Source organism: Peromyscus maniculatus, chromosome 23, assembly GCF_049852395.1.
Source record: "Peromyscus maniculatus bairdii isolate BWxNUB_F1_BW_parent chromosome 23, HU_Pman_BW_mat_3.1, whole genome shotgun sequence".
Classification (NCBI taxonomy): domain Eukaryota; kingdom Metazoa; phylum Chordata; class Mammalia; order Rodentia; family Cricetidae; genus Peromyscus; species Peromyscus maniculatus.
This window is the reverse complement of record NC_134874.1, coordinates 39,091,028-39,163,116: the sequence shown is the minus strand read 5'-3', so window position 1 is coordinate 39,163,116 and position 72,089 is coordinate 39,091,028. Positions and strand designations below refer to the sequence as shown.

The window sequence follows — 72,089 nt, the reverse complement described above, 5'->3', positions numbered from 1 at the left end:
ACAGACTATAAGCTTCACCCTCTTTCTCTTCTCTCTCGTAAGCAAAGTATATAAGGACATAAACAAATGCCTGATTTATTCTCCAATAGATGAAAGTCACAGCCTCACTTTTTTACATTTGAAAACACCTGAAATGTCTCCAGTTTAATATGAGTTTCTTGTTCCCTCACAGCCATGTACCTCACCTGTGGATATTTGTAAAGATTCAGTAGTCTCCCAATTTGTATAGACGTTTCCCATGATGTTCCTGTAAGTAAAGCAGCAGGCTTGTTCTCCCTTCTACATGTGTAATTGGGGATATTCATTCTCATTCCTATGAGGAAAAGTAAAGTTTCCTGCAGAATATCCAGGTGATTGTTTACGACATTATAGAGCTCAAATCCTAGAGATGTGTTGGGTAAAATGTGAGTGTTCCTGTTGATCTCCTCAATGGCAAATATGAAGGCCAAAGAAAACTGGTAGCTCCTCAGTTTGAACCTGAAGAGAAAGATTGCCAATACTTATGATGGGGACTCATATCATATCTTTCGGTAAGATGTTGGGTCACATCCTGATGATATAGTAACAATGGCTTTTATACTGTCAATATTATATATCTACAAACACTTTTTGTCATCAGGGTAATGGTTGTAGATTCAATGTCATGGTATATAAGGTTAGTGATGTTTTAATTAAATTTCTGGACTGGAACATTGACCTGGACTGATATAAACCTTGGAATCTCTAGGATGGGAAAACACAAACATAATTCTTTGATGCTCTAGTGAAATAACCAGGAGAGGGACACTTCCATCCTTTAAGGTTTAATTGTTCTGTACTATAAAAACTCCAAGGCTCCCACACCACATTCACTCTGTCTGTATATAGATGGAGACTGCAGCCTTTCAGTTCTTCTGATTAAAGACCAATGACGCTTATGGGGATGTCTGCCTGTGTCACATGCATCAACCCCAAGCAATCTTGGAAATGAACCTGGCAGGGGTTATAGCTTCCCACACCCATGCACATCTCTTTGAACAACCTTCCTCTCTCCCATTGCCATCCCACTTTCCTTTCTAAGAGTCATACAATGACAAGCAGAATGACTGAGTGAGTTTCCTGTATTTTAACAGCCTATAATCATGACTTAAACCCTCTTGGGTACTTTGTGCTATTTGTTTTATTTTCCTCTGTTGCCTGCCTCTTTCTTTATTCTTTCACTATGTTCTTACCTCCCACACAAAGTGAATTACACAACAGCTTTGAAAGCCCTGATAATAGATGAAATTATATTACTCTGAAGCTGAGTTCAATTTGAACAGAAAATATGACATGGTTTATTGAACACATGACTTGAGGATCCTCATCAAATGAAAGCAACTATGTAGCTTGGCTGCTAACATTGCTAATGGTATGATAAAGAATGCATATGCCATGTGACTTCTACACCATCTTGGTAAATGTGACCACTTTGGACAGTCCAAAATGGTGGCCACTATTATATGCCACAGTCCCATTGAGTCAAATGGGATCCCCATGCCCATTTAACATATGACAATGGAGAAAATATCAGACCTCTATGGTGTTTTTTTGTCATTTTTAAATATATTTTCCTCTGTTTTTTGAAATTAATAGGTTAATACATGATATAATTACTGGCTTCTAAAGAGATCCTAACACGTATCCCAATCGAGACTCTAAGCATAAATGGCCTTGTGAGAGACAAGCTGAAGCCAGGAAAGTGCTATTATGTCAAACTCTACTGGGTCTCACTGCTAATTCTGACTGGAAAGTCCAAGTTAATATTCTTCTAATTGAGATAAAATGTCCTTTGCCCCTTATGCTCCATTGTTCTCTGTAACTTTGCTTTTGTTTCTGCCCAAATTAACAACATGTTGACTAAAGATCCATCTATTAAGTTTCCCTTTTACAATGAAAAAATAAAAATCTAATCCCAACCAACATTCATGATAAAAGCTTGGTTTATTAGAATTTGTCGTTTGTATTAATTGTGTCTAGACTATCCATATGAAATTATGGTTTGTTGTTCATATCATGTATTTAATAACAAAATGATTATGAGTAAATGTTCCTGTTAAGTAAATTTTCTGATTTGACCCTCCCTAGATCATTTTGGTGTTAGTAATACTAAACCTAAAAAAAATCTTAAATAAAATCAATCTGACCAAGTAGATAAAATAGATAGAAATGACCATGCTTCTGCACACTTCTTTGGAACAATTTACCTGAGGTTTTAAATATAAATTTAATGTCTACATTTAAGTTGAAGACATGTGAAATCATACAATTATGGTCAAAATGATATCTACTTGATAGCTATCACAACTCTAGTTCTACAATATGTTTCATATTCCTTAAGGTTATCCATTACCTTTAAGATATTATTGTTCCTAAAACAGGATATGTTACTCATATTGGAAATTTTCCATTCTTTATGTACAAATAAGTTATATCTGTGATTTCAAATTTGATATATATATATATGCATACATGTATGAATGCATATACAGAAATAAATATTTTAATGATTATAAGGATATTTCTCACCAATGAAGCCTCATTAAAACAAATAAATGAATAAATATGTGTTTGAAGATCCAACAGGGATTTTGTCCTATTAGTTAAATTAGAAAACAGTCTCTTTCATTCCTTCAATTGACTAAAAGGACCACAGAGGGACATCTTAATAGTTAATACAACTTTAAGAGATAAGTAGGTTACTTGACAATATTTTTAAAAGGTTGAAGGGGAATATTTATGTACGAAATGATAAATTATCTTCACACATACTGAGTAAAGAATTTTCAGTGTGACTAACTCTGTGTCATCACACTCTCATCAGGAAGACCTTACTTATTTTCGGTAAGTATTCCTCATGAATTCATGGGTTCTCTATGGAGAACTTTGATGAGAATGAAATTTGGTGTCACTGAGACCTTAAAGAGAAGAGACAGATTTTACTTAAGGCCTCCCCATTGATAGAATATTCTCACAATACATAGTAGATGAATTTGATAAGCCTCTTATGTCTCGTGGTCTGTTCATTTGGATACAAATCACATCAAAAGGAGTTATCATTGTGTATTCATTTAGCAAGGTGTGGGTTTGCAATGGCTAATTTTGGTTATCTACATCACTATGTATAATCTGAACCTTAGAGGTAGCGAAACAGTCTTTTAATCCAGTTATTTTAGACACGTATTTAATCTGGTACTTTAGGCAGGAAGACACTCCTTTAATGCAGTTCATATATGATGGAAGCCTATGTAAGGACATGGGAGAAGGAAACTTTGATTTCTGTTCGCTTGCTACCACCTCACTACCAAGTCCATTCCTTCACTGGCATTACATCTTCTGAATTCCAGAATATATATCATGATATGTGGCCTTGACATTTCTAATCCTGGGATTTACCTTTATCCTCTACATCATGTATTCAAAGTACTATATGTATACATGCAAATGTGAAAAGTTTAAAAAAAAAAAACACTGAGTAGTAATACACACATAATAACTAAACTGGCAACAGAGATAAAATAAAGCTTCATTTGTAGAATAAAAATAAAACAAATCTTTTAAATAGAAAAAAATTCAGAGAATTTGAAAGCTAAAGTATTCATGCTATAATATTTTATTCACAAATTCAAGAAACACACAACACACACACACACACACACACACACGTATTTGAAGAATTAGAAAAGAAAAGAAAGATGCGTCCTGCTTTCGTATCCATTCTGTAAGGCTATGTCTTTTCATAGGTGAATTAAGTCCATTGATATTAAGGGATATTAATGACAAGTGATTGTTCATCCCTGTTATTTTTTGGTGGTAGTGTGTGTGTACTTCTCTTCTTTGGGGTTTAATGCTGTGGCTTTATCTATTGCCTGTGTTTTTGAGGTTGTATCTGACTTCCTTAGGTTGGAATTTTCCTTCTAGTGCTTCTGTAGGGCTGGGTTTGTGGGTAAGTATTTTTTAAATCTGGCTTTGTCTTGGAATGTCTTGTTCATTCCATCTATGATGACTGAAAGTTTTGCTGGGTATATTAGTCTGGGCTGACATCCATGGTCTCTTAGTGTCTGCATTACATCTGTCCAGGTCCTTCTGGCTAATTGTCGTGCTAGAAACCCCATCCAATGACTGAGGGAACCAGATGCAGAGATCCACGGTCAGGCCCCAGGTGGAGCTCCAGGAGTTCAATTGGTGAGAAAGAGGAGGGTTTGTATGAGCGAGAATTGTTGAGACCAAGGTTGGGAAAAGCACAGGGACAAATATACAAATGAAAGGAAACACATGAACTATGAACCAATTGCTGAGGAGCCCCCAACTGGATCAGGTCCTCCGGATAAATAAGAAAGTTGATTAGCTTGATCTGCTTGGGAGGCATCCAGACAGTGGGAGCAGAATCTGTCCTCAGTGCATGAACTGGCAGTTTGGAACCTGGGGCTTATACAGGGACACTTGGCTCAGCCTGAGAGGAGAGGACTGGACCTGCCTGGACTGAATCTACCAGGTTGAACTCAATCCTCAGGGGAGTATTTGCCCTGGAGGAGATGGGAATGGGGGGTGGGCTGGGGGAAAGGCAGAGGTGAGGTTGGGGGGTAGAAGGGGGGAAATCGAGGGAATACTTGGCTGATATGTAAAATTAAATTTAATAAATAAATTGTAAAAAATGAAAAAAAAGAAGAGAATGTTCTCATCATGAAAAATGGTTAATATTTTGTAGAAATGTGTATCTAGTTATGTAAATATATTGCAATAAACTTAATTTTATACTGAAAAGTTAATTAAAAATAAAATTAAAAAATGGATTTTAATTACAAAACCAAACAATAACTAAAAAATGATAAGAATATTATTCATAGTGATAGAAAATCTCCATGACTGAATGTAGAGTTTTCTGGAGGCCAGAAGTGGAATTACTGTTTCATATGTCATTTTATTTCTATTTTAAAAATTTGATGAGCCTCCAAAACAATTTCCCTAATATCTCTGTACATCTCAATGCACACCAATATCAAATAATGATTTCTGTTTGCCAACAGACTTTCAAATGCACATGATTAGATTTCTTGATGATAATCATTATAGTGGAGTAAGCTTGTACTTCTAGATAGTTGTAATTACATTTACACATCAGTGGTACAGCCAAACATTTTTTAGGCAAGGAGGAAAATGAACAGTTCAGAACAAAGATCCTATACAACAAAGGCAGCTGACAGGCTGGGTACCAACATGCAGTAGAGTGAAAAGCAACTGTTACCTACAACTTGTATAGGAATCAATTCAAAATAATCACAGTCCTTACCTTAAAACATGAAACACTGAATGTGATAGGAGAATACACAGCTAATAATTGTCAAGACATTAATGTAGGCAAGAACTTACTGAAGAGAATACCAGTGATACACAAATTAGCCTTAGATATCAAAAGAAGGAATCGCACAAAATGAATATGGAATGACAAAATAGTATTCTCTACATCAAAGAAAACTGTCATCACAACACCATATAATGGGAGAAAACACATTCCATATGTTCTTTAGTTCTTGAACTAATGTCAAATATTTTCAGATAACTGAAGGAGTTTTAAATCAAGGTAACACAGCCTCCAACCAACAAACCGGTAATAACATGAACTAATCTTCTACCAAAGAAAAACTCACACAGGTAGCACCTACTTTACAAAATTTTTAACATCACTGATCACCAAGTAAATGTAAAACTAAAATTAAGCATTGATTGTTTCCAGTAATTGGTGTAGAGCAATAACTAAGATACATGAGCAGAAAGAGAAAAAGAACAAAATGTCCACTATGGATTTCTGAATGTTTTTCAATTCACATCATTTCCATTGAAAAATCAAAGGAGATAGAATATGTTAGCAATTCACTTAAAAGGATAATATGAAAGACTGGAAAAATTAATGGGGGGTTAATCCATTGATATTTCAGGGAACTTTAAATGACATGCAGATCACATTATTAATGAAAGTAAATGGAATAGAAGAAATGAAGTACTTATATTTGTAGACTGTGGGTATACATGAAAAAAATGAATAGTGAAGTTAAGAACAGAAAGCTTTTGATCAATCTTGAAATTCATATTTTTATGTTTACAAAAAGAAATGTGGACCTATTTGAAAGGAATTGTGAGAAATTTTAGAATAACCACAAAGCAAATCTTTGTCCTGTAATATGAAATACATTTATTGGGAAGAGAGCACCTAATTAGAAACATTGTGAAGTCCAAACTATCAAGGAATATATTCTCCATGAAACTGAAAACCTTCTGTAAGGCAAAGGAAACTGTCAAAAGAACAAAACAGCAGTCTACAGAATGGGAAAAGATCTTAAGCAACTCCATATCTGACAGAGGGCTGATCTCCAAAATATACTAAAATCAGGAAACTAAATATTAAGAAACCAAAAAATCCAATTAAAAAATGTGGTACAGAACTAAACAGAGGTTCTCAACAGAAGAATCTCAACTGGCGAAGAATCACTTAAAGAAATGTTCGACATCCTTAGCCATGAGCCAAATGCAAATAAAAAGAACACTGGTCATCCATCTTACACATGTAAAAATGGCTAAGATCAAAAACTCAAGTGACAGCTCATGCTGGTGAGAATGTGGAGCTAGAGGAACACTCCTAAAATAATGGAGGGAATGAAAACTTGTGCAGCCACTTTGAAAATCAATATATTGGTTTCTCAGGAAGGTAAACATAGTTGTAGATCAAGACCCAGCTATACCACTCCTAGAAAATACACCCAAAGGATGCTCTACCATATCACAATGGGTTTTGTCCAACTGTGTTCATAGCAGCTTTATTTGTAGTAGCCATGAACTAGAAACAACCTAGATGCCTTTTAACTGGTGAGTGTATGAAGAAATTGTGGCACATTAACACAATGAAGTATTACTCAGTTTTAAAAAAAAATAACATCAGCCGGGCGGTGGTGGCGCATGCCTTTAATCCCAGCACTCGGGAGGCAGAGCCAGGCGGATCTCTGTGAGTTCGAGGCCAGCCTGGGCTACCAAGTGAGTTCCAGGAAAGGCGCAAAGCTACACAGAGAAACCCTGTCTTGAAAAACCAAAAAATAAATAAATAAATAACATCATGAAATTTTGTGGCAAATGGATGGAACCAGAAAAGGTCATCCTGGGTGAGTTAACCCAGACTCAGAAACACAAACATGGTATGTACTCACTTATAAGTGGATATTAGCTATAAATGAGAACTACACTACAATTAACAGACCCATAGAAGCTAAGTAACAAGAGGGGATCATCCGATGGGAGAGAGGGTTGCTTGTTTCAGTTTCTGAACACAACAGATCTACTTGTAATTGTATTGTTCAAATGCCATATTGACTTGTCATGTAAGCTTTACCTTTAAGTGAATGTTAAAAAATGATGCTCATAGATGAGTAGAGAGATTCTCTGTTTGGAGTCTCTTAGGGGATATTGTGGTCCACTCATAAAATACATTTAAAAAATGTACCTGACAAGGAAACTAGCCATCCTGCTCATATGAATTAATACACATTAATCTGAAAGGAAATACTTCCTTGTAATATGTATATATACCTAGTATAAATAGTTATATATATATATATATATATATATATATATAATATATATATATATTTTAAAAAAATTAGGACTGCATGAAAGTAAAATAAAATTAGAAATTAAGACACAAAAATATTAAAGTGATGAATATATTCCTGGCCACACATTCCATGTACATTTTGTTACAATTATCAGAAAGAAAATACCTATGTGCATACAATCAAAATGTGAGGAAAACCAAGCATGAGAGGAAAATACAAAAGAAACCCACATTCCACATAAGGGCACATAGGCACACTCCTGTAAATGGATTTCTGTCACCACATTTGCCGTGTCTATTTCAGACTAAGCTGTCAATACATACTTATATCTATCAACTTTGCCTCCCTGATCATTTTTCCTGCTCTATATCCCCAGAACAGATGAATTAGCACTGCATCCAGGTTTCAGCAAAAACACAATTGTATCAGCATGACCTAAATGTATCTTCTTTCTTAATTGTCCACCTGCTCACTACTCACCTGTACCTTGTTTCTGCTTTTCCCATTTTACAGGGTGTTGTTCTAAATTAAATGCACGCCATCTTCCCCCATTTCAGACCTTAATAAGTGGATTCTATGGCTACAGGAATGTCTGCATGGAATAAAACAAATCCCATATCCTTCACAAAGACTCCTGCTTAGACATTTCTCTCCAGCAGAGGCCACTCAATGCTACTGCCATTGTCTGCCATGGCCTCTAATCCAACTGGCATCAAACTAGATACAACCAGCAGAGGTCACCAACAATATCTATGTGCCTTGCAGAACACAGCCCTACCAGATGTAAATAATTAGAAAAACTGGAATGAAATGGAGAGTATGGTGCAAGAATGACAGAATCTAAAAGATTACTTATCAGAATTATACACAAAAATTATATTTCATTTTGAAATCATTTTAACAGATGAGATCCCAAAACTAAGTTCTCATATTCTGACTTCCAAAACAGCAGCAGCTAGCAAGGCAGTCCCTGTCACTCTATCATCATATGAAGACTCTGTAGTCACTGCAATTAATAGCATTACATATTCTCAAAGGGAAAAAACTACACTTTAACAACTGTCTAAAACAATGTGTCAACTTTTGAAAATCATTGTCTCTGTGGAGAAAGCCATAAAAATGTCTTACCCATGAATAACAAAATGCAAGGCAGAGGAATGTAGAGAGATTCAGAGTACCAACCTTACTAAATAACATGAATTAAAACAAACCCTTCTTTCTTTGAGGGATGAAAAAAGGGAACAGGAGGAAGACACACCTGGAAAAGAGTTCTGTGTATACAAGAGAGGGAATGCCAGGATGGAAAATGAAAGTTAAATTCATGTGAATGCAAACTTAGTTGAGGACAATGAAATCCGAATTCTGGAAAGGAATAAATTTTAAAAGCACTTACTGTATTGCCTTTTCTTCTTCACATCTAGAATCATATATATCCATGAAGTAATAATTAACAAGTGAAAAAAGTGCAGCAATCGTCACATTTCCATCACTATGTAAAGGACTTAGTGACTTTAAATCGCACTGAAAAGCATCAAAGGAATTAAGAGTAACAAGAGTCTGCAGGAGCAAGAAAAGAAAAATCCAAGAGAACATCATAAAATACAAGTGTCTACCACAGTGTAACACAGATTCCAATGTGTTCAGCAGCTACTTATAGAGCTCAAGTATTTGTGAGCACAAGAGTTTGTACTAGTTTTGGTGACTGACATCATCACTCTAATCACAGATATTTTTGACAAGCCTCTTCTACACTCCATGGAGAATTGTGGACAATTTTCTTCCCTGAGACTTCCCATCTGAGACCCTGCACTCAGGATAAAAACAAGTTTCAAACTCATTTGGGATCTTCTTTATCCACAGGCCCCATGACTTCATCTAGGAAGACAGAACAGCAAGACTCCAGTGATGACTCCACTTGAATGGACTTGGCAAGAACACTCTATCACAAAAGTTACATGAGACAGTGACTCAGGATGATGCAAAGACCTTGCAAGGGAGGATGCCAAGGGAGACATGAAGGAAAACATTCTGGGAAATGTCCCAACCAGATATAGTTCAATGAAAATCAGTAGGACATCCTGCTTTTTAAAACTGATTATTCCCTATGCCAATCTATCTTGTCAATGGCCTGGGGGAATATAAAAACACTTTTTCTACAAACCTTGCATGTTTGCATACCAAAATTTCTTCCATGTTCCCATATACTTCAAAATTTCTCTTTACCCCCCTTGGGAAATGGATAGGCTGAATTCACTAATTCCAAATTAATGGCTCAATCAATGGGGAGATTATGTTTTCTGTTTACTTTTCGAACTCAGACTTACTGTGCTTTGTTTGATTTTTCAATGTTGAATCATTCCTTTAATATAAAATCCCAATCACTCCCTAGATCCAGAGAAAAGATTCAGACACTATGTTTTCTTTAATGTGAAGTATTGAATACACCCTTCCATTTTCCCCAAATAAATAAATAAACAAAGAAACAAACAAGAGCTTATATCCACCATACATCATATATAAAGTGTTCATTCTTAATACTTTAAATGAAGTTAATCTTAGGAGTAGAAAGTGCCATGATTGTAAATTTAATTTCAGGAGTGCAAATATACACAACATGTTAGCCATAACTTCACATAGGTTCCATTCTATTACTTTATACAACCTTACTGGCTAAGTTGAATATAGCTGCTAGCTTCTAACCTAGTACTGCCACACACTTCAATAATGATCTGAAAATAAAGGAGCAAGTTTTGAAAAAAATTACATTTACTGGTTGTCACAGGGGCCTGCAGTTTTATTATCTTGACAAAGGTTATATATGACTCTAGATTTTTGTCTCCCAGATGGCTCTGTTAAGCCTCTAAACACTGATACCAATGACTTTAGATTGAAAATGTGTAATTTTATGAGTTGATCAGTGTGGATAATGTCATTATTGTTGGACCTCATATGGCTGGAAAGACCAATTGCCAAGATGGAAAAAATGGAAACGAGAATTGCTGAGACATCATGATCTGACTCTCAGGGAAACCTAGTCACTTTTATTCAGATGTTCAGAGTAGCAGCAGATCCAGGGAAACCTTCAGCTTGAGTTTCTGTGTTTCAGGTTGTGGGAGAATATAGTTCTCATGTGTTAAACACTCGTATTTGGTTCCGTTTTACAGCATTAACAGAACAATGCAATGTGTGTACACATGGGTGTGCTGGGTCAAATCTTTTCAGCAAACAGTCTCCTTGGTAACTCAAAACAAGCCATACAGTTCTTCTATGTGACTGCCACAGATTTGGTCTCATTTTTATTTTATTGTCTGATACTTGGGATTTCATATTATCACTAGGCCTTATGATCCCCTCCTGTGATCTGCCACATGTATGTTAATTTACAATTCATAAGTCAGTATGGCGGAAATCAAAACACCTTACCAATATATATATTGACTTACATGTATTTTAGGTATATTTATATAGAGAGTTAATAGTGTGATTCTTATTGAAATTGTCACATTTCCTCTCATTTAGCATCCCTTCTTCCCCCTTATTATTTACCTCCCTCCCTATCCCAACTAAAGTCACCCAATCCCATTTTGTTATTTCCCATACAGATCACTAGTGTACTGCTCTTCCTCTTCATTTCCCATACACAGCCTGCTGTGGTTGCTTTCTCTTTTCCTGATTTCTCAATTGCTTCAGGTCATGGATTCTTATCTGAAGATGTGAAGCTAAGACCCAAAGAAAATGATATTGAAGAAAGTAGTACAGGATGTGATTGAATACAAAAGACACTCAATTTGAACTTCATCACAGTTTTGACAAAAGACCCAAAGTCCAGACACTTTCAAAAGTTAATTTTAATAGGTGAGAGACATGCCATCAAAATGCCACAGGCTAAAAAAACAAACGGTAAGCAAAAACATAAAAACAGAATAATATTATTGTAATCAGGGTATACCAATCCCTCAATTAAATATCAAAAATACTAACAGTGCCATTGCATGGAGCTCATGATCATCTGGGCAGAAAAGATGTCACAGCAAAGGGAGATATGAATCCAACACATTATCATCTGTTTTTGTGAAGGATTATTTTCAGGTTCTTAAATCATGATGTGCAAATGCTGGGTGAATCTCTAAAGATATATCCAAATTGATTCACTGAGAAAAAATAAGCCACTATGTAACAGTACATTCTAGTCAGTCCACCAGCCCTTATATAACAACACAGAGATTCATTAATCATGAAAGTTGAACCTATAACTTTGGCTTATCCTAACTAGTTCTTATACTTAAATTAAACCCATTTCTACTAATCTACAAGCTTCCACATAGTTTGTGGCTGTTACCTCTCTTCTTCATGTACTGCTTGTTCTGATTCCTGGTGTCTCTTCCCTCATCCTGGAAAAAGTAGAACATGCAAACTCTGGTCCTGGCACTTTCCTTCCTGTCCATCTTCTCTATCCAAATTACTGGCTCATCTAAGGCGAATTCCCCTCAGCTAGTCACTGGTTCCACCCCTTGATTCAAGGTATAACTTTATTGGGTAGTCTCAGGAGTGTCTGAGTGTGATCAAAACATCTCACAATACTAACTCATGACTTCATGCATTGTATTTTCAATTATTTAAGACAACACAAGTGAAGCCAGCACATTTACCTATTCTCTTTAAGCTTCTGATTTCCAAATTTGTTTTTACAATGTGATCTCCACTATACTCAAGTATTTATTTTAAAAACAAATAGGTGTTACATTCCAAACTGCAAAAATAGTGATCTCATGCTTAACTAGCATGGAAAGAAGCTTCTCGTTGGAGCAGATAAGGACTAACACAGAGACAAAAATGAGCAATGTATATTCTGTATTGTGGAGAATGATCAGTCTTAAGTGGGACATTTACTTCACGTCAACTCCTACAAGGATTCTGGATCCTTGTGAAAGAGTGGAAAGATTGTCAGAGTCAGTGGCCTTGATTTACTATAAGGAAACTGTTTCTTGGTGCACAAGAATGCAGTTGAACATATGGACTCACATTAAGTGTGACAATATGCACAGGCCTATTGCAACCACAGAGAGAACTAAATCCCTGTATTAAGATGGCAGATAGCAAGGAAGACCTACCACTCACTGAGAAATTACAGGCTTTTGACATTTGATGCATGCTTACCAAGAAGAAATACAAAATTCTTAAGCAAAATATCTCTGATATCTCTACAGTAGTCCAGAGGATTAACAAAGAATCCAGACATATATGGACAAGCCTTATGTACTTCGTGTTTGAAGCATAGGGCAGAAAGTTAGGCTATGAATATAGGAGTTAAATCTAGAGTCCCTAGATTGTAGGGAAAAATCATCAAAACCCACTAACAAAATTCACAACAAACTAATAAAATTAAAAAAGAAATGCCTTGACCTTTGGTGGAACTTGGTGAATTAAAGATGCAGGCGAAGTTTTTGCAAAGTTCCTGTTTTTGGTAGAGATTAATATCTCTATACAGAAAACATACACTGTGCACAGTGGAAATATTTAGGATCTCCATGGAGCAAAACAAATCTGTCTCATTGTCATCCCACAAGTAAATACACAGAGGTTTATATTAATTAAAATTGCATGGCCATAGCTCAAGCTTCTAGCTAGCTAGCTCTATATCTTAAATTAGCCCATAACTATTATTTCAATTTGATCCATGTGTGTTTTTGTCTCTTATTTTACCATATTTTGTTGTGTAGTACTCCCTTGAATTAGAATCTTGCATGGTTTAAATTTAATGCTTCAGATTTCCTGCAGTGTATGTACTTCACATGTTCATGAACTTATCATGTATCTAATGCATACAAAGCATCCATATCCTAGGTAATTCTTTCCTGCTTTGAATTGTGCAACTCAATATATTAAAAAATCAAATATTAAAATCATATTTTGCCTGTTGTGGGTCAGGGTAATTGTACAAAACAAATGAATAATCAGCCACTTGAAATCATGGAAATGTTCAAAGATAATATCTATCCAAAATATTCAAATGTTTATATAAATAATCTCATTAGTCACATAAATATTACTGATGAGGAATTACCTTTAGTTCTATTCTTTTCAGCATTGTGTCTCTATGCCCATTATCACACCCTCTGGTTATAGTTACCTTGTGACTATTATTGTTCCTTGAATGTGTTTTGATATAGATTTCAGCTACTGTGCACTTCTTGACCTGGAAATAATGTTCCCTCCACTTCAGTATCCAGATGTGTTGTGAACACAAGTGTGGGTAACTTTATACTCCTGATATATATACAATGGAAACTGCAATATCCTCTACTTCTCAAAAGAAATTATCTCACAATCATTCCATTTTATATAAAATATGCTATGTTTCATAAAATACTTTTACTCAAAGACTTTGAGGTGTTTATGAGGTATGTATTAATAATGTAATGATATTTAGCCAATCCTTTCTATCCAATGCAGCTCAAGCTCATCATAAAAATGTCAATGGAAAAACAACTACAAATTCTACTTCATAAAATCATAGGCAAATATTAATTTTTTTCAATATTTTCTGGTCTATGATTGTGTCTCTTGATACATGGGAAGTTCCTCCCATAATGCTCTTGTCAATGTTTTTTTTGAGTATTTGGATGCCTATGGCAAAGAGTAACCCTTCTTAATGATTTTTCCATGCAGCACGGTGTCTCTTGCACTCAGAAAGTCTATAGGAAAACAGGGAAGAAAACCTACTGACAGAAGAATGCTGGGTTTTTCTTTTGCTGGTCATCAGATGTACATACAGGGAACAATGAAATCCAAATTTCTGATCAACTTTGGTGAATCAAGAAACTTGCTGGGAATCATGAAATATGGGTATAAAGAACCTCTCCATAAGTCTGTTCAAAATAATGAGGATGTATGGGTTCAAAAACATAAAGAGTGGTAACTTAAATTGTGTATCTTAAATGGTTCAATAAAATGAAGATGTTATTGTGTGATGGTATGTTAGAAAAAGCCTTGCTGGGCTAAATAAAGATGAAAGGCCCAGATAACCCTAAAGCTAGGCATGATTCAATCAAAATAAATGGGACAATTTACTCTCTATTAATGAGTACTGTCTATGCAAATCTAACTTTCCCAGGATCTGGAGGAGTTTTAAATATCTCTTTCTACAAATCATGTACATTTGTTTATCAATATTTCATCCCTGTCTAATCACTCCAAAAAAGAGTCTGTCTTAATCCTGTAGATATCATGTTGAATTCATGAATTTCAAATCAGCAACTTAACATCAAAGCTGAGATTAGGTTTCCAGTTAACAGTCTGAACTTGACCATCTGTGCAATTTTGTCATCTTTTCTCAGTCAATCCTTCATTCACATAGATTTCTGATTTCTCCCTGAACCACAGTGCATGCTTCTTTACTTTTTGGGCTTCTCCTTGAATATGTGGTATTGTGAGAAACCTCTCACTTGCCTTCATAAAACATGATATCTGAGAAGTATATCCAATATATCATGTTGTACAAAACACTCAAAAAAAGCATCCTGAAATTTCTATAGTAAGTTGAATTTAAAGCATGGAAAAGAGTATGTGCTATCCTGTAGCCCTAAACTAAAATTTAGTGTAATTATATTCATAATAATTTAAATGTAAAAGAACCATGCCAAACAAAAAAAATGTCAGTCATTATGTAAATGAGGACCTTTACTAAAAATGGTCCATCAAGATTGCTGGATCAATTGTACCATATTCCCTGATAATGCAATATGTCTATACAGGAGAAAATAGAAACATTATACGTGGTATGTTCACCAGGATGTTTTCTCCAAACCATTAAACTTTATACTGCTCTTAAAAACACACTATCTTGGCCCAGCAGTGGTGGTGCATGCCTTTAATCCCAGCACTCAGGAGGCAGAGGCAAGTGGATCTCTGTGAGTTCAAGGCTATCCTGGGCTACTGAGTGAATGCTACACAGATCTCTTTGTACTTAGTGATCCTAATTGAGACTCTGAGTGCATTTCTGCTTACCAGAGACACTCTGATTACCAATTACCTAAAAAAACCTATGGTTAGATGCAAATATACATTAACAACAACAACAAAACAAAAAATTAAATAGAAGGACCAAATATCTTTTTTACTTCTGATAGAGGTTATACTTGTAACTATATTCAGGATGCTGGTACACCACTTTGGATTCCAGACTATTCTCATGCATTTCTTCAGATTTCCTCTGTCGAAATGATAGCATCTCATTTTTTAAGTTGGATTACCTTTTTGTACTATAAAATATTTTTGGACACTTACCATTAATTTTGTTGTTGCTCTTGGTTTGTTTTTAATTTACGTTATTCTGTTTCCAGTCCTCTACAAAATTTAAGACTTGCTCTTTGCATACTCCTTCCTGACATTCACAAGCTCCAATTAAAAAATAAATAAATAAAAAAGAAGGCCTGGCAGTAGTGGCATACACCTTTAATCCTTACACTTGGGAGGAGGAGCCAGGAGGATCTCTGTGAGTTCGAGGCCAGGCTGGTCTTCAGAGCAAGATCCAGGACAGGCAACAAAGCTACACAGAGAAAGCCTGTCTCAAAAAAACAAAGGAAAAGAGGAGGGGATGATTGGAACCATGTGACTTCTTTGGGGGACAAGGCCAGAGACTAGCATGAATAAATTCTTGTTGTGGCAAGGCCCTTGAGAGTGAGACCCATTTTCCTAGCCAGTAGATGGTTCACTGCATAGTTCTGGGCATGATGACACCAGGAACATATGTGCTACCTGCGCACACCGCTTTCTTTATACACACCATATTGCTGGCTGCATCTAGATTCACTGTCTCAGAGCTATGGATAAAATATCCATTGCAAACAAAAACATTCCCCTGATTGAGCTCCTCTGGGTGGGCATTGTTGAAAATATACAGTGTACCTGATTCAGTCACTAACAATGTGATGTTTCAATTGTGACCATGTATTCATGATTCTCCAAACAGGATGCTGCCTTGCCAACACACTTTGTGACTAGTCTGAAAGAGTCACAGTAATTCATGGCATTGCAAATTTTCATAACTGTTCTGGAGAGAGTGATTCTAACCCCAAGTGTCTAGGAGAAATGCTAACTCTGCATTTATAATTTCATATTCCCCATGAAACAGAGCACACTCAAATGGGATTCTGTATAATCCTTAGGGACAGGCCATTGTAGAATGCTTTCATCAAATGTTAAAACCACAACTTCATGAGCCTTAACAAAAAGAGTATAAATATTTCTCCCCCTTCACATTTTAAATCATGCTCTCTTTGTATTTAATTACCTTAATTTAGACTCAGAGGACATTTCTACTTCCCAGAGACACTCTAATTACTAATCTAATTACCTACAACCCTGTGGTTAGATGGAAATGTATATTAACCAAAAGAAAAAGACCAGATGTCCTTTTAACTACCAGTAGAGGTTATGCTTGTATCTTTCTGCAGTATGCTGATACATCACCCTGGTTTCCAGACTGTTTTATTAGGCAATATGTCAGGCTCTCAAATTCCACCTCTGCCCCTATTGAACCATAGGCATTTATGCTATGGAAACTATTGTTGATCTCCTTTCTCATCCTAAATGCTTCATTACTGCCCTGATTTTCTATCATTGGAACTATAACTGTCTTTACTATGGCCTTTGTACAACAAGTACATATCGCTGATCATATTAATACACTGTCTTGAAATGATTCTCTTGCTCTTTTTACTTAAGAATCTATTGATGAGGGCGTTGTGAATAGGGTTAATGCACTGGAGAAAGCTGTCTTATACATAGGTACACAGATTCAACATACTGAAATGAGACCTACTTCAACTTGTCATACAAAATATACATGGTTTTGTGCTACACCATTGTCTTACATGGGAACAAATTCAGGCTTATATTAGATGAATATGGAATATTTCTAATCTAGATATAAATATTCATTTCTCCACAAGCAAATTGCAATTATTTCTCATGCACATTTTCAGATGTGCTCTGCCAAAAAGATTGCATCTCATTTTTAAAATTCAATTACCTCTTTTGTACTCTAAATTATTTCTGGACATTTATCATTAATTTGGCTGTTGTTCTTGGTTTAATTTTAATTTTAATTCTTCTGTTTCCAATCCTCTACAAAGAAATTAAGATTTGCCCTTTGCATAGTCCTTCCTGATGTTTGTAAGCTCCAATTACAAAACAAAAAAGGAGATGCCAGGACCATGAGACTTCTTTAGAGGACAAGGCCTGAGAATAGTATAAAAAATTCTCCTTATTGCCAGGCCTATGAGAATACAACTCATTTTGCAAAGTCAGTGGATACTTCCTTGCATAATTCTTGGCATTACCCCAGGAGTCTATGTGCTGCCTGCTCACTCTGCCTTCTCTATCCAAAGCAGTTGCTGGCTGCCTCTAGTTTCACTTTCTCAGAGCTACAAATAAAATAGCTATTACAAGAGAAAAACATCACCCCCTGACGACTGTCCTCTGTGTGAGCCAGAGGGGATGTTGTTAACTATATACACTGTGCCTGATTCAGCTCCTAAAGTCTTTGATATTTCAAGTGTGACCAAGAATTCAGAATTCTCTAGGACAAAATGTTGCCTTTTCAATGCTCCTTGTGATTAGGCTAACAGAGTCAGAGCAGTTTGTGACATTACAAACTTGAATAATTGTTCTGGAGATAATGATTCTAACATCAAGAATCTAGGAAGAATGGTAATGAATAGATGATATCAAGAGTTAATGGGAAGAGTCTAGGAACAGGGAATTAAGCAGAATCATAGAAATCCACAATGCCCGCATTTCTAATAGCTTTGCCAATATGGTAGAAATTTGAGATGAGGCAGACATGATAAAAAGGATAAGCAGTGCCAACTATTAAGAGAAAGCTTTTAAGTTATGAAGCTTATATGATGATAAGAAAAAACCTGGTATATCCCCCAATGAACATAGAGAAGTACAGAATGAAGAATGAATTGATTCAGCCTTGGCTGATGAGTTAATTGTGAGAAATTTGACTAGAGGGAAAACCCTCTTTCTTTTTGCATGATGCTCTAACTGTAAATGTTGCCAATTGGGCACACTGTTTGACCTGTAGGTGTGCCTAGTTTGAAAACTTTCTTCATCATTTGTAATACTGCTTATGCTTCTAACATTAAAGCTATGAATCAAATCAATGAGCAAGATGGGGGACAGACAAGGAGTGAGGTAAAGGAACAAACTGGTAGTTATTTTAACCATTATTAGAAATGAAAGGAAATAAATCTGATTGTAAAACTGTTCATGCAAACTATTGAAAATGTATAAATAAAAACAGCCCAGGCTATCCAGGGCCACTTGTTTGAATCAGGTGGTCATAGTTTCTTCAATGCACTGATTTCACACATCCATGCCAGGTTATTGGACTCTTCTGGAACAAGGCTCCAGACATACACATCCTCAGGGTATCCTTATGCCTCATTATACCTACCTCATTTCCATGTGTTTTATTTCCAGCCCGTTCTTTAAATAGCTATGTTCTTACTTAAGGGAGACTACTTTTCCTGTTCTGAGCATTTCTTACTCCATCTCTCCCTTGGCACTTTGAACAATAACACCCCTTTCCCAGAAAGCTAGGAGGAGGTTTTAAAGATAGTTCCAACTCAGGTGTCTCAGGGATCTATTTCCAGAACTGAATGGTGTTTTCAGTCATAGGGACTGACATTTTGTCTCTTACAAGAATCTTTTGTACAAGTCTATCCAACAACTCTACAAAGTGCTTCTCAATGCAGATTTTGGGGTTTTTGTAATTTGGCCTTTGCCTTTTCAGGGGACCATTGTCAGTGGATAGGAAATATTTATTTAAAGTGTGTGTGTGTGTGTGTTTACTAATTTGCATGTATTATAGTTGTTTTTAAACTAGATATTTAATAGTATGATTCTATATAGGCTTTTCAGACATTCTTATGGTCATTTTATTCTCCTTCCTAGCACATACAAAGACACACACATGCAGAAAGAAACACACACATGGAGACACAACACATACACAATCAGAAAGAGAAAATGTCACACACTATCACAAGCACACACCCACACACAGAGATGCACAGACAGAGACACAAATATACAAACACAAGAAAAAAAGATATTAAGAGAAAGAGAGAGAGAATATTTGATATGAGTGATGCTTGGGTGTACGGATGGTGAAAAAGGCCAGTATATATATCCCTTACCTGTTGCTAGCTATTAATGACCAATACCTCAATCTTGTTACCTAGAAAAACAAGTCTCAACAACAAAACACTTTAATAAACTAAATTATATGGATTAATGTTTCAGAAAAAATAATGCATTAGTTTTTACTAAAAATTAAATGTTAACTTTGATTCTTTTCATATTTTCTGTAATGAGTTTTAATGACATTTAACAAAGAATATATGCTTTTTCAAATAGTTATCAATTCTTTGGTTTTCCATTACCCATGATTTAGACTCTTTTATGACCACTAGTTAAATTTCTCCAGTGAATCACTGCAGAACTCAGACCTACTTAGATTTTTCTATACATGTTTCTGCTATAGATTTTCTTCCATAGCACATTTTGCACAACTCATCTCAGCCTCCATGCCTCTGCTTCAAATGTACTGTGCTTTTTAACACTTTCTACCACTGGACCAAGCATTCTTATCCTATTTGTAGGTCTCAGTTGTTCAACATGTTATTTCAAATCTGTCTTCTCTCTGTTACAGTTAGTTCTCCACAGAAAGAGGCTTTATTTCCTTCCATGTACAAAATATTATTAAAGGAAAACTAAAAGGAGCTTCTACGGTAAATCTGAATCACAGAAATTGTTCTACGGTAAATCTGAATCACAGAAATTGCTTCACAGTTTAAGAAAAAAAGTCACTGACAAAGCCAAATCAAAGTCAGAATCCAGTTTGAGAGGTTTATATTTTAATTGTAAAATTTAATACAATATTTCCTATCTTGCAGTTCTTGGATATTTATGGTTCTTCAATTATAAAAAAAGATGAGAGACAGATGACAAGGGTAAAGGCCCACACTAGTAAAGTTCTCATACACTTATAAACTTGCATAGCATTCAGTTGAAAGAGAAATCAGAAAGAGATTCTAATTCTCAATGAAGTGGATGTCTTCTATATAAAGTTGTTAAGTGATTGAGAATTAAATGTCCTGATAAAGTGTCAGGATTGCCCAATACATTTGTTCCTGTGAAAGAATTTTTTTCTAATTTAACAAATGGAAGAAAGTTAAAGGATTGAGTAGATAAAAAGTAGTATGAGTGGAAAAGAGAGTTATGAGTACAGTAAGCCAAACTTGTTACAATTTGATATTTGACATATAAATTAAGAATAATAACAATAGCTTTCTATAGTTACCTGGGCATTGTTTCATCTGGTTGATTATCACTTGACTTTGTGTATATAAAATAAGACAAAAGTTTGCTGTGGGATGGTCTGTATGTCAAATGCTCTGATTGGTCAATAAATAAAACACTGATTGGCCAGTGGCCGGGCAGGAAGTATAGGCGGGACTAATAGAGAGGAGAATTGAGAGAACAAGAAGGTGGGAGGAGTCACTGCCAGCAGCTGCAAGGACAAGCAGCATGTGAAGATGCCAGTAAGCCAAGAACCATGTGGCAAGGTATAGATTTATGGAAATGGATTAATTTAAGTGATAAGAATAGTTAGCAAGAAGCCTGCTGCAGCCATACAGTTTGTAAGCAATATAAGTCTCTGTGTTTACTTGGTTGGGTCTGAGCTGCTGTGGGACTGGCGGGTGACAAAGATTTGTCCTGACTGTGGGCAAGGCAGGAAAACTCTAGCTACAAAAGCTGGTGTACATAATAACAGCTAAAGTAGCTCATTGTGGGGCTATTAAGACAATATCATATTCAGGAAATAATTTGATTAAAATGTGATTTTCTTCAGAATGAAAGCATAATACAAAAGAAAGCATGATTAATTGGTGAAAGTTAATATCAGATACACATATATGTTGAAAATTAACATATTAAAGAGAGTTATAAAATGCTTCAAACATAAGGAGTTCCTATATGAAATTGATTCTTTTTGTTAACATTCCTTGACATAAGAAATTAAACTTCTGCTATACTTGTATAACAAAGCTTAGAATAATCATAACCAAAAAGTTTTATCCAGAAAATGATAAGAAAAGATGCATAGACTCACAGCCAAAAATTAAATGGACCTAGGAGAATCCTGTAAAAGATGGGGAGGAATGATGGGAGAGCCAGAGGAGTCAAGGACACCACAAGCACATCACCAAAGATTTCTAACTATACCTCTTAGGAATTCACAGAGACTGAAGCAACAATCAGTGAGCCGTATGGGTCAGTCCTAGGATCTCTGCATGTATGTTATGATTGTGTATCATAGTGTTCTTGTGAGACTCCTAAGAATGAGACTGGGGGCTGTCCTTGACCCTTTGCCTACTCTTGGGACCCTTTTCCTCCTACTGTATTGCCTTGTGGATCCTTCATATGAGGGTATGTACCTAGTAGTGTTAATGTAACTTTTTATGCCATTTTGTTTAATATTTCTTGGAGGCCTGCTTTTTTCTGAAGAGAAAAGGAGTAGGGATGGATATGGGAGAAAGGGGAAGTTGGGGTGTTTGAGGTGTTTGAAGGTGAGGTAGGAGAAGAAACAATGGTCAGGATATAATATATAAGATAAATATAAATAAAAGAAGAAATCAATCTATTGAAGTACACATCACAGATTAAAAAAGAATATGTGAACAATCTAAGACAGCAAGAACGAAAAATAGATGGCATAAACATTTTATATTAGTGAAAGTAAAGTAATGGTAGCATAATCGGATATTATAAAAATCCAAAGTGAAATCATAAACATTTAAAAAATGGTGGCTGCAAAACCAAGATATTCAAATAAAATTACTCATGAAATGCTACTGTGTATAATCAAATCCCAAATTATAACAGGATGTCTATTTGTTGAAATGGTGCTGAACTTGCTTCAAGACTTGTATTTAATTAAAAGAAATGACCTAAGTGTTAAGAAGGACATTTCTCTCAGAAAGTGCTTTGTTCCTGATGCAATAAAGGGACTTCTTCCCTGGTCTTAACAGAAAAATGTAGCTCTTAGGAACAAAAATCAGATGAGGTTTCCTGTGCTGGAAGTCAAGATGCAGAAGAATTCCATGGCCAGCAAGACTTTCACTGATGCCATGATGGACCAGGGTGAAGGTTATCCACACACTGAAGAACACCAGCAAGCTGACACTCGGGATTTGGCTTTATTAAATGTGTCAAATAGAAATGTGTCAGAAAATATTATGAACTTCTTAGGATTATTTCCTACCGTGTGTGTGTGTGTGTGTGTGTGTGTGTGTGTGTGTGTGTGTGTGTGTGTGTGTGATTGTTTGTCATGTATGTAAGTGTGTGTGATTGCTTGTCATATAGATATATATATGTGTGCAGTGTTTCCCACATTCAAGCACAGGTAGAAGCCAAAAGACATCCTGTTCAACCACTGTCCACCTTATTTCATTGAGATCACAACTTCCACTGAGGCTTGCACCTGAAGCCTCACCTATCATGAAGCCAGTATTTACTCCACTGGGATTGTGGGCTGCCACAAGGCCACAGTGAAATCCTTAAATATGCTTGAGATTTGAAATCAGATCTTTGCATTTGTATAGAAAATGCTCTTTTACACATAGCCATCTACAGCAGCTTGAAGTTTTATTTGCATTATCATGTTGGATAAAGATTGCAAGCATCAGTGCCTAGTTCATTCTCATGGAGAATCCACAGCTGCTGTATTAAAGTTCATGAATTCCCATTAATTTGGTTTGGTTGGACTAGGCCCTCTGCATAAGTAAGACAGTTATATAGCTTGATGTGCTTAAGGGGCCCCCTGGCAATAGGATTAAGATCCATCCCTGGTGCATGAGCTGGATTTTTGCAGCCCACTATCTATGGTGGGACACCTTGCACAGCCTTGATGCAAGGAGAGGGGCTTAGACCTGCCTCTACTGAATGTGGCAGGCTCTGTGGACTCCCTATAGGAAATCTCGCCTTGTAAAAGGAGGGTATGGGGTGTGGGCTGGGTGGGAAGGTAGGAGAGGCAGGAGAAGGGAAGAGATGGGGATCTGTGATTGGTATGCAAAATAAATTTGAAAAACCCTTTCCTTGATTGTGGTTTTGGGTCCTGTCCTTCAGGTGTATACCGACTTCTGCTCAATAGTTTGGGGTGGTTTAAATATATTTTTAGTTTTGTTGTTCAATTTTAACTCTTCTTCACATGTTCCACATTAACACTCTACAGAAGAGAGGAACACGGTTACTCCCTTTGTGCAGAATGTCTCTGTGTTCACTCCTTGGCTATTTGTCTTGTTGTGGAAAAGCTGAGTAGCCTCATGTAATGATACTGTCAATTTGGGGACTTGTTTCTTATGCTCTTAAGGTTCTATTAAAAATTCACATAGGTACCTATATCCAAAAGTGTTTTCCATAAGCTTCCCTTCTTGTAGTCAGGAATTTTGTTTTGTAATACCAGTCACAAAATGATGTGAATAGATTATTCAGGCGGTAGTAATATATAACATATACTTTGATTCATCTATGCATGTATAGCCAGGTTTTATAGAATAGGTTATTGTTATTTCCAGTACTGGTTCTTTGCAATTTTGTCAAATATTTGAGCATCTTCAGTTACTTTCAGTTAGCTAAGTAAAAGAAATATTTTATATAGAATAGTGGCATTTGATTGCTTTAGAAAGTTATGTGGTGGTTAGTTGCAACTATCTACTTGCGATAATTTATAATCAACTGAAGTTATAACTTGAAATGGGTTCCTATAATAACACATTTATATACTTACATAAAACAAACACAGAAATAAGCAGACATGCTTTTACACACACACACAATTAAAGATAAAAGGTAATTTTCAAGGTAGCAGCAGTGGAGGGAGTCAGGGTTGGAGGGAAAGAGTAGGAGGGAAATGATGTAAAATTTTAAATAAATATAAATTTAAAAAGTAATAATAAATATAACAAACATATTACTAATAATTATGGAAAATTTGCATTATTCAGAACAATTTGTGATTGAAAACTTATAAAAAAAATAAGACAATAGTGTTGACAGAATACAGGAAAAACACCAAGCCAAATGAAAATAGAAACAACAAGAAAAGAATGTATGTAAAAGAAAACCAGAGTTTCATGACAACATACAGAAAAAAATATACATAAAATTACACAGTTAAAAAAGGAAGAAAATTGCACACATGAAATATTTCAATGTAGGATCAAAGTAACACGTACCTAAAATTGTAGTAATAATGCATAGAAGAAAGAGAGAAAATAAACAAGTACAGAAGAATTTGGTCAATAACCTCTAGTACTAGAATCTGCTAGCAGAGTCTAGGGTTTTTTGAAGGTATAGGTCATGTCTTATCATGTCCTATGATCACATCAAACTGTGTGCTAGCTACGTGGTGTGTGCTAGAAATAGGCTGGCCTCATCAAGATATTTCATAAACAGCAAGATGGCATTCAACAATAAACAATAGTTGTTAACATAGAAGGAGCTCCTGCTGACTTCAATAATATTATGAGTTTATGAGGCAGGCATCACACTACTGGCTATAGAAACTACAAACTATTTTTCAATTGATAGAAAGTGGAAATTTTAGATAAAAAGTGTCTTAGAAGCTTGATACTGGGGGAAATCAGAGGGAAATTAGCCTCAGCATGAGCACCCTGCTTCTCTCACAGCCCACTGAGCAATGAGCATATCTATCTGTATGGGGAATCTTGTAGCTCGGAGCTAAGTCTCTTGGAGCAGTAAACCAAGAATAGAAAATAAACAACGTAGAGAATAAGAAAATTGTTGTCTCTGGGCTCAGTATACCTGTACTATTACAACTACTACAACAAATAGGCTCACTTTTCATCACAAAAGGACAGACACAAAATCTGAACAGGCCAGTGTTTATGACTGTCTGTCTATTTTGGCCACCTTACAGACACAAACTCATTCAGTGTGACCCCAGGCTTCTCGGTTTTTTACTGGTTTATCTATTGTTCCTGTGTGCCACAGATTTTAAAAGTCTACAAATTGTGAAGAAACAGAGTCCCTGTGTTCACAAATCTAGTCTGCCATAAAGAAAGAAACACTGTCACAGATGAATGCTCGACTAGGCTAACATATACCAGCATCACATGTTTCTCCTTTGAAAAGCAATGCCAGTCTTTCAGAAACAAGACTCTTTGCCCACATGCCTTAGCCAGTGTGAGTCCTCCATTCTACTATTGTGTGCTTTCCATGTTGGAAGTGTAGATGGTTTCCTTATTCCCACTGCATTGCCTTTCTGATTTCTTGTTTATGTGGGTCCTGACACCTCTTTCTGAATTCCAGTGTCCTTTATTTCCTGCGCTTCAAGGAATGAACTCTCCTTTGTTTTTCTGACCCTTTCTACTCATCTTGTAGATGGAAAACTCTAAATTTCCATCAAATTCATTCTGAGACTTCACAGGATTTTTATTTTCATTTCTTAAGACTATAAATGTGAATCCGACAGTATCACCCATTATCTTTAGGCTGCTCATTTACAAATTTCTTTTTACACTATGATCTCAATCTCAATCAAGTATTTAATTGCCACAGTTATTCTGTTCCAAACTGTGAAAATAGTGATCTCAAAGTTAGCTAACTCAAATAGATGTTTCTATTTGGAGCAGGTGGTGACTAACAGGAAAAAAAAATGGCCAAAGTACATGGAATAAGAGTGGATGTCGCCGGGCGTTGGTGGCGCACGCCTTTAATCCCAGCACTCGGGAGGCGGAGGCAGGCGGATCTCTGTGAGTTCGAGGCCAGCCTGGGCTACCAAGTGAGCTCCAGGAAAGGCGCAAAGCTACACAGAGAAACCCTGTCTCGAAAAACCAAAAAAAAAAAAAAAAAAAAAAAGAGTGGATGTCAGCCCAGACTAATATACCCAGCAAAACTTTCAATCATCATGGACAGAAGGAACAAGACATTCCAAGACAAAGCCAGATTTAAACAATACCTATCCACAAACCCAGCCCTACAAAAAGCACTAGAAGGAAAATTCCAACCGAAGGAAGTCAGATACACACTCGAAAACACAGGCAATAGATAAAGCCACAACAGTAAACCCCAAGGAAGAGAAGTACACACACACTACAACCAAAAATAACAGGGATGAAGAATCACTGGTCATTAATATCCCTTAATATCAATGGACTTAATTCACCTATAAAAAGACATAGGCTTAGAGAATGGATATGAAAGCAGGACCCATCTTTCTGCTGCATACAAGAAACACATCTCAAATTCAAAGACAGACACTACCTAAGAATAAAAGGCTGGGAAAAGACTTTCCAATCAAATGGTCTTAAGAAACAAGCAGGTGTAGCCATCCTGATATCCAAGAAAATAGACTTCAAACTAAAATCAATCAAAAGTGATCAAGAAGGGCATTGCATACTCATCACAGGAAAGATCCACCAAGATGAAGTTTCAATTCTGAACATTTATGCCCCAAACACAAAGGCACCAACATATGTAAAAGAAACACTACTAAAGCTTAAACCACATATAAAACACCACACATTAATATTGGGAGATCTCAACACCCCACTTTCACCACTGGACAGATCTCCCAAATTGAAACTTAACAAAGAAATAAAAACCTTAACTGATGTCATGACCCAAATGGACCTAATAGATATCTACAGAACATTCCATCCTAACAAGAAAGAATATACCTTCTTCTTAGCACCCCATGGAACTTTCTCTAAAATCGACCACATACTTGGCCACAAAGCAAATCTCAACAGATACAAAACAATTGGAATAACCTCCTGTGTTCTATCAGACCACCATGGTTTAAAGTTAGATTTCAACAAAAACTACAGAAAACCTACAATCTCATGGAAACTGAATAATGCTCAACTGAATCAATAATGGGTTAAGGAAGAAATAAAAAAAAGAAATTAAAGACTTCCTAGAGATCAACGAAAATGAAGACAGCACATACCCAAACTTATGGGACACTATGAAAGCAGTGCTAAGAGGGAAATTCATAACACTAAATGCCCACATAAAGAAGTTGGAGAAATCGCACACTAGTGATTTAACAGCATACCTGAAAGCTCTAGAACAAGAAGAAGCAAAATCTTCCAGGAAGAATAGACGCCAGGAAATTATCAAAGTGAGCGGTGAAATTAATAAATTAGAAACTAAGAGAATAACACAAAAAATTAATGAAACAAAGAGTTGGTTCTTTGAGAAAATCAACAAGATAGACAAGTCCTTATCCAAACTAACCAAAAGACAGAGAGAGAGAATCCAAATCAAGAAAATCAAAAATGAAAAGGGGGACATAACAACAGACATTGAGGAAATCCAGAGAATTATAAGGTCATATTTCAAAAACCTCTACTCCACAAAACTGGAAAACCTAAAAGAAATGGACATTTTTCTGGATAGGTACCACATACCTAAGTTAGATCAAGACCAGATAAACTATTAAAATAGTCCAATAACCCCTAAGGAAATACAAACAATCATTAAAACTCTCCCAACCAAAAAAAAAAAAGCCCAGGACCAGATGGTTTACAATAAAACAACCTCTGGAGGCATCACAATCGCTGACTTCAAGCTCTACTATAGAGCTACAGTAATAAAAACAGCTTGGTATTGGCATAGAAACCAACATGTGGACCAATGGAATCGAATTGAAGACCCTGAAATTAACCCACAAACCTATGAACATATAATTTTTGACAAAGAACACAAAAGGGCACAATGGAAAAAAAGAAAGCATCTTCAATATATGGTGCTGGCATAACTGGATATCAACACGTGTAGAAGGCTGCAAATAGATCCATATCTGTCACCGTGCACAAAACTGAAGTCCAAGTGGATCGAGGACCTCAACATAAATCCAGCTACTCTGAACCTGCTAGAAAAGAAAGTAGGAAGGAGTCTTGAACGCACTGGCATAGGAGATCACTTCCTAAATATAACACCAGTAGCACAGACACTGAGAGAAACAATCAATCAATGGGACCTCTTGAAACTGAGAAGCTTTTGTAGAGCAAAGGATACAGTCAACAAGGCAAAGAGACAGCCTACAGAATGGGAAAGATCTTCACCAACCCCTCATCTGACAGAGGACTGATATCCAGAATATATAAGGAACTCAAGAAATTAGACATCAAAACGACCAACAGTCCAATTGAGAAATGGGCTTTAGAACTAAACAGAGAATTCTCAACAGAGGAAACTCAAATGGCTGAAAGACATTTAAGGAATTGCTCAACATCCCTAATCATCAGGGAAATGCAAATCAAAACAACTCTGAGATACCACCTAACGCCTGTCAGAATGGCTAAGATCAAAAACACTGAAGACACTTTATGCTGAAGAGGATGTGGAGCTAGGAAAACTCTCCTCCACTGCTGGTGGGCATGCATGTACAACCACTTTGGAAATCAATATGGTGCTTTCTTAGAAAATTAGGAATCAATATTCCCCAAGATCCAGCTATACCACTCTTGGGCATATACCCAAGAAATGCTCAATCATACCACAAGAGCACTTGCTCAGCTATGTTCATATCAGCATTGTTTGTAATAGCCAAAACCTGGAAACAACCTAGATGCCCTTCAACTGAAGAATGGATAAATAAATTGTGGCACATATACACAATGGAATACTACTCAGCAGAGAAAAACAATCACATCATGAGGTTTGCAGGCAAATGGATGGATCTAGAAAAAATCATCCTGAGTGAGGTAACCCAGACTCAGAAAGACAAATATGGTATGTACTCACTCATAGGAGGATGCTAGATATGGAACAAGGATGACTGGACTACTCACATCACCAGTGAGGCTACCTGGAAAATGGGACCCCAAGAAAGACACGGAGAAATGGATGAGACCTACATGAACAGCCTGGACATGAGTGGGAGCAATGAAGAGCGAGGGTCGAGGGAAAGAGAGCAGGAGATCCTAGCTGGATCAAGAAAAGAGAGGGAGAACAAGGAATAGGAGACCATGGTAAATGAAGACTACATGAGAAAAGGAAGAAACAAAGATTAAAGAGGCCCACAGAAATCCACAAAGATCCCCCCACAGAAGACTGCTGGCAATGGTCGAGAGACAGCCGGGACTGATCTACTCTGGTGATGGGATGGCCAAACACCCTAATAGTTGTGCCAGAAACCCCATCCAAGGACTGAGGAATCTGGATGCAGACATCCACGGCTAGGCCCCTGGTGGAGCGCTGGGAGTCTAATTAGTGAGAAAGAGGGGGGTTTATATGAGCAAGAATTGTTGAAACCAAGGTTGGATAAAGCACAGGGACAAATAACCAAACGAATGGAAACACATGAACTATGAACCAAAGGCTGAAGGGTCCCCAACTGGATCAGGCCCTCTGAATAGGTGAGACAGTCAATTGGCTTGATCTGTTTGGGAGGCATCTAGGCAGTGGGACCAGTTCCTGGGCTCGTTGCATGAGTTAGCTGTTTGAAACCTGGGACTTATGCAGGGATGCTTGGCTCAATCTGGGAGGAGAGAACTGGACCTGCCTGGACTGAGTCAATCAGGTCGATCCCAGTCCTCGGGGGAGACCTTGATCTGGAGGAGATGGAATTGGGGGGTGAGCTGGGGCAAGGGGAGGAGGGTAGGAAGGGAGAGAACAAGGGAATCTGTGGCTATTATGTAGAACTGAATAGTATTGTGAAATAAATTTTTTTAAAAAAAAGAGTGGACAAAGGGCCAGGCGGTGGTGGCGCACGCCTTTAATCCCAGCACTCAGGAGGCAGAGCCAGGCGGATCTCTGTGAGTTCAAGGCCAGCCTGGACTACCAAGTGAGCTCCAGGAAAGGCGCAAAGCTACGCAGAGAAACCCTGTCTCAGAAAAAAAAAAGAGTGGACAATTGTCAGCCATTTGGGACATTTACATTGTATCCCCTGTGTAGATGTAACCAACCGTCTTATTAAAATAAGAAACACAGAACTAATGTAAAAGAGAAAGCTGAGAGGTCAGAGCTCAGAGCTAAAATCTTACCTCCTGCAGTGCTCCTAGCTTCCCCTAAAAAGAACTACTTCCTGTATGTCTGTCTTTAAATAGGCTTTCTGTTCTGCCTTCTCATTGGTTGTAAACCCAAACATATGACTGCCTCGTCACTGCCTGTAAGTGCCGCCCTCCAGGTCTTAAAGGCATATGTCTCCAATGCTGGCTATATCCCTGAACACACAGAGATCTACCTAGCTCTTCTACCAAGTGCTGGGATTAAAGGCGTATGCCGCCACCACCACCACCACCACCACCACCACCACCACCACACTCTTGCTATGGCTCTAATAGCTCTGACCCCCAGGCAACTTTATTTATTAACATACAATGAAAATCACATTTCAGTACAAATAAAATACCACCATATTTCCCCTTTTCTATTTTAATAAAAAGAAAAAAGGCAAAAAGTTATAACTAACAAAAGAAAAACTATATACAAAAGTACAATAACTAAGTACAATATATACAAGTAACAAATAGCTAAACGATGTCTAGTCCATTTGTATTTGACAAATCAGAGAAAATAATTCCCTTATCTATCCTATTTTGATAAGTCCAAAATGTATCTAATTAACTTTCTATCCTAATTAATCTTCAACTATAACTGACTAATCTTCAACTCCCTCAGAGACCCAAGAAGGAAATAAGATTAGCTAACAAAAATAGAAAAGGGAAGTGCATACAAGCAGCTTCCAAAAAAATTGTGAGTTGACAGAAACAGCCAGCTGCCTGGACAGTCATCTGAGGTTTCTCTGCAGTGTTGGGGCATCATCTTCAGCCTATAGGCTTAGCGTATCTGACAGACTCATTTGTGAAGTAGGATGTACACAAGGTCAACAGTTCAACCTCACATTGGGTGAGAGCAGTCCATGTACCAGAAACACCTGAATTCTACTAGTGTCCTGTCATGATTCAGGATTTTAACTTCTGGAAATTGTTGTCAGTTTTTAAATTCAGCTGTCCATTCTTCTTGGCTGTGTATATATGGTTTCATCTCAGCATCCCCTTCTTCTCCACATCCCTCTATTAAATGCCAGTCTACTATTGAGAGGTGTGAACTTTCAACTGCTGTTCCATTGCACAACAGAAGCTATCGGCCCACTGCCTGTTCAGCTACCTTCGAAGAAAAGGGCACAGTACCTTTTCCAGATTGCGAAGGCCACTTCAGGGATGGGGCCATATTGTCCTGGCCTCAGAGGATGCCTTTTGATAAAGCCATAACCACACTTGTTTTGGCAAGAATCGGTAGTCCTTTGTTTCATGTTCTGTCTGTCCATTTTGTCCTGTTGATTCGAGGATACTTTGTTGTCCAGTGGCTAACTTTTGCCACAATGAAAGTTGACTCCATATGCAGTTTTTTCAATGCCCATATTTTCTCTGAAGTAGACTGGTACTGCCAGGAGCCGACATGTCTCAAAAAAGAAAAATTTCTAAGTTATTAAAACATTTTAAATGCCATATTCTGTAGATCTCTGAAGGATTTGAAGATGACCTGTCTAAAATATCTCTGCTTAGTTTTTAAGTCATATCTAATATGACTACAAGTTCTATTGTAATGTCTAACTACTAACTTTCATTTCTTTATATCCTAATAGTTGGTAATAATAACATTCAAGGATCAGAAAATTGCATTACATTGTTAAATGAATGGTATAAATACAATTAGAAATATACATATAGCATTTTCTAACAATATCAGTTTCAAATTTGTATACAATATAAAACAATCCAATCCAATGTAAAGTATTTAAAACTAGTAATTGTCTTTTTCTTTTCTTTCTTTTTTTTAAACAAGAACCTTAAATCTAATCTCCTTTGCTTAGCCTTTTTCCTAACCCTTGACAATAACTTGTAACCAACCCCCCTAAACAACAACTTCTAACCGACCTCCCTAAACAATGAAAATTATCCCAGACCCAAAACCCATTAAAAAGACCAAAAAACCACCCACCCCACACCACCTCTTTGGGAATGTGGGTGTCGTATTCTTAAAATTGCTTCCTGCTGGGTATGGGCGAAGTTAAATTTATCCTGAAAGAAAAATTTTAGGTTAATTGTCAAATTCTAGGAAAGGTAACTATATCCTTCATTATCCAGTCTGTACATAATGCCAAAGTTCAGGGTTTATCTCAAATCCTTATTCAAGTAGTCTTTGAGACTGGATCATCTCAGCTGGTCATCTCAAAATTGCTCTGAGCACCTTGTAGTTCAAAGCTGATCTGTAGATGATGTTTGTCAGCTTAGTGATATTATTATTGTCCAAGTGGAATTGTTGTTGTGAAGTCCATCTGGAGACTTCAGTTGATGTTAGGCCTGGCCGTGATTTCCTGCAGAAAACTGATAAGAGACTCGAACACAAAGACATATATATGCAGCTAATTGAAGCCTTTTTTCTAGAATTAGTTAGTACTCTATATGACCATTCATATCTTAACAAAGTTTAAAATGTACATATATATATATATTAATCTTGTAAATTTTGATATAAAATTTATACTTCAAGAAAAGTTAAAAGAATCAGAATAGAATCAAAGAGTTGAGATAAGTAATAGAATAGTCCCGTAATTAATTTGGCTTTTGTTCTGACCCAGAGCAGAAGATGGTACTTTTATTCTGGCATGATACAGGAGGTTTGTGTTTTCCTTTTAACAACATGCTTGAGTTTAAAGAAGGAGAGAGCCATTCTCCAACTCCAAAGTCAGCTTTAAATTTTAACTGAACTGGGACTATTAGAAGATCAATAGTGTTAAATCCTTAGAGAAAAGCAGAAACAAACATTTAGGAAGACATAAATTTTTTTTAGATAATATATACCCATACACCGTTTCACTCTGTTTCCTGGGATAGATGATTTGTCCCTTTTCTTCAGTTGTCTCATTTGTCTTGTGTTCTTCAGATTCCTTAACCTTCATTCTCCTAAAAGACAAAAACAAAAACCTTTCCCCAAGACTAATTTTTGGGGATGTTCGTTTTTGGTAAGTTATTATCTGATTAAATGAAAAGGCATGTGTGACTGGTACAAGTTAGTTTAAATTGGATGTTCATGCTGGTTGATGAATTATCACCTCCTCTAATTAAGAGGTTTCTCTTGTTCAAATCGAACCTTTATCAATTTTGATGGTACCCACAACTTATCTTCTCTTGTAGAAACAAAAGCAAAACCTCGTCCCCAACATAATACATACCCTGGTTTCCATTCTGAGGTCAGCACATCCTTAAAGTATATAGGCTGATTTAATTCTGTAGTTTTTTCTATTATTCAATGTCTCTCTGCAGCTGTTGTTCCTTTCTCATTGGCATTGAGAAAATTCAAAGTTAATAGAGCATTATGCAGTCTATTTCTGGGGAGTTTTGTTACCCATTTCTGTTTATTTAGCATATCCTTTAGAGTTCTGTTTGATCTTTCTATAACTGCTTGACCTGTAGGATTATGTGGTATACCTGTAATATGGGTTATATTGTAATAAGCAAAAAAACTGTTTCATTTTAACAGAGACATATGATGGAGCATTGTCAGTTTTGATTTGTGCAGGTATACCCATGATGGCCATAACTTCTAGCAAATGAGTGATTACAGAATCAGCTTTTTCAGAACTCAAAGTAGTTGCCCATTGAAATCCTGAATAAGTATCGATGGTGTGGTGTACATATTTCAGTTTTCCAAATTCTGCAAAGTGAAACACGTCCATCTGCCAGATTTCATTCCTCTGAGTACCCTTTGGGTTACATCCTGCTGGTAATAGCGTTTGATTGTAGAAGGAACAAGTAGGACATTTCTTTACTATTTCTTTGGCTTGTTGCCAGGTTATGGAAAAATCCTTTTTAAACCTTTACTATTGACATGATGTTTTTAATGAAATTCTGAGGCCTCCAGCACATTTCTTATATATAATTTATCAATCTCATCATTGCCTTGTGCTAGAGGACCTGGCAGACCAGTATGGGATCAGATATGAGTTATATATAAAGGATGACTCCTTTTCCTGATTGTATCTTGTAATTGAATAAATAGTGAAGTTAATTCTGAAGTATCAGGGATAAATTCTGCAGTCTCCATATGTAATACTGCTCTTTCAGCATACTGAGAATCAGTTGCTATGTTGAGAAGTTCTGAAAAATCCATTAATACCAACAGAATAGCATATAATTCTGATTTTTGAACTGAATTATAAGGACTTGGAACCACTTAACTTAAATTTTCTGATTTGTAACCTGCCTTTCCTTGTTTGTTGGCACCTGTATAAAATGTATGAACTCCAGATATGGAGTATTCCATTGTTGCAACAAGTCTCGACCCCACAGGTTCATAGCTATGTTAGCCACATATGGTTTTAATTTTCCTCTCTGTCCTTCTGGACCTATACATTCGAGCCATCTTGTACTCTGTTTCACTCGAGATAATGTCCCAATTCCTAACAGTTGAACGTTATCTCCTGAAGAGGCCAAGTTGGATGCCAAAATTCTGGTGCAATTATGGTAACATCCACACCTGTGTCTACCAGACCAGACAACAAAACACCATTTATTTTTATCGTTAATTTTGGTCTTTGTTCATTAATAGAAGTTTGCCAAAAAATTTTCTGTATGTTTTCTCCTAATTTGCTATTCTCTCTGTTTCATCATCCTGACCAGCATGATTTATTCCAATAGGCATTTGGGTATTTAATCGCTCTGAGCAGGGGTTTCCTCTACAGCTGCAGGAAAGGTTTGAACTGGATTTGCTATGGGGGCCTGCATGAGGCCCCGCTGGGAGTTCCCCAAACTGAGGCAATGATTTACCCTGTCTGTCCTTTGTTGATCTACATTCGTTGGTCCAGTGTTTTCCCTTACCACACCTTCTGCATACTCCAGAAGGAAGGGGCATTCTGTTGCCATTGTTCCTTGAAGAATAATTGTTTCTAAGAATGACCTGTTTACATTCCCTTTTCAAATGTCCTTGCTTTCCACATCCAAACATCTAACACTCCTCAAACCTTTTGAAATTGCTTCTCCTACCCACATATCATCATGCTCATGAGCCTCAACATTAACTGTGTCTCTAATCCAATCTTCCAAAGGTGCAGATCTTGGTTTAACAGCCTGATTATTCTTTTGCATGTTGCATTCGCATTCTCAAAGGCCAAAGATTCAATTATTGCCTTACTAGCTTCTGAATCCAAGACCATTCTCTTTACTGCTGAAGCCAGTCTTTGTAAAAAAAAAAAAAAATCTGTGAAAGATTCTTTTGGGCCTTGAATAACCTTTGTAAATGACTCAGGATTTTTTCCTGGTTCCTCAACTCTGCCCCATGCATTCAAGGCCGCCGTTTGACATAAAATTAGAGTTTGGACATCATATAAACATTGTGTTTGGCCGGGCGGTGGTGGCGCACGCCTTTAATCCCAGCACTCGGGAGGCAGAGGTAGGCGGATCTCTGTGAGTTCGAGGCCAGCCTGGGCTACCAAGTGAGTTCCAGGAAAGGCACAAAGCTACACAGAGAAACCCTGTCTCGAAAAACCAAAAAAAAAAAAAAAAAAAAAAAAAAAAAAAAAAAAAACCATTGTGTTTGTACTGAAGCATATTGGCCTTCTCCAATAAGCTGATCCTGGCAAACTTGTATTCCTTTATCCCTCCATTGTTTTTCTATGTTTTTAGCTTCATCCTTGAACCAAGTTAGAAATTGAAGCCTCTGGCTGGGTTCCAGAACAGCTTGTGCCAGCTCCTGCCAGTCCTGTGGTACAGTCCTATTATATGTTGACCAAGAGTTTAACATTTGCTTTACATATGGGGAATGCATGCCATAAGATACTATTGCCTCCTTAAACCTTTTTAAATCCAACATTTCAATTGGAGCCCAAATATTTTGTGTAGACATTTGATCAGGCAACTGCTGTATGGTTACAGGATAAATTAAGGGTGACTGTGTGAAAACAGGTTTTCTTTCTGTAACCTTATGATCAAAACTTGAAATAACTTCACTGTTAATTTCTTCTGTCTGAATTTTTACAGGTTTAACAAGTTTTTCTAAAGCTGTCATCCTGGCACTTAAATTGACTATCTTTTTAAATTGTAAAATGAGGATAAGCATAGGGATAAACTGCATAATTCCAATAATACTAATCTTCTCATATAGTTGTTCAACTGTCAGACTGCCTAAAATTTCAAACAAAACCCATTCTTCCAATGTACATATAAAGCCCATTTTTTAATGTGGAAGAAATTTCTCTTTTAAATAGTTTCCTTTAAAATATCTGATATGTTATGACTTACCAAATCTGCATAGAACAGTAGAAATCCGAGGGAATTGCAAAACAGCCACCTAGTGTCCTAGGTGTGAAGAGAGAGAGAGAGAGAGAGAGAGAGAGAGAGAGAGAGAGAGAGAGAAAGAAAGAAAGAAAGAAAGAAAGAAAGAAAGAAAGAAAGAAAGAAAGAAAGAAAGAAAGAAAGAAAGAAAGAAAGCATAGCTGGCTAAAGCTTAAATCCAGCCATGTGTTCCCTCTTGAGCCGAGTCAAGGCTTGGTTCTGGCTTCCAACCACGTGCGTTGGCTTTGCAGGCAGGAGCCCTGTTCGGCAGGGCAGGCCTGAGTTGTTTGTAGCACCAGCTTTAAGCAAGCAGCTCACGGTTGGTCTGGTCTGAGGCCAAGCAGACCTGGGCTGGGGCTAGGGAGCCAACTGCTTGGACTAGGGAGCCGACCCCAAGCGGTTTTTAATGGATTCTTGTCACATTGGGCGCCAGATGTAGATGTAACCAACCGTCTTATTAAAATAAGAAACGCAGAACTAATGTAAAAGAGAAAGCCGAGAGGTCAGAGCTCAGAGCTAAAATCTTACCTCCTGCAGTGCTCCTAGCTTCCCCAAAAAAGAGCTACTTCCTGTGTGTCTGTCTTTAAATAGTCTTTCTGTTCTGCCTTCTCATTGGCTGTAAACCCAAACACATGACTGCCTCATCACTGCCTGTAAGTATCGCCCTCCAGGTCTTAAAGGCATATGTCTCCAATGCTGGCTATATACCTGAACACACAGAGATCTACCTAGCTCTTCTACCAAGTGCTGGGATTAAAGGCGTGTGCCACCACCACCACGCTCTTGCTATGGCTCTAATAGCTCTGACTCCCAGGCAACTTTATTTATTAACGTACAATGAAAATCACATTTCAGTCCACATAAAATACCATCATACCCTTCCTCAAAGGTTCATGCATCATTGTGAAGGAGTGGAAAGATTGTAAGGGATATATGTGGTTTCTTACTACAAGGAAACCGTTTTCCCAATACATAGCAAAACATATGAGCATATGAACTCACATTAAGTGTGAAAGCATGAACAAGTCTAGTGAAACTACACAGGAGACAAATTTCTGCACTGAGATTGGAGGTGGCCAGGAAGACCTACCTCTACCTGAAGAGTCACTGGTATTTGAAATATGTATGGAAGACGTATGTATATATATTCTTCTAGAGCAATACTCTGGGTTACTCAATTGTGTTCCGATGTGATGCAATCCAAAAGTATATATGGATGGGACTAATTTTACTTGATGCTTGAAAACACAGCAGAATTTTCAAGATACACAGATAGGTGTTGTATCTAATATAACTCTTGGGGAGGGGAAGTAAATCTTCAGTACCTACTGAACACAATTCTCAAATAACTAATAGCTTGGCTCAAACCTGGTAGTCAAAGTTCCAGGCAGTTAGTGACAAAGATCCTGTAATTGGTAAGAAAATGAATCCAACTAAATGTATATCTTATGCTGTGCACAGTTAAAATATTTAGGTTCTTCTTGATTAAAAACAGCAACCGGGGCTGGAGAGATAGCTCAGCGGTTAAGAGCACTGACTGCTCTTCCAGAGGTCCTGAGTTCAATTCCCAGCACCCACATGGCAGCTCAAAACTGTCTGTAACTATAAGATCTGACACCCTGACCCAGACATACGAACAGGCAGAACACCAATGCACATGAAATACAAATAAATAAATAATAATAATAAAAAGCAACCTAGAACACTCAAAAATAAAAATATGCCAATTTCTTCAGAATGTGTTTGGCTGAAAATGCTGATCAAATACATCCCCAATAGAGACTGATCAAATACAGATACATTCCCAAGAATTATCACAAAGATACTACTGTAACTATGATGCAGGGCACCAGGCTTAAGTTTAATGATGGTAACAGGACATAACAGCATTTTAAAATGGTTCTGTGTTGCAGGAAGTAAAAAGGGTTACAAACATGCGGAGCTCAAAGTAGCTGGCATCAAGGAGTCAGAATTAACTGACAAGTACTCTAAGGCAAGACCAGAGACCTGTAGGAAGGAAGAGCATCTGACGGTATTGCATCTGGGATGCCATTTTCTGAGGAAGTCATATGCATGGTGTGGAACTGAACCCACACTCTGGTAATATATATTAGAGCAAGCAGACCTGATATTATAGGATGTTGCAGTGCAGACCAGATCATCTCAATACTACTCTTAGATATTGGTTCTCTAATTCTGACATTTGTGATACTCAGGTTCTGGTGATCTGTGGAAATGTAGGAATTTGAAGAGTTTTGAGCCTATTTGGTAAAATAGGGCATTATTCACAGACTTTCAAAGGTTTTACCTACCTCTGGCTCTGGCCTTCATTTTCAGATTCGTTGTCCTCTACTATGTGAAGAGTTAATATACCCAAATCCCACCACTTGGAGCTCACCTGCATCCTACTTATGTATCCTTTAATAATGATATCTTTTACAGGTCATCTTTTGCACAGAGAAGATAGAAGTAACTTGTGAAAATGATAAATAATTATTTGTTCATAAGTCAATGCAGTCCTAGCATATTTGAGCTGATATGTATGTTGGATTCAGTGAGATTATTGGAATACTTGAACTATAATGGTGCATATTAATGAAGTTCCTTACCTTAAAATATGGGTCTGATACTATAAATATCTTTGTTGTAGCTGATGTCTCTCACCATAGCAATTTTACTTTTTGCTATAAGAATAACTTTGAACATTGCTTTTTTATTTTTATTTTTTATTTATTTTTTAAATTACACTCATGATATTCATTACTGACACTCATGATATTAATCACATTTGTGGTATTCATAGATTACATTCGCAGTATTCATTCAATTTTATATATATATATATTAATTTTAAATGTCGAATGTCATTTCTTGAAGGGGATAGGAGGTCTTAAATCCAGGCTTACAGCACAATGGGAGGACCCCAGAGGGCAGAAGTTCGCTACTGATGTTTTACAATCTTGCATCTAAGTTGTTAATGCCCATTATTCAGCATACACAGACAAGGAACTTCCCTTAAGCATTCAGGAGGGTGGAACCTGGCAGGGAATTAGCATAGGGAGGATATCAAGGTCAAGGTCTGCAAGCAAGGCAATAGTTACCCAAAACGGGGGCCAGGGCCCTGCAGGTCCCCCTTTTATTTAAAAATGAGCTTCTGACTTAGGTTGCTTGGGACATCAGCAGGTCACCTGGTCACCTTACCCATCATGGAGACGCCTGCCCAGGCCACACAGATGCTCTGCCTTAGGTTGGTGAGTGCCCCCCAGGCATTACCATCTCTGAATACTCATTATCATACCGGCTCAATCGTGTGTGAGCTGCATAGTTACTTGTTGCCAAAGATCACAAAGTGCTGGGCTTGTAATCTGTGTGTTCAATACAGAAAAGACCAACAGAGGTCCTATCTCAACCACAGCCTGTAGGCTAAAGGCAACTGAGCCATTCCCTTCCTTAACGAGCCATACTGTACGTTGGAGTCCTTGTAAGATCATATCCCAAAAGCAACTGGGACTTGAGTTTATAAATTTGTAATTTTCAAAGCCAATTGAGATGTATATAACTACTGAATTAAATTTATCATGCCCAATAGAATGAAAGATTAACTGTGGTAGCTATTTTTGTTGCCAGGTTCTCCACTGTGCTAGCTGTAGTAAGCGATTATGAAATGGTAATCCCAGAAACAGTAGCAGTGGTGTGCGCCATTGCTATAACAGCCACAGCAGCAGCAGCAATGTCAAATTCTCTTCTGGATTGTGTGGACATCCACTGGCATGGATACAACTCCAGTAACATGAACCGCCAAACAGGCGTCCCTGTTCCAAGTTCTTGATTAAGGGCTTGTTTTCACTAGCTCTTTACTGGGTAATAGCTCAGTTTCTGGTCTTTATTGCAACTGTGTTTCGGTCGCCACCTGCTGGGCCTGCCTGCCTCCACACCAGGCCTGTCTGTCTCTGCTAGGCCTGTCTACCTCTGTGGGCTGCTGCTGGGCCTATCTACCTCTGCGGGCTGCTGTCGGGCCTGTCTGTCTCTGCCAGCTGCCGCCAAGCCTGTCTGTCTCTGCCGGCTGCTGCTGGGCCTACTTGCCTCTGTGGGCCACCGCCTGGCCTACCTGTCTCTGACAGCTGCCGCCGCCAGGCCTACCTGCCTCTGCCGGCTGCCACGGGCCTGTCTGTCTCTGCCAGCTGCCGCCAGGCCTACCTGTCTCTATGGGCCGCCGCCGCCGAGCCTGTCTCAAAATTGCTTATTTTTATAAATATTTATCAGAGCCACAAGTTATCTGAGGGAGATCATCTTCCCACGTTAGTTTTTCACCACCAGGCATTTACTAAATTTTGAAGCAATATCATAAGCTCATTTTTAAAGATAATCACCACTTTCCTTATGATCAGTTTTTCATTACTTCAGTTGCTTTAAAAAGAAAATTCCAATTTCTTCAATTAATGACTATAGAAACTTAAACCTCCTCAGGAAATGAAAGGAAAAATTAGTTTTATCCAGTGTTGTCTATCAGGATACATAAAACACACTGAATGGCAGGCCCCATGCTTAGCTGTAAATGGCAACACAAAATTAATTCAATGCGGAATTATGACATTTTCTGCTTGTTTGTTTGGTTTTTATACTAGATTATTTGGATATTTATTTATTTATTTATTTTACATGTCTGTGTGATTTTAATGAGAGGGAGAGAGAAAGTGTGTGTTCTTGGGCATGTAGGAAGGTGGACAAGATCTGGAAAGAATGGGGAAAAGCCGAGCTGTGGTGGCACACGCCTTTAATCCCAGCACTCGGGAGGCAGAGGCAGGTGGATCTCCGCGAGTTCGAGGCCAACCTGGTCTCCAAAGCGAGTTCCAGGAAAGGTGCAAAGCTACACAGAGAAACCCTGTCTCAAAAAAAAACAAAAAAAAAAGAATGGGGGGAAACTATGATAATAATATAGTGTGAGAAAAATCTATTTCCATAAATAAGATAATAAAAATATGAAATCAATGATGTCTTGAAAGTTTGGGGTAAATAATTCTCCATTTTTGCATAATTTAGCTTACTCATCATTTGTGTAGATAGATGTCTTCCAAATGTTTCATGTCTTTTTTATCTTTTCTCTTTATTAATATGAAATATCTATTTTTCTTACATGATATATCCTGATTACAGTTTCCTCACTCTCTTCTGCTCCATGATCCTCCCCATAACCCCTCCTCAAATCAACAGCCTTACTGATTCTCATTAGAAAACAACCTGGCCTCTAAGAAGTACTTATACATTATAATATAATCTAATAGTATATGAAAAGAAAACTAACACATCAGAATAGTACAATCCTAACACACAAGAGGAAAATTGCCCAAGATAGCACATAAGAAACAGATATAGACACTGAGACACATTTGTTCACACTCTTGGGAACCTCATAAAACCCACTAATTTAGAAGCCATAGTAAACACAAAAAATACATAATATAAAATAAAAGAGAAAAAATTAAAAGCCCTGACAGGCCAGTATGATTCTAAGAATCACCACATACACCACTGAGTTTCTTTTCTGTTGGCAATCTAGTGCTAGTTTTACAGCCTGTACTTAGAAGTAGTTTTTATTTCCCCAGTGAGATTCTCATAGAGAAAAACCAGACTTTCATTGGCAATTAGCTAGCAACTAGAAATTGATACTTTATTAGGAATAGAGGAATGTGTACACTTCCCCTTTTAGTTGAAGGACCTCATCTGAGACAGACAGGTACAGGCCCTATGGGTGCTGCTTTCATCTCTGTTAGATCATATGTGCATCTATCTTGTTGATGTCGATGGCTTTTTCTCTTGGTGTCCTGTATTCCTTCTGCCACCTACATTCTTTCTGCCTCATCTGACACAGTATTCCCCGTGCCCTGTAGAGAGGGATTAGAGGGAGGTACATAATTTATAGCTGAGAATTCCAATGTCCTTCACTCTCAGCATAATGTCTGACTGTGGAACTCTGTATTTTCTCTCATCTGCTGCAGGAGGAAGTCACTGTTATATATCAGAATGTCACTAGGAGTCATTTTATTGCTATATTTCTTTAGTAGAACTGTAGTACTTATAATTATCCTAGGTCCTTTTGATGTCTAACTTCAGTTGCATGGCCATGAAACAGTGTCAGGTTTCCAATTCATGGTGTGAATCTTAAGTCAAATCAGATACTGGTTGGTTGCTCCATGAACCTCTACAACACTACAGTACTACCATGTCTTACAAGCCGAACACCTGTATGTGAATGTGTGTGTGTATGTGTTTGTGAGTGTGTGTGTGTTGTGTGTGTATGTGTGTGTATGTGTTGTGTGTGTGTTGTGTGTGTTAAGTTTAACATGTATTCTACATACTTTAGATTCTTCTGTCATTTTTTGTTTTTATTTGTTTTGTTTTATTCCAGTTGAATGTTTTTCTTAGTTTGTTTTCAAAATGGAGGAAAAAAAGAGGTCATTAAGTGGGGTGAGTGGGCAATTAAGGATTATCTTGGGGGACAAACTATGATCACCACATATTGTACATGAAAATATATTTTTAAATGTTACCCTCATGAACCAATTCTCAAAGATAGAATCTGGTTTGTTTTCAACTTAAATATAGTGATTGACATAATTTATCCTCCATCTTCTTCTTGATAGTTTACATCGTGTAAACTATAAAGAGACCGGTTACTGATAAATGACAACAAGCAAGGCATGCAGCACATGATATCTTTCACATTTATACAAATATACATTAGACTAGAAATAAGAAGAGTCAGAAATGTTGTTCCCAAAGAATTATTTATCAGTTATGACATGTTGATAAAATGTAGAGGAATGGGTCCTAATAAATGTGCAGTAGTCACACAATACAGAGTTTTAGCTGAAAGAATATAGGGCAGTTTATCAAAAATGAAGAACTATGAATGGCTGAGTACAGAAAATGTCTAGGTATGTGTGTCAAATTAGATGTGAAGACAAGTTGTACAGAACCATTTATAGCAGAGAGTTGAACAATGTAGATTTAACATAAACTTTATGTAATTGACTTCTTGAATAAGTACTTGATTAACTCAAATCTGACATTAGCCTATAATTAAAAAATGTATTGGTCTGTGTTCTACTCTAGTATACAGCTCATTATGCAATTAATAAAGAAAGCAATTCCTTCATGTCAAAATCATATTCTTTTTTTAATATGTGCTTTTCTTCATAGAAAAGGCATTCATGAACTGTAAGCTTGATGAATCCAGGAAACCTATCAAGGGCATAAAAACACATGGAAATGTATGAGATCTTGTGGTGTTATAACGTTAAAGATGCACAGTGTTGAAGAGGTGAAGAATACATACACATCTCATTCATCTCTTATTTAATATTGAGAGCACAATAATTTTTATGAATTCAAATTTCTAATTTAGAGAAATTTGTAAATAATATTAGAAGAGGAGAGAATAAAGATAGATTTCATCAATAAAATAAATCAATACATATAAAATCTTAAATCACTATTTTATCTGTGACAACTGAAACCTTGGTGATAGAATAGATGGAAGACTTCTATATAATTAAAAAAAACATGGACTATGCTGTAAAATTCACTTTTCCTCTAGAATTTCCTTTTTCCTGACATGATGAAGCACATTCCTATGTGGTCTGAACAAAATAATATGGCACTTTGGGGCAAAGATGCAACCTAGGAGACCTGCACTGGAAGCCAAGATGGAGAAGACTTCCATGGCTACAGTGATTTTTCCCTTGGTGCTGTGGTAGACAGGGAGGAAGGTGACCCACACACTGAAGAACACCAACATGCTGAAACTGATGAACTTGGCTTCATTGAATGTGTCAGGCAGGTTCCTGGACAGGTAAGCCATAGTGTAGCTCCCAAGTGCCATGGAGCAGAGGTATGCCAGGACAGAATGGAAGGCAAGAGTGGAGCCCTTGTTGCATAGAATAATTATGTGGCCATGTTCAGTGTAAGCATCTGAGTCAATAAATGGAGGAGAGGTGCTCAGCCAAATTCCACAGAGCACAAGTTGGATGAGGGTGCAGACAGGAATGATAAGATTAGTAGACCTGGATATCATTATCCACCTTATCAGGCTCCCTGGCAATGTGATCTTGAAAGCCAGAACCACAGTAACAGTTTTGGCCAAGACTGTAGAGAGAGCCAGTGTGAACAGTACTGCAAATGTGCTCTGTTGCAGGATACAGGTTGCTGTGTTGGGATGGCCAATGAAGAGTAATGGACAGAGAAAACAGAAGATCAGAGTGATGAGCAGGATGTAAGAGAGAGCCTGATTGTTCGCCTTGACAATGGGAGTTGGTGGTACTTCACAAAGATACCAAGAACACCAGCTGTTAGTGCAGAGAAGCCCAGGGACAAGCAGGTGAGTACCATTCCCAAAGGGTCTTCATAAGACAAAAATGTCACTGCTTTCTGGAGGCATTGCTTCTGCTCTGTGTTTGCATAATGACTTTCTGGACACCTCACACAATGATCCATATCTACTCAGGAAATAAATTTATAGTGAGTCTCTACTCATGTTCCCCTTCTATTTCAAGCCATTTCCCAGCAACATTTCTCTGGAATTTGCCCACATTTCCTTTGTTGTTCCAGACTCAAGTAAATCAGTCCTCTATAGTGAAAATTCTCAAGTGCTCTCTAATAAGTCTTTCCAGGTTGATACTGCCTATCTTCTTTGTTGCACATAACATGAACAAGTCTATCCTTTATATTGTTATATTTAAATATATTTCATTTAATTGATAAAATGCATTTTTATTCATTCATATAGTCATGTTATTGAATAAAATTACATAAACCTAACTTGATCATAGGATCACTGAAATTTCTGTCTTGTAATGTTGTTCTCACCATCAGACTCAAATATAGCAATTCACCTTGTGTTTATTGAATACTCCAGTGTGTTCATTCTCTGACAGTTCTTGTGAGTGAGAATTTTTAGATTCTTAAAATCTGGAAGAACTCCCTGTGTGAAACTGTTTAATCACTTCTAAGGAGAAAAGATCTATTTAACAAATAGATATAAAACTCTAGTTTTAGTCTTAGTTGGTCATGGATTAATGTTTTGGTATTTTATCACTTATAATTTGTGAGTTTCATCTTAAATTCAAAAGATATAAGTATCATTGTATTAATTATATATTTACATTAAGAATAATTCTATTTCATATTTCTATTAAAATGTTCAATATTTTTAAAATGTGGATTTTTAATTAAATTCTATTGAACCTTCTGTTCCCTACTGTAGCCTTTATTTGATTATCATTTAATTTGTTAGTTTTTCAGATGTGCCTTCCTTCTACCTTCTCACTGTCAAGGTACTCTGTTTTTCTATATCCCATGTGCTTACATCTATCCATTTCTAACAGAGCATGAATGCTTTATAAGCACAATCATATATCTTCTTTAGTAAATGCACAGGGTATATCAGTCATGACAAATATTATTTTAGACATTTAAAGTGATTCTTTTGAAGATAGATTCACCCTATTATGTAGGTTTTGAAATACAGGATTCACTGTTTTGAAATATTTAGCACTTATGTTTTAGTGTTTTTTCTTTCTTACTAAAGTGTCTCATTAAACTGCAGTCATGCAATACTTGATATTGATATTTCTTGTTTACTCAAATGAATATAACTAACATGTGCATAAACACACTGTGGTTCCGTGTACTCAAAGCCTCTTTGCACATTAAGTTTTGAAGTGTCTGTACAGTCTCAATATGCATATTTTAAAATTAGGCAAATTAAAGTCACCAAAAATTTGAATGTTTTAAATTTTATGAATTAATATTAAAACATCTGAGTGTTCAGGAAAACCATTATGTCATTCAAAGAATTCCAGCTATTAAACAAAGCAACTCATTTGATATAAGTGATGGAGTTGAGGAATCCTCTTTAAGTTTCTATACATATTAATCATTGTAAGTATATGTCCTCATATATTCACTGCTTTCAATTGTCTCATGCCTGTTTTATGTTTCTTGGATATATTTTGACATAAAAATCCTCTACTATATCCACCTTTGCCTGGAAAAGAGGGTCCTTCATATTCAGTGTCCTGACTTGTTCTAAGAACAAGGGTGTGTATCTATACCTGGATTATTCACAACACTATCATTAATGAAAAGTATTGATGTGCCATTTCAACTAGTTTCACAAGATGTTAACAGCATACCTGTTACTCTTAAGGAGCACCTGGTTTACACTGCAAGCACTTACAGGGTGGGTCATGTTACCTGTGACTCAACCTACAAGTGATCTGATGCTACATTTAACATTGAGTTGCACCAAGCAAGTACATGGTACACATACATGAATGCAGGCAATACAGTCACAGATAAAACAAAGTGAAAAATTATAAAAATGAAACACTTCTAAATATGTCCATGTGTAAGTTAAATACATTTCTAACACCTCTAATGAACCTAGAACCGTGACTGAAATTATGCAACTAAGGGCCATAAGGATCCAAACCTTGATGATGTGCCAACTATGAGAAAAATATGATTTGAAATACAAGAAATGTCAGTAATTTATAAAGTTTGTGCATATGCACATGAGTGTGTGCCTGCATATGTGTGTTAGTGTGTATATGTTAAATGTCATGGTGAAATAAAGCAGACTACTCTGTGATGGGTAAAGTTGTTCTCTTAAACAACTCTGCAACAATGGCTATAGAGGATCAATAACATCAAATATGAGTTTCAATGACCAGAACATCAATTAAAATGAGGATAAAAATGAACCAAAACATTTTTATTCTAGCTGAAAGAAGAAGGGGACTTATCTCAAATGTTCCTTCACAGAACGTTTCAATCTGCATAGCCTTTGCAGAAGATTCTTTAGAGGTGAGAAATTCTCCCAGTGAGTCTGACACTTACCTGTCTCATTGGAAATCTCATTAGCTGGACAAGGTGTGCAATCATAGCAGCAGACAGTCTTGCCCTCCTGGGGAGATTTTCTGAATCCTGGAACACAGTTCTCACTGCACACAGAATAAGGAAGCTAGGAAGTAAATATAGAAGAGAAAACACTCAGGAGTATATTGTTTTAAAACAATAAAACTGTTGTTTTTCCATATTGAACAATGACATAGAAAGCTTTTATATTTATTATAAAAATAAGAAAAATAAGATGTTGGTTTACTAAGTACATATCAAAGTGGGCAACTGTAATATCACACTGATCCTATTATGTACTTCCTCACAGCTGGAGTGAGCAACTTTGTTTCCCAATGGTGTTGCTTAACTTACATTTATCAACTTGACAGGATTCAGAATTATCATATAAACTAATCTTTGTGACTTTCTATGAGAGATGATCTTGTTACGGCACTTGAAGTAGGAAGATATATTCTATAATTAGTTAGCAACATTTCATTAGCTGTTGCTAAGGACTGGAAGAAAAACAAAAAGGGAGTTGAAGAGCAGTGTTCACCTCTATCTACTTCCTGACTGAAGATACAACGTGAATCACTTTCTCAGGCTTTTGGCCTGAATTATTATCGAGTGCTCACCCCAAATGTGACACAAGTAAAATCTATGTTCTTTTTTTTTTTTTTTTTTTTGTTTTGTTTTGTTTTGTTTTGTTTTTTTCGAGACAGGGTTTCTCTGTGTAGCTTTGCGCCTTTCCTGGAACTCACTTGGTAGCCCAAGCTGGCCTTGAACTCACAGAGATCCTCCTGGCTCTGCCTCCCGAGTGCTGGGATTAAAGGCGTGCGCCACCACCGCCCGGCTAATGTTCTTAAGGTATGTTGTGATGCATAGAGAAACTGCTTCCTTTTCAGCAGCAAGACAAGTAATTAACCAATGCATATGTGCCCTCCATGATAATGGGTGTTGCCAGGTGCCTGAAATCAAAATACCCATGCACTGATATTTCCTAATCTGGCAGCTTTAATTAATGCTTTTGGTCAGTTGGTTTCAGTGCAGGGATTAAATCTTAATAAATAGACACTATTTATAACTGCAAATTAGTGCCCATAGAATAAAGTATGGAAAAATAAACAATTCCATTACTCAGAATAAGGCAACAGAATCTTCCTCATATGACATTATTTTTGTATATTAAGAAGGGCACTGAGTAAGGAAACGACGATCATTACATCCACAAACAAATGTTTATTGACATAGAGATCAAAGCAATGAGATAAGATCCAGCATACCTCTGTAAATACCATAGCCCATTGTATCATATGGTCAGACAGAAACAGTTCCTGCCCTTCTGGAGCTTTTGGAGAAAATGTTCCAACTTTCATCTTTTTTCTGATGCTCTCTGGAAAATTCCAGATATTGATAATATCATATTCTGCATCTAATTTCCTTTGTGAATCCAAAACCACAATATTTCCAGCACCATTTTTAAAATGGATATTCTTGAGAAAGGGGTGAAGCTAAAAGAGATGCATAATCTGATGATTAAATAATTCCCAGAAAATTTCAATGGAACTTGATGAAGTAATGGGTCTCATTAACATAAATCTCTAGCTTAAATTGCAAGCTGTAATAAGCTATCAACATTTTAATGGATGAAGACCAAAAATGAATATATCGTGTTTCTATACTGCCAGTTAGTTGCAAATAAAGATATGACACTCACACAATAACAAACAGAAAGATTTAATTAATGAATGTTGATTCAAGAAAATGTCCACAGTTTTACGTGATAGTCACATCCAAATATTTAAGTAATCTACTCAAATTTTCAGTTTGTAAACAGAGATTTTATGTCCACAATGTATTAAAGTGATAAGTTGGGTAACATAATCTTAGCTTCATAATGTGAAGTATAAAGATCTAGTAGCATTTGAAAATTTAGACTCTAGTTCTATTTCTATTATGAAATGTACTTAGAGATATTTGAGTTTCAATTGAGCATATTATCATGAGAAATTTCGGAGGTTAATTGTAACACAAAGTAGATATGACATAGACACATTTTAACCATGTTAATGCCATCCAGTCATCATGAACAATGATACATGCTTTTGCAAGGACATCTAGATGATAAATTACATAGAGTCTCTCAGGTGCATTTTGGCAAAATCTGCCACAGTGTACAATCATGTCCTGAGTGCTTTTATTAAATCTCAATATGTCATGGTGCTTTTGATAAAATATACAAGAAGAGAAATTACCTCCCAAGGGAAGGTATATACCTCCCCATTTCCATGGTGTTGAATTTGTACTTGTTTGAGTGTCATCTCATGGAGACTGTGTGCCACAGCATATACAGAATTATATAAGTTGTAACTCTCTTCATCCATATCCATTTCCCAAATATTTTTAGGCAACATATCCAAAGATGCATTGGGTAGACAGTTACCCAAAATTTGACAATCAGGTACAGAAAAAGAGCAATTGAAGTATGTGTTCCAGAACTTAGCAAGAAAATAGTCCTCTGGGTATTTGGACGGATTGTATGTCTTGATAAACTTCCTAAAATCAGAAACCTCAGTGTGGTGATGTGCAAAAATGAGACTCCCATGGAATGTATCAAATACGAGAGATTTAGTAAGAGAACTTTCATCCCATTGTGAATTCAGGACCCAGACTTTCCTGTTCAACACATGTGCTGCTATAATCATAATTGCACCATGTAATGATTCATGGTCACCATAAATGATAACCACATTTGCAGACGATTTCAGTATCTGCAGGAGAGTTTTTATGGAAGGTTCATAGTAGGAATAAATTGGGATATCTGGAATCATTTCTACAAAAGCTAAACACACTCTGTACCTGTCCATCTCTCTTCTCAAGTCTGATAGACTCTCAGCCCCTTTGTGGTCATCCATGAGAACCAGTCCCACCCAGGTCCAGCTGAAATGAACCATCAAAATGGCAATGCCATGTGAAAGAGATATGTCCTTGGGTGCTGTCTGATAGAGAGAAGAGAACTGGCTTCTGTCATTCAGGATAGAGTCAAATGGCCCAAAAGTAAGCTGAAGGAAATTTCAGATAGGAAACATGAGTGAAGACATTGACATAGAACATAATCTTAAAGCAAGGGTGGCACGTTGGATTGGAATAATCTAACATATGCTCATGGTGTTATAAACTCCCATTTTGTTTCTTAAGACAATTATAGAAAATTCCTCACAAGACACAGAATTTTCTAAACACCTGCTGTAGGATTCAACCTCTTCTTCTCTGTCTCAAGCAAAGTATATGGGGCCTTATTTAGATGCCTTCTTTATTTTCTTTAATAGCTGAATGACTCAACCTCACTTCCTTACATTTGAAAACATATGAAATGTCTGCAGTTTAATGCAAGTTTCTTGTTCACTCACAGCCACGTCCCTCACCTGTGGATATTTGTAGAGATTCAGCAGTCTCCCAATAAGTGCAGATGTTGCCCATGATGCTCCTGTAAGTAAAGCAGCAATTTTCTTCTCACTTCTACATTCATAATTAGGACGCACATTTTGAAATCCTGTGAGGCAAGCAAAAGCTTCCAGAAGAGTAGTCCCTTGATTGCTAGGGACGTTATAGAGATGAAATCCTAGAGATGTGTTTGGTAAAATGTGTGTTTCTGTTGATCTCCTCAATGGCGAATCTGAATGCCAAAAAAAGCTGGTAGCTCCTCACCTTGTACCTACAGAGAGGGATTATCATTATTTATGAATGGGACTCATATCATACTGTCTACCAGTATGAGGCAATGGCTCTCATAGCTTCTGTGTTATTTATCTATAAACAATAATTTTTGTTGTCCTGGTAATGGTTGTAATTTAATGCCAGAGTATATAGTAAGTGGTGGTTAATTATCTAAAAGCCTCAGATGTGTATAAAATTTTGGAACAGAAAGCTGACTTGAACTGATATTACCCGTGCAATCTTCTGGTAAATAGAAACACATACAAACACCCCTAATTCTTTGATACTTTAACCAGCATATGGCAACTTCCATCCTTTAAGCCTCCCCTAATGTGTACTATAAAATCCCAGGGACCCGCACAACACATTCACTCTGTCTGTACATAAAGGGAAAGACTGCAGCATTTCAGTTGTTCTACTTAAAATCAATGATGATTACGGGTATGCCTGACTGGTTTGCATACATCAACCCCAAAGCAACATTTGGATCTGAACCAGGGCGGGGGAGGGGGGGTTGAGAGTCCCCCAACCAAGCGCAAATCATTGACAAACTTTTTTTTTCCTTTTATTTTACAATACCATTCAGTTCTACATATCAGCCATGGATTCCCTTGTTCACCCCCTCTTGCCCCACTCCCCTCCCCCCCAGCCCACCCCCATTTCCACCTCCTCCAGGGCAAAGCCTCCCCCGAGGACTGAGATCGACCTGGTTGACTCGGTTCAGGCAGGTCCAGTCCCCTCCTCCCAGACCGAGCCAAGTGTCCCTGCATAAGCCCCAGGTTTCAAACAGCCAACTCATGCAATGAACACAGGACCCGGTCCCACTGCCTGGATGCCTCCCAAACAGATCAAGCCAATCAACTGTCTCACTTATTCAGAGGGCCTGATCCAGTTGGGGGCCCCTCAGCCTTTGGTTCATAGTTCATGTGTTTCCATTCGTTTGGCTATTTGTCCCTGTGCTTTATCCAACCTTGGTTTCAACAATTCTCGCTCATATAAACCCTCCTCTATCTCGCTAATTAGACTCCCAGAGCTCCACCCAGGGCCTAGCTGTGGATCTCTGCATCCAGATCCCTCAGTCCTTGGATGGGGTTTCTCGCATCCAACTATTAGGGTGTTTGGCCATCCCATCACCAGAGTAGGTCAGTTCCAGCTGCCTCTCAACCATTGCCAGCAGTCTATTGTGGGGTTATCTTTGTGGATTGCTGTGGGCCTCTCTAGCACTTTGTTTCTTCCTTTTCTCATGTGGTCTTCATTTACCATGGTCTCCTATTCCTTGTTCTCCCTCTCTGTTCTTGATCTAGCTGGGATCTCCCACTCCCACAGGCTCTCATTCCCTTGACCCTTGCCCTTCATTACTCCCACTCATGTCCAGGTTGTTCATGTAGATCTCAGCCATTTCTCCATCATTGGACCATCCTTGTGTCTTTCTTGGGGTCCTGGTTTCCAGGATAGCCTCACTGGTGATATGAGTAGCAGTCCAGTCATCCTTGTTCCACATCTAGTATCCTCCTATGAGTGAGTACATACCATATTTGTCTTTCTGAGTCTGGGTTACCTCACTCAGGATGATTTTTTCTAGATCCATCCATTTGCCTGCAAACCTCATGGTGTCATTGTTTTTCTCTGCTGAGTAGTATTCCATTGTGTATATGTGCCACGATTTATTTATCCATTCTTCAGTTGAAGGACATCTAGGTTGTTTCCAGGTTTTTACTATTACAAACAATGCTGATATGAACATAGGCTGAGCAAGTGCTCTTGTGGTATGATTGAGCATTTCTTGGGTATATGCCCAGGAGTGGTATAGCTGGATCTTGGGGGAGATTGATTCCCAATTTTCTAAGAAAGTGCCATATTGATTTTCAAAGTGGTTGTACAAGCTTGCATTCCCACCAGCAGTGGAGGAGAGTTCCCCTAGTTCCACATCCTCTCCAGGATAAGGTGTCTTCAGTGTTTTTGATCATAGCCATTCTGACAGGCATAAGGTGGTATCTCAGAGTTATTTTGATTTGCATTTCCCTGATGATTAGGGATGTTGAGCAATTCCTTAAATGTCTTTCAGCCATTTGAGTTTCCTCTGTTGAGAATTCTGTTTAGTTCCATAGCCCATTTCTTAATTGGACTGTTGGTCGTTTTGATGTCTAATTTCTTGAGTTCCTTATATATTCTGGATATCAGTCCTCTGTCAGATGTGGGGTTGGTGAAGATCTTTTCCCATTCTGTAGGCTGTCACTTTGCCTTGTTGACTGTATCCTTTGCTCTACAAAAGCTTCTCAGTTTCAAGAGGTCCCATTGATTGATTGTTTCTGTCAGTGTCTGTGCTACTAGTGTTATATTTAGGAAGTGATCTCCTATGCCAATGCATTCAAGACTACTTCCTACTTTCTCTTCTAGCAGGTTCAGAGTAGCTGGATTTATGTTGAGGTCCTCAATCCACTTGGACTTCAGTTTTGTGCACGGTGATAGATATGGATCTATTTGCAGCCTTCTACACGTTGATATCCAGTTATGCCAGCACCATATGTTGAAGATGCTTTCTTTTTTCCATTGTACCCTTTTGTCTTCTTTGTCAAAAATTATATGTCCATAGGTGTGTGGGTTAATTTCAGGGTCTTCAATTCGATTCCATTGGTCCAATGGTTTTTATGCCAATACCAAGCTGTTTTTATTACTATAGCTCTATAGTAGAGCTTGAAGTCAGGGATTGTGATGCCTCCAGTGGTTGTTTTATTGTACAGGATTCTTTTGGCTATCCTGGGTTTTTTGTTTTTCCATATGAAGTTGAGTATTATTCTTTCCAGGTCTGTGAAGAATTGTGTTGGTATTTTGATGGGGATTGCACTGAATCTGTAAATTGGTTTTGGTAAAACTGCCATTTTTACTATGTTGGTCCTGCCTATCCATGATCATGGGAGATCTTTCCATTTTCTAACATCTTCTTCAATTTCTTTTTCAGGTTCTTAAAGTTCCTGTCGTATAGGTCCTTCACTTGCTTGGTTAGTGTTATCCCAAGGTATTTTATGTCATTTGTGGCTATTGTAAAGGGTGATGTATCTCTGATTTCCTTCTCAGCTTCTTTGTCCATTGTATATAGTAGGGCTACTGATTTTTTTTAGTTGATCTTGTATCCTGCTGTTGCTGAAGGTGTTTATAAGCTGTACAGTTCCTTGGTGGAATCTTTAGTCATTGACCAACATTTATTTCTACCAGTGCCATCATGTTTTCCTTTCTTGGAGCCATACAATGAAGAGCAGAATGAGTGAGCTTCTTATGGTTTAATAGCCTACATACATGAATCAAACCCTCTGGGTTTTCCCTACTTTTTATATTTTCCCTCATCTGCCAGCCTCTTTTTCTATCCCTTCACTATGGTCTTACCTCCCAAAAAAAAAGTGGCCTTCACAAGAACCTTGAATGCCCTGCTAGCAGATTTTGGACATTCAGAAAACAACAGACCTCTAAGATGTTTTTTGTAATTCTTAATGTTTTGTTTTTGTTTTGTTTTGCTTTAACATGAATAGGCTTTACCTGATATATTTATTGGCTCCTAAAGACACATAATGGAAATACACAGATACCAACAGACACTCAAAAGATTAGTATTGCCAATGAGAGACAGGCTTCAGCCAGAAAAGAGCTACTATAGTAGGCTCAACAGGGTCTCACTGCTAATTCTGACTGGTAAGTCCGAGTCAATTTTCCTCCAACTGAGATAAAATGTCCTTTTCCCTTCATGCTGCTTTATTCTCTGAGTGTCTGCTTTTGTGTCTGCCCAGACTAACAACATGTTTATTAAAGATTGCTATGTTAAGTTTTCCTTTTACATGAAAGTGATAAAAATTTAAACTCAACATGCGTTAAGCATAAAAATCTTAGTTTATTAGAATCTGTCTTTTGTGTTATGTATGTAGAGATTACTCATATGGAATTATCGTTTGTTGTTCATATCATGTATTTGATAACAAAATGATTAAAAGTCAATGCTTCTATAAACTAAAATTGAGGAATTTTACTTCATTCATTTTGTTCATAGTAATACTAAAATTACAAATTAATATTAAATTCAAATACTTATTTAATCAATATGACTGCATAGGTAAAATAAATAAAATGTCTATGTTACTGAACAGTTCTTTGAAACAATTAACCTGAGGTTTTACATATAAACTTAATGTCTACTTTTAAGTCAAAGATGTAGAGAATCATACAATTCAGATCAAAATGATATTTCCTGATTCTTACATCAACTTTATTTCTACAATATGGTTCATATCTCTTATGGGCATCAATTTTATTTAAGATATTATTGTTTCTATAGAAGGATATGTTATTCATATCACAATGTTATCCTATCTTCTTATACAAAAACGTTATATCTGTGCTTTTAAATGTGATATATATGTACAATTTATGAATGCATATGCAGTAATAATTATTTTAATGATTATGTGGATATTTTTCACCAGGAAACCTGATTAAAAAATAAATGAACAAATACTGTTTGAAGATCCAACATGGTGATTTTATCCAAAAAAGTAAAACACAACAAACTACTACTTTCAATTCTGTTAGACCCAAATGAACAAACCAAGACAACTTAAATATTAATATACCTTTAAAAATTGTAATGATAAAATATCATAATACATAGTGAGTAGAGAATTTTCACTGAGACTATATCTGGGTCACCCACGTTCTCATCAGAAAGACCATCCTCATTTTCTGTAAATAACCTTATGAATTCATGGATTCTGTATGGTGAACATTGATGAGAATAAAACTTGGAGTCAATGAGAATTTAAAGAGAAGGGATAGACATTACTTGAGACCTCCCCACTGAAAGAATATTCTCACAATAGATAGCAAATTTATTTGTTAAACCTCCTATGTCTTATAGGGTTTTCATTTGGAAATGAATCACAGAAAAAGGAAATATGATTGTATGTCAATTTAGCAAGGGGTGGAGTTGTGATGGCTTTTCTTGTTTACCAACTTGACTAAATATAATCTCAGTCTTAGAGGTCAGAAAGCACCCTTTTAATCCAGATATTGTAGATATTTCCTTAATCAAGACCTTGAGGCAGAAAGATATACCTTTAATGCAGATCTAATTCTGATGGACACCTGTACAAGGAAAAGGGAGAAGAAAGCATTTGCTCTTTGTCTGCTTGCTATCACCCACTTACAGGTCCATTCTTTACTTGAATTAGAACCTACTTCTGATGGATTCTAGAATACAAATCAAGACATGTGGCTTTGATATACTTAACTGTGAGATTTATATTGATCCTCTACATCAGGTACTCACAGAAGTATATGTATACTTGCAAACATGTGTAAAGTGAAAGGTAAAAAAAAATTCACTGAACAACAATTCACAAATAGTAACTATAATGCAATCCTGGTAAAATAAACTTTATTACCTAGAATAATAATGTTACAGATAATATATGTAAATAGAAAAATAAAATAATATCCATATAATTTGAAAGCTGTTTTCTGGAACTTAAAGTATTTATGCTACATCATATAATGCACAAATTCAACACACATACACACAAATACACAAACCCATGCATTTGAAGATCTAGAAAAGAAAATAGAAGTTTCTCATCATAAAGAAATGGCTAATATTTTGAAGAAATGTGTATCTAGTTATGTAAACATGTTGAAATAAATATAAATGTATGCTGAAAAAATAAATTTTAGAAGTGATTAAAAATTACAAAACAATAGAGTTACAACAAAAAAAACAAAATAATGATGAGAACCTCATTTGCAGTGAAAGAAAATCTCTAAGACAGGATGAAGACTTTTCTGAAAATGAGGTCAGAAGTAGAATAAATGTTCCATATGTCATTTCAAGTATTTTATGGGCCTCCAAAATGATTTCCATAACATCTCTATACATTTTCATGCACACCTGCAGAAAATAATGATTTGTCTTTGCCAACAGACTTTCACATACTTATGGTTAGATTTCTTGTTGATAGCAATTATATTGTTGTGAGGTGGTACTTACATCTAGATAGTTGTGATATCCTTTAAACACCAAAGAAACAACCAACTATTTCTTTTAACAAAGGAGGCAGAAATAAGCAGTTGAGGAAACACATCCTATACAATAAATAGAGCTGACAGTCTGGGCATCAACATAAAGGGCAGTGACATTAGACCATTGTCCTTTTATAGAAGTCAATTCAAAATGGATCACAGTCTTTAGCTTTAAAAATGAAACACTAAAAGTTATAGAATACACAGACCTAATAATTGTCAAGGTATTGATGTAGGCAAGAACTTACAAAAAATAATGCCAATATCACACAAATTAGCCTCAGCTAACAAAAGAAAGACCTGCACAAAATGAAGATTCAACTACAAAAATAATGAATAAAATATTCTTTACAGCAAAAAAAAATCGTCAGAACACCATAAATGGGATAAATCATTTGCTTTCTGTTCTTTAGATGGTAGACTAATGTCAAAAGCATTCAATCTGAAGAAGTTTTAGATGTTTGAAATGAATATAACATTGTGAGAATTTTTAGAATAATCACAAAGCACATGTTATGTCCTTTAACATGAAACCTTTTTATTGGGAATTAAGCAACTAAATAGAAACATTATGAACTCCAAATCATCAATGAATATATTCTCCGGAAACTGAAAACTTTCTGTAAGGCAAAGAACACTGTCAAAAGGACAAAATGGCTGCCTACAGAATGGGAAAATATCTTCACAAACCCCATATCTGATAGAGGGCTGATATCCAAACTATATTTTAAAAACTCAGAAAACTAAATATCAAAAAAATCAATTAAAATGGGGTACAATCTCAATAGAAAATTCTCAACAGATGAATCTCAACTGAGTGGGAATCACTTAAAAATTTGAAACATTTTTAGCCATTAGAAAAAATTAATATCAAAACAATGCTAGTATTCTATCTTAAACTTTTCAGAATAGCTAAGATCAAAAACTCAGCTGACAGCTCAAGCTGGTAAGAATGTAGAGCAAGGGGAATTGCTCCATTGCTTGTTGGAGTGCAAACTTGTACAACCATTTTGAAAATCATTATGGTGGTTTCTCAAAAATTGGGAATAGATCTACTCCAAGACTCACCCATAACACTCCTGGAAATACACCCCAAGATCCTACACCATATGACAAGGACACTTGGTTAACTATGTTCTCAGAAGCTTAATTCATAGTAGCTATGAATTGGAAACAACCTAGATGTCCTTAAACTGACCAACAGATTAAGAAAATGAGGTACATTAACACAACAGAGTATTTTTTGTCTGTTAAAAGCAGAAACATCATGAAGTTTACTGACAGAGAGATGGAACTAGAAAAGATCATCCTGAGTGTGGTAACCTGCACCCAGGAAAACAAACATGGTTTGTGTTAGCTTATAAGTATATATTAGCCATAAGGGTTAACGATGCTACAAGCCACAGACACAGAGAAGCTAAGTAACAAGGAGGGCTCGAGGGGGAGGGTGAGAAATATGCATTTGTTTCATGTTCTGAACACAACAAATACACTCATAATTGTATTTTTAAAATTGCATTTGACTTGTCATGTCAATTGTACATTGAAGTAAATGTGAAAAAATGATGCTCACACATGAGTAGAAAGATTGTCTGTTTGTTATCACTTAGAGGGGATATTATCGTCCATTCACAAAAAGACTTTAAAATGTACCTTACCAGGAAACTAAGTGTCCTGCTCATATTCATAACCAGAATTAATCTGAAAGGATATATATTTCCTTGAAATACATATATAAATGTATATAAAATTGAAAAAATATACATATGTGTATGTCTGTATATATATGTATATATACAAATGTATCACTATTTATGGATATATATTTATATATATATCCTGTTTAAATATCATTTTTAAAATTAGAATCACATGAAAGTAAAATAAATTTATATAATAATGCATAAAAATTACTGTAATGAGTTATATTCCTGGTCACACAGTCTATGTTCTTTTTCTTATGATTATCAGGAAGAACATACCCATGTACATCCAATCAAAATATGAGGAAAATAAAGTAAGAGGGTAAAACAAAATAAGCCTACTTTCTTCATGTAGTCACATTGATACACTCCTGTAAATGGATATCTGTCACCATATTTGCTTCATCTGTTTCAGGATAAGTTGTCAAAACATAATATCTATCAACTTTTCCCCTCTGATTATTTCTCCTACGCTATATTCCCTGTGATGAAGTCTAAGCACTTCATCTGGCTTTCAATAAAAACGCAATCATATCACAAGGACCTCAATTCATCGTCACTCCTAATTGTCTATACTCTGATTCTGACTGTCTACCTGAACTTTGCTTCTGCATTTCCATTTTACAATATTGTGTTAAAAATTAGTATAAGCTATCATCCTCCATTTCAGACCCCATGAATCTTACAGCCACAGAAATGTATGCATGGAATAAAATAGATCTTACTTCACTTACAAAGAATTATGGGTAGGCATTTCCCTTCAGCAGAGTCAAAGATCTTCTATTAACTTGACTGCGACTGTCCTCTAATCTTTACAAAACTGAGATAGTACCCTCTGAGGTCACCATCAACATCTATCTATGTGACCTCAGAATACATCAGTACCAACTGTAAATAATTACAAACATAGGAATGATATGGAGCAAAAGGTACACAATTGACAGAATCTAAAAGAATAATAATTAAAATTATAGATAAAAAATTGTGTGAGACAGTTGATTGGCTTGATCTGTTTGGGAGGCATCCAGGCAGTGGGACCGGGTCCTGTGCTCATTGCATGAGTTGGCTGTTTAAAACCTGGGGCTTATGCAGGGACACTTGGCTCAGTCTGGGAGGAGGGGACTGGACCTGCCTGGACTGAGTCTACCAGGTTGATCTCAGTCCTCGGGGGGGGGGATTTGCCCTGGAGGAGGTGGGAATGGAGGGTGTGCTGCAGGGAAGAGGAGAGGGGCAGGAGCGGGGAGAGCAAGGGAATCTGTGGCTTATATGTAGAACTGAATTGTATTGTAAAATAAAATAATTGTAGCTCGTTTTGAAAGCAATGGAACAGAAGAGGACCGAACTCCAAATTCTCATATTCTGACTTGCTAATCAGCAGTAGCTACCACAGGCAGTCCCTGTCACTCTACCATCACATAAGGACTCTGTAGTCACTGAAATGAATGCCATCATTTCTTCTCAAAGGAGAACAACTACCCTTGAAAATGGTCCAAAACAATGAGTCAAATTGTAGGATATTCCATCTGCATAGAAAGCCATGAAAATGTCCCACCGTTGGACAGATAAAGGCACTGCAGAGGAACATAGAGAGATTCAGAGTGTCAAATGGGTAAAATAACATTAATTAAAACAAACTTTTTTATTTGGGAGAAGAAAAAAGGGAACAGGAAGATATACCTGAAAAAGAGTTTTATGAGTATAAGAGAGGGAACGTCAGAATGGGAAAACAAAAAACAAATTCTTGTGAATTCAAATTTACTTGAGATAATAAAATCTAAATAATGAAAAGACATACATTTTAAAAGTACTTGTGGTGGTAATCTAATTGTATTGAAATATTATTTTGATTTGTACTGAAATATTAATTTGATTGTATGTTAATAAATAAAGTTGTCTGGGGGTCAGAGCTATTAGAGCCATAGCAAGAGTGTGGCGGTGGTGGCACACGCCTTTAATCCCATAGATATCTGTGTGTTCAGGGTCAGAGCTATTAGAGCCATAGCAAGAGTGTGGCGGTGGTGGCACACGCCTTTAATCCCATAAGATCTCTGTGTGTTCAGGGATACAGCCAGCATTGGAGACATATGCCTTTAAGACCTAGGGGGCTGTACATTCAGACAGTGACGAGGCAGTCATGTGTTTGGGTTTACAACCAATGAGAAGGCAGAACAACATACTTTAAAAATACGAACCGACAGGAAGTAGTCTCTTTTCGCGAAGCTGGGACAGCAGGAGGAAGGGTGAGATTTTAGCTCTGAGCTCTGACCTCTCGGCTTTCTCTTTTACATTGTTTCTGTGTTTCTTATTTAATAAGACGGTTGGTTACATCTACAAGTACTTACTGGTACATACTCTTCTTTTTACTTCTGAAACCATTTGTTGTGCTGTCAAAAACATAAAAAACTGGAACAAGTGCAGCAATCATCACATTTCCATCTTGATATAAATGACGTTGTACTTTTGAATGGCATTGAGAAGCATCAAAGGAGAACAAAGGAACAAGAGACTGCAGGAGCCAGAAAAGAAAAATCAAAGAGACCATTATAAAATAGAAGTGTCTACCACACTGTAAGCATGGGGGACAGGGATCCCAATGTGTTCAGCAGATACATATAGAACTCATATTTTTGGGAAAACAAACGTTTGTAATATTGTTGGTGTCTGAAGTCATCACTCTAATCACATACCCTTTTTGACATGTCCCATCTACACTCCATGGAGAATTTGAAGACCTTTCTTCTCTGAGACTTTCCATCTGAGACCTGGCATTCAAGATAAAAACAAGCTTCAAAAGACATTTGGGATCTTCTTTAACCACAGGCCCCATGATTTCATCTAAGAGGACAGACAGCAAGACCCCAGGGGTGACTCTTCTTGAATAGACTTGCCCAGAGCTCTCTACCACAAAAGTTACATGAAACAGTGACTCAGGATGATGCAAACACCTTGCAAGGGAAGATGTCAAGGGAGATGAGATGAGAAACATCTTTTAAAAAATGTGCCAGACAGAATGGCCAGTGTAAAGCAGTAGTTCATTCTGCTCTTTAAAACTTTTAAAATTGCCAATGTAACTTGCCAATGTCCTGGAGGAATCTAAAAACATTTTTTATTTATTTTTACAAATCTTGCATGACTACATACCAATATTTCTTCCATGTCTTTCTATACTCCAAAATGGTTTTTTTGTCTCAATCCTGGGAAACCAACAGCCTGAATTCATGAATTCAAAATCAGTGGTTTAATCAATGATGAGATTGGTTTTTCTGTTCACTTTTTGAACTCTGACCTATTGTGCTATTATTTGTTCTTTTCAATGTTGAATCATTCATTTAATATAAAATCCTGATACCCCCTATATTAAGAGAAAGAGATTCAGCAACTATTTTTGCTTTTCTTTGAACATGGAGTACTGAAAACACCCCCTCCATTTTCCTTAATTAATTAGTTAATTAAATGAGAGCTTATACACTCAACATGTATAAAATGTTCATTCAGAATACTTTAAATGAAGTTTATATGAAGAGCAGAAAGTTCAATAATTGTAAATATAAAGTCTGAAAACATTATCATGCACACATATACCTAACATCTCACCCATAGCTTCACATGGGTTCCATTCTACCATTTTACAGACCCTAAGTGGCAAAGTTGAATGTATCATCTAGCTTCTAACCCGAGCACTGCCTCACACATCCACTATACAACTGCTATGTATTAAGGAACAAGTTCTGAATACAACAATGTCATTTATGAGTGTCACAGAGGCCTGCAGTTTCATTATATTAACAAAGGTTATAAATGACTCTAGACTTGTATCTCCCAGAAGGCTCAGTTAAGCCTCTAAGCACTAATATCTAAGACTCCGGATTGAAAATTGGTTATTTTATGAGGTGATCAGTGTGTATAAGGCCATTATTGTTGGACCTTATGTGGCTAGAAAGACCAATAGCCCAGACAGAGAACATGGAGTTGAGGACTACTGATATTTAATGACCTGATTGCAGAAAAACGTAATCACTTTTATTCAGAGTTTCAGAATGTAAGCATGCCAGTTTGAATTCCTGTATTCGTGATCTGTGGGAGAACATATTTCTCACATTTTACAACACTCATGTTTTGTTTGGTATTGGGCTGGTGCGACATATTTTCAGCAAACATTCTCCTGGGTAATTTAAAACAAACCATACCATTCTTCTGTATTACTGATATATATTTTTATTCTCAATTATTAATTTATTTTCTGGTACTTGAATTTTCATATTAGCAGTAGGACTTAAGATCCCTTCCTTTGATCTGCCAACATATGTTTAAATTGCAGTTCATATGTCAATATTACAGAAATTGAAACAACTTACATTTTCATTGCAGGTAAAAAGAACTGGAAATTTGAACAAAATGGACATTGAGATGAGAAAAAACTTAGAAACCGTGATGCAGAACAAAGATCTTTAGTTAGACTGTATCTAAATTGTCATTAGTTTTTTATTAGCTTATAAAAAGAATGGGTTTGCCTAGACTATTATCACAGGAGCTTAGATTTTACTGATTCTTCTCCAAATCTTATACCACTATGCACATTGTTGGAACACTATTCTGCCCCATTATAGATACCTTATTCCATTTTAAATTTGTCCTGTTTCCACTGCTTTCCTTAAAGGTGTGTGATGTTCCATGGGAAGACTATTTCTTCTACTAAAAGAATTACTTATCATTTTCGCCTTTGAACTTTAGATAACTTCTCTTATACTGAAGCAAGAAATCAGGAAGGAGATTTTCAAAATAGTTTTAACTCATGAGTCTCTAGCACTATTTCCAAAGTGCATGCTCTTACAAGTATCAGGGGCTTAAATTCTGGTATTTTAGAAGTCTGAATACAAAACTGAATAACTCAGCAATGTGTTTCTCATGGCAGGTATTACAGTTTTTGTTAAGTGGTCTGTTACTCTTCAGAGGAGCCTTCCATCAAATGGAAATTTTCCATATGAACTACTTTTATATATTTATACATTGACTTATTGACTTTTATATATTTATATTTTTATACATTTCTTTTGAAGTTGGCACAGATCCTGAAAGTCATTTAGCCTTCTTCCTCTCCCTTCTCTATTTGCCTCCCAGCCCATTCCAACTACAGCTCGCTCATCCCAGGTGAGCATATGAATTCACATTAAGTGCAACAGCATGCACAAACCTAGTACAAACACAAGAGTGAACAAATCCCTGTATTGAGAAGGAGGTAGCAATAAAATCCTTCCACCAGCTCAGGAACTGCTGGTGTTTGATACTTGCTCAGAGAGAAATAGTATGGATTTTCTTAGGTTTGATATCCCCAGTACCTCAACTGTTTTCCATGGGATTACCAAGCAACCCAGACATACATGGACAAGACTTATTTACTTGTTGTTTGAAAAGTAGGGCAGAAATTTAGGCTGATGAAGATGGGGTTAGATCTAGAGTCCCTAGATTGAGGGGATAAAAATTATCAAACCCCACTGAACACAATTCACAAAGGTAACTAACAAAAATAAATAAGGAATTTCTTGATCTTAAGTCCAACCTGGGGAGTTAAGATGCAGTCACATATTGTGACAAAGCTCCTGTCATTGGTAAAGAGATTAACATCATTAAACAGAAAACATTCGCTCTGCATAATAAAAATATTTAGGGTCATGACAGAGTAAAACAACATGTACAGAAGACACAAAATGAGAAAATGAGTTAGCTCTCTTAATGAGTTGAATTCTATCAATTTGGGGCTATTTGCTGTTAATCTCTCCAAAAAAAATTACCGCAAGCTCTTTGCCAAGGTTAATTTACTGCCTATAATTTATCAATGTCATCCTTAGTTAAAGGTACCACAATATCTGCTTAGTCTATTCCTGCTAATTGACAAAGTCTTAATTTTGCTTTTAAAATCAAGTCACAGATCTTTTCCACATAAGTTTTACTTTTTTACTCTGTTATTTGGTAAAAATATCCATTACAATATTATATCTTCCCTCTGCATTAAAATTCCTGTAGGAGAATGCTTAGAAGGTAACATAACCAAAATGCCATCAGGCTTTGGAACCTCGTGATTCACATGTCCACATGATCTGTTTGGGAGGCAGCCAGGCAGTGGGACTGGGACCTGTCCTCAGGGCATGAGCTGGCTGTTTGGAACCTGGGGCTTATACAGGGACACTTGGCTCAGCCTGGGAGGAGGGGACTGGACCTGCCTGGACTGAATCTACCAGGTTAAAAATCAATCCCCAGTGGAGTCTTTGCCCTGGAGGAGATGGGAATGGGGGGTGGGCTGGGAGGAAGGTGGAGAAGGGGTGGGAGTGAGGAGAACAAGGGAATCTGTGGCTGATATGTAAAATTAAATTAAATTATAAAATAAAAAATCAAGCCACAGATCTTTTCCACATAAGTTTTACATTTTTTACTCTGTTTATTTGGTAGAAATATCCATTACAATATAATATCTTCCCTCTGCATTAAAATTCCTGTAGGAGAATGCTTATAGGTTAACATAACCAAAATGCAATCAAGCTTTGGATCCACACGATCCACATGTCCCTCCTGTACTTTCTTTCTCACCAAGCCAATTCTATCTCAGCTTCAGCAGATAATTCTCTTGGGCTATTTAAGTCCTTGTCACCTTCTAAGGTTTTGAACAAATGTCTCAGTTCATCATTTTTCACTTCAACAATAGTTCATAGATGGGAAATGTCTCCTAATATTCTTTGAAAGTCATTAAGTGTCCATAATTAACCTCACCTGATTTGCACATTTTGGGGTCTAATTTTTTGTAGATCTACTTTATATCCTAAATAATAAATAGAATCTCCTCTTTGTATATTTTTCAGGAGCAAATTGTAATGTCCACTTAAGGCAAAATTTTCTTTACTTCTTCCAACATTCTTTCTAAGTTATCTGATTTGAATCAGCTAGTAATTAAAAATTATAGATTTATGAAATTGTTTACATATTATGTCCAATGGATGTTGTACAAAATATTTGCATAGGGTTCGGCTATTTAACATCCCCTTGGGAGAACCCTCCATTGATATCTCTTAACCAGCTGATAATTATTATAAGTTGACACCATGAATTCAAATCAGTCTCTGTCCTTTTCTTTTAAAGCTATTGAGAAGAAACGTTCTTTTAAACCAATAACTATAAGAGGCCATCATTTATGTAATAAAGTAGGCAAATGAATTCCAGATTGCAGAGAGCCCATTGGCTGAATATCCTTGTTAATTGATGTTACTTCTGTTATCATTCTCCATTTTCCAGATTTCTTTTTAAAAACAAATACAGGAAAATTCCAAATGCTGGTGGATTCTTAAATGTGCTGAGCATTTAACTGCTGTTGTATCAGCTCTTCTAAAGCCCACAGTTTCTCTGTTGTTAAAGGCCATTGCTGAACCCATACAGGCTTGTCTGTTAACCATTTTAAAAGTAGAGCTTGTGGGTGTCTTTGAAATATCAACAGTTGTTGTTCCCTGTTCACAAGAATGTTCACATCTAGATGACCAGTGACTGCTCTTTATAATACCTCCTAATATTTCTCTCAAAAACATGTGTTAGTTTATGGTTTGCTTCTGCGATTGGAAGAATGCTAATCTGGGTATTCCATTGTTGTAATAAACCATGACCCCATAACGTCATAGCTATATTAGCCACATATGGCTTTATTTTCCTTTCTTGTCTTCTGGCCTTGTACATTTGACCAATCTTGCACTCTGTTTCACATGGGATAATGTTCTAGTGCCTAACAGCTGACAATTTACCTCCTGAAGAGAATAATTTGGATGGCAAGATGATGGTGCAAATCTTGTTACATCCACACCTTTGTCTACAAGACCTTCAATTAGGAGGACATTTATTCATACTTTTAATTTTGGTATTTGTTCATTTATAGAAGCTCCCAAAACTCACTTTATGGTTTCTCCTGAATTTTTTGTTCTCTCTGCTATAGCTGTTCTATCACCTTGTGCAGTACTTTTCTTGCAATAGGCATGTGATTATTTAATTGCTCTGGAAAGGGCTTTCTTCTACAATGGAAGGAAAGGACTGAACTGAATTTGCCATGGAGGCCTGCAAGAGGCCTCTCAGGGAGTTTTCAACAACAAAGTCAAAGGATTACCTTGTTTGTCCCTTGTTGATCTACATTCTTTAGTTCAAAGTTTTCTTTACCACACCTACTTCAAAATCCAGAAGAGAGGAGTTCTGTTGCCATTGTTCTTGAAGAAACATTGTTCCTAGGAACTCCTTGTATACAGTCCCTTTTTTTGGTGACCTTGTTTACTGCAATTAAAGCATCTGATATGTTTATTTTTCCTCAAATCTCTGGAAGTCATCTCTCCTATCCAAGTATCATCATGGTCATGAGATTCAATATTAATTGTATCTTGAATCCATTTCTCCATGGGGGCTGATCTTGCCTTTAATGGTCAAATTATCCTTTTGTGTGCTGCATTAACATCCTCAAAAGTCAGAGACTCAATTGTTATCTGTCTAGCTTCTTTTTTGGTATCATTCTATTTAATGCTGAAGATAGCCTTTGTATGATACCTGTGAAGGTTTTTTTGGTCCCTGTATAACTTTTATAAATGACTCAATTTTTTCCCATCTTCTTTAATTGTGTGTCAAGCATTCAGAGCTGCCATTTGGCATAAAATTAGGCTGTGATCATCATATAAAGATTGTCTTTGTATGTCAGCAAAATCACCTTCCCCAAGAAGTTGATTTGGGGAAATTTCCATCTCTCTAGCCCAACCTCATTGTTCTATAGTCTTAGCCTCCTCTTTCTACAAGGTTCTCCATTGTAACTGTGGATCAGCCACTAGGACAGCTGTATACAAATCTTTCCAGTCCTGATGGATAATTCTTTTACAAGTGGAACATGAGTTTAACATCTTCGTTGCAAGTGGAGAATGTGTGCTTGATATAATCTGGAGTCATCAAGGTATTCTTACCATCAAAAAGATGGCATTCAACTAAAAAACCATAGAGCTTCTTTAAATCTTCTTAAATCTAACATTTGCACAGGAGTCCAATTAGCTCAACACAGCCTTGAGCATTTGGTAGTTCCTGTATGGTTACCCGATAGATTAATGTTAGCTATTTGAAAACCTTAGGCTGTTTCTTTGTCACATAATTCAATGCTGAGAGAGGTTCACCTTTAAATTCTTCTGTCTGAGTATGAATTTCTCTATGATTTATTTTAACAAGTTTTTCTAAAACATCTATCTTGGCACTCAAATTAACCAACCTTTTTAATGACAAACAAAAATAACCAAACATAATTATATTAACATAATAATATTCACTGACATTATGTAAATACCATCAACATTAAATATCCTGTTATTTAATTGTTCCATTTTCAGACCACCTAATGTGTTATCAAACAGAAACCAAATTTCCTCCCTTGTAAAAATGCTTCACATTTTTATAATATGGGAAAATTTTTTCTTTTAACTAATTTCTCCCTTTAAGATGTCTTAATTGACTCACCAAGTCTGTTGACTGCATAGAACAGTAGAAGTCCTAGGTAATTTCAAAGTAGCTACCTAGTGTGATGGCATTCCAATATGGTAATCCAAAGAGAGCTCACCACCCTCCAGGAAAAAAAGCCAAAGAAACTCTGGCCATGTGCACCTCCAGCCTGAGCTGTGCAGCTCAGGCATGAGCTGGCAGCACTGTAAGGTCACAAGTGGTTTTTTAATGAATTCTTGCCACAAGAATTTGGAGTGCTAATTGCAGACAAATTGCTACATGAAATGAAAAATATGGAGCCATATATAGGGGTGAAAACCTGAGAGATCATGGAAATAGGAAAAACCACAAGCTAACTTCATATCACCGACATATCAACCTCAGTCTCCAAAGGGAAACCTACTTCCTGTATTCCCACACCTATATGCCTTTCTGTTCTGTTCTCACATTGGCTCTCTCAGCCCAGCTACATCACTTCCTCATTATGCTAAGCTCTGTCACTTCCTGTCTATCAGTACAGATCTCCAAACCTCTGTGGTTAGTGCTAGGATTAATGGTGTGTGTCACCACACTTGGCTCTGTTCCCCAGTGTGGCTTGAACTCACAGAGATCCAGAGAGATCCCTGCCTCCCAAGTGATAGGATTAAAGGCATATGCGACCATCGCCTGATGTCTGTGGTAAATATAGTGGCTGTCTTTTTCCACTGATCCTCAGATAAATTGTATTGTGGGACACAGCAATCCCATCACCACAGTAGCTATCTATGTGCTGTGTGCTTGATATAAACTGGTGTCATCAAGGTATTCTTATCATCAAAAAGATGGCATTCAACTAAAAAAATATCTATTTACATAGAAGTGGTTACTGATGACTTCAATAACATGAAGAGTTTCTGAGTTATGCATGACACTATGTGATACAGAAGCCACAATATATTTTTGCACTGATGGAAGGCAGAAATCTAAGACAAATGAAGTCTCTGAGGTATGGAACTGTGGAGAATTAGCTTCAGCATGAGCACCTCACTGCTTTCACAGCCCATTAAGCAGTGAGTATAACAGTAGGGGTAAGGATGTTGATAAGATATTAGTCATATGGTCAGTAAACCAAATATAGAAATAAAAAATGTGGATAATAAGCCAATTATTGACTCTGTGCTCCCTACACCTATACTATCACCTTGGCTACAAGGAGTAAGTCACGTCTCATCACAAAAGGGAAGAAATAGAAATCTACCCCCTCAAACCTTTTTCTCCTTGAATTTAATTAGAGTATTTGTGTCTGAACAGGCTACATTCCATGACTGTCTACTGTGGCCACCTGACACAGCAAACTTAGTCAGTGTTATCCTGGATGATATATTGTGTACCCTAATGAATTTGCCTGAGGATCAGAGGACAGTGCCAGTCACTAGTCTAAGCATAGAAGTCTGGCAGTGGTAGCACAAACCTTTAATCTCAGCAGTTGAGATCCCATGCCTTTACTTGGGAATAACACACACCTTTAATCCAAAGAGGTAACATGGCAGGGCAGAGAAAAGTACATAAGGTTTGAGGCAATAGGAACTCACACTCTTTAGGCTGAGGATATTGTAGAGGTAAGAACTAGTGGCTCACTCTTCTGCTTCACTGATATTTCAGCTTTCATTCTGATATCTGGCTATGTTTTTTTATTATAAAACTATCAAAGATTTTGAACATCATCTGATGTCCAACTTTTTGGGCATAAAGTCACAAAATTGATGCTTGCCAGGAACCTTGCAGGCCCTGGCTTCTGTCTGAGGTGTATGCAGCTGGAATCTCCACCACATGTGGGCCAGAGTCTGTAACCTGATGGCTAAGTTTTCATTGCAGCCTCTCTTGCAGGAAATTCCCCAGATCCAGGCCCCAAACACACTGGAATTAGCTGGTTTTGCATGTTCCCCTGTGCAGACTGCTGGCTCCTTGGTATCTCTCCTCTCCCAGTAGAACATGGCTTTCTCTGGGTTCACTTTTCAGGATTGTGCCACACTGTCTTCTGAATCATTGCTGCCATGAGACTTGGTGAGTCAATTGGAATTTCTTAAAAGGAAGTTTTCTCACTTTAAAAATCTGAAACATTTTTACAATTGAAGGCATTTGGTCTCTATTTTCTATATATTAAATGGTGTGAAAATGGAAAAAATGAGTGAGAGGATAATTAATGTTGAAAAGATAGATATAACATCAATTATAAATAGTATTTGTTTGATCATTTTTGTTTTACCACTAAAAAGGTTGGTTAATATGAGTGCCAAGATAAAAGTTTTAGAAAAATCTTGTTAAAACAGATCATAGAGACATTGAGACCCAGACAGAAGAATTTAAAGGTGAAGCAACATCCACATTACATTATATGGTTACAGAGAAACAGCCCAAGGCTTTCAAATAGCCAATATTAATCTATCCAGTAACCTTACAGGAACTGCCAACTGCTCAAAGCTGTGTAAAATCTGACAGGACTCGTGTGCAAATGTTATATTTGAGGAGATTCAAAGAAGCTAAAATATCATATGGTATGAATTCCCTGTTTGTAAAGCAAATGTTAAACTTGTAGTCAACTTGTAATAGAATTATCCCTCAAGACTGGAGAGATTTGGTTACAGCTGTCTTAGAAGCTGATCCGCAATTACAATTGAGGACCTGGTGGAAGGATGAGGCTAAAACCATTGAACAATGAGGTAGGCATAGAAGTATGGAAATTGTCCCAGCTCTACTTCTTGGAGAGGGAGATTATACTACTGTAGAGAGGCAATCTCTATATGGTGACCCCACCCCAGCTTTATGCCAAATGACAGCCTTGAATGCTTGGGACAGAATTGAAGAAACAGGAAAGAAAATTGAGTCATTTACAAAAGTTATACAGGGCTCAAAAGAAACTGTCACTGATTTCTTACAAAGGCTGTCTCCAGCAGTAAATAGAATGATAATATTCAGAAGATAGACAGATAATAATTGTATCTCTGGCTTTTGAAATTGCTAAAGCACAGTACAAAAGGGAGGAGTGGATCCAAGATACAATTAATATTGACTCTCCTGATCATGATGATACTTGGATAGGATAGGTGATTTTCATAGGTTTGAAGAAAAATAGTAATGTCAGATGTTTCAATTGTGGTAAACAAAGTCACCTAAATAGTGACTGTAAATAGGGGGTTCCTAAAAACAATTGTCTTCAAGAAAAAAGGGCAATATAACAC

The 72,089-nt window shown here is 36.8% G+C and overlaps 1 protein-coding gene and 1 pseudogene across 1 annotated transcript in view; both read right to left on the bottom strand.

The window, feature by feature from the left end:
• The window catches only part of LOC143270415 (vomeronasal type-2 receptor 116-like), a 17,212-nt gene extending 7,400 nt beyond the window's left edge, over positions 1–9,812 (bottom strand). The window contains exons 1-3 of the mRNA XM_076560341.1: positions 9,798–9,812; positions 9,013–9,140; positions 186–477 (exon numbers count right to left, since the gene is read on the bottom strand). Coding sequence (XP_076416456.1) covers positions 186–477; positions 9,013–9,140; positions 9,798–9,812 — 435 coding nt within the window. The remainder of the gene's footprint in view (positions 1–185; positions 478–9,012; positions 9,141–9,797) is intronic.
• Positions 9,813–44,588: 34,776 nt separating this feature from the next.
• On the bottom strand, positions 44,589–62,209 carry LOC102904227 (vomeronasal type-2 receptor 116-like; annotated as a pseudogene).
• Between the last annotated feature and the right edge of the window lie 9,880 nt (positions 62,210–72,089).